General features: G+C 39.7%; 13 non-coding genes across 13 annotated transcripts; all 13 read right to left on the bottom strand.

Annotated features, from left to right (window-relative positions):
* Positions 1–24,478: 24,478 nt before the first annotated feature.
* Positions 24,479–24,550, bottom strand: TRNAD-GUC (transfer RNA aspartic acid (anticodon GUC)). Its single transcript has one exon. It is a non-coding gene; the product is annotated as a tRNA-Asp (tRNA).
* Positions 24,551–25,276: 726 nt separating this feature from the next.
* Positions 25,277–25,348, bottom strand: TRNAD-GUC (transfer RNA aspartic acid (anticodon GUC)). Its single transcript has one exon. It is a non-coding gene; the product is annotated as a tRNA-Asp (tRNA).
* A 4,934-nt stretch (positions 25,349–30,282) lies between these two features.
* On the bottom strand, positions 30,283–30,354 carry TRNAD-GUC (transfer RNA aspartic acid (anticodon GUC)). The gene has a single exon. It is a non-coding gene; the product is annotated as a tRNA-Asp (tRNA).
* A 2,054-nt stretch (positions 30,355–32,408) lies between these two features.
* On the bottom strand, positions 32,409–32,480 carry TRNAD-GUC (transfer RNA aspartic acid (anticodon GUC)). Its single transcript has one exon. It is a non-coding gene; the product is annotated as a tRNA-Asp (tRNA).
* A 2,084-nt stretch (positions 32,481–34,564) lies between these two features.
* Positions 34,565–34,636, bottom strand: TRNAD-GUC (transfer RNA aspartic acid (anticodon GUC)). The gene has a single exon. It is a non-coding gene; the product is annotated as a tRNA-Asp (tRNA).
* A 10,368-nt stretch (positions 34,637–45,004) lies between these two features.
* On the bottom strand, positions 45,005–45,076 carry TRNAD-GUC (transfer RNA aspartic acid (anticodon GUC)). The gene has a single exon. It is a non-coding gene; the product is annotated as a tRNA-Asp (tRNA).
* An 8,616-nt stretch (positions 45,077–53,692) lies between these two features.
* Positions 53,693–53,764, bottom strand: TRNAD-GUC (transfer RNA aspartic acid (anticodon GUC)). The gene has a single exon. It is a non-coding gene; the product is annotated as a tRNA-Asp (tRNA).
* A 1,364-nt stretch (positions 53,765–55,128) lies between these two features.
* Positions 55,129–55,200, bottom strand: TRNAD-GUC (transfer RNA aspartic acid (anticodon GUC)). The gene has a single exon. It is a non-coding gene; the product is annotated as a tRNA-Asp (tRNA).
* Positions 55,201–56,532: 1,332 nt separating this feature from the next.
* TRNAD-GUC (transfer RNA aspartic acid (anticodon GUC)) lies at positions 56,533–56,604 on the bottom strand. The gene has a single exon. It is a non-coding gene; the product is annotated as a tRNA-Asp (tRNA).
* Positions 56,605–57,932: 1,328 nt separating this feature from the next.
* Positions 57,933–58,004, bottom strand: TRNAD-GUC (transfer RNA aspartic acid (anticodon GUC)). Its single transcript has one exon. It is a non-coding gene; the product is annotated as a tRNA-Asp (tRNA).
* A 2,142-nt stretch (positions 58,005–60,146) lies between these two features.
* Positions 60,147–60,218, bottom strand: TRNAD-GUC (transfer RNA aspartic acid (anticodon GUC)). Its single transcript has one exon. It is a non-coding gene; the product is annotated as a tRNA-Asp (tRNA).
* A 10,248-nt stretch (positions 60,219–70,466) lies between these two features.
* On the bottom strand, positions 70,467–70,538 carry TRNAD-GUC (transfer RNA aspartic acid (anticodon GUC)). Its single transcript has one exon. It is a non-coding gene; the product is annotated as a tRNA-Asp (tRNA).
* A 1,328-nt stretch (positions 70,539–71,866) lies between these two features.
* Positions 71,867–71,938, bottom strand: TRNAD-GUC (transfer RNA aspartic acid (anticodon GUC)). Its single transcript has one exon. It is a non-coding gene; the product is annotated as a tRNA-Asp (tRNA).
* Between the last annotated feature and the right edge of the window lie 151 nt (positions 71,939–72,089).

Below are 72,089 nucleotides of genomic sequence, written 5' to 3'. Positions count from 1 at the left end.
TAAAATAAGGTTTTTTAAATGCTAATTCCTAACTATATATGGTCTATAACCTATGGTTTTTTCAGTGAATTTTCAAGGTTTTGTAAATGCTAATTCCTAACTATATATGGTCTATAACCTATGGTTTTTTCAGTGAATATATATATATATATATATTACCTACTGGCGGTCGCCAGTAGGTATATATAGTTAGGATTTTTTCTCTATGGGTTTTTTGAAAATTCTATGTCTAATAACTTTGGCGTTTGTGGACGGAATTGGCTGAAATTTTCAGGAAAATGGCACATTTTGTTTCTGAGCAGCCCTTGAAAATTTGGGGGGGGTTCGTCCAGTGGGGGCCGAGAAAAAAGGGGGGTCCCAAAACGTGTTTTTAACATTGAGTTTTCCATAGGGCGGTTGGCCTCACTTTTAGCCCGAACGGCTGAATGGATTTGCACGAAACTTGGCAAAATTGTAGGGACTGGTAGCCCGATGTGCCTTTTGTAGGTCTCAATATATGTGCTCCAGTGGATTTTGAGAAATTAACGTTTAAAAAAAGATATATATCTGTAACAGCGGACCGGTTAGCGCTCTGGTTCGCGGACTTTTCGCGCAACGGAGCTTTGTGAAGCGAAGCTGATTGGTTCTCCGGCGTCTGTCAACATTCCAAACAGTCCGTAGCGGCCGCCATCTTGTCTCTCGGTAGGATCGAGAGACAAGAGGAGGTCAAAACAAAGGGGGAAATAACTATAAGGGGGCATAGTAGATCCTCGCTGACCCCCTAGGTTTGATGTGGAGGTTTTAAAAGGGCCCCGCGGGGCAAAAAAAAATAATAAAAATAATAATTGAACGGCTGAATGGATTTGCACGAAACTTGGCAAAATATTAGGGACTGGTAGCCCGATGTGCCTTTGCTAGGTCTCAATATATGTGCTCCAGTGGATTTTGAGAAATTAACGTTCAAAAAAAGATATATATCTGTAACAGCGCTCCGCTTCGCGTAACGGAGGTTTGCGAAGCTGATTGGTCATTCTGTCACTGGGCTATAGTTGGGCTACATCTGGCTGATATTTGGGCTACATTTGTTTTTTTGTGTGTCTGGCGGCCATCTTTGGGCTACATTGGGCTACATTGGGCTTCATTGGGCTACATTCGGCTAATTAGCAAATAGCTCATCGCAAACTAGGAATGGTAAAGAATCGCTATTTATTCCTTAAAGTTCGCTATTTAGGAAATGCAAATAACTTTGATGATACATATGGCGGTTCATCTCTAACAAGATAAGAAGCATAGGGATAGATTTATGATGACTGGCGCATCACCAGGGATGTGTTAGTCATTCTGTGCCGCTGTTCCGTCACCTATGGTGTGCTGCATTTACAATGCGGCGCATCACGGGGCAAAAACAGCACAGATGCGTGATGTATCTGTGCCGTAAAGGTGGCGCATTGCTGGAGTTGTATCGCAAGTGTGATGAAGGTCCAGCAAGGGTCGGGGGTGCCCCTGTCGCAGGGTTTCTGTTCTCACACAGAACTGTGGACAGAGGATTGGAACCTCGGCGAATTAGGGTGTCCCAAAACTCACGTTAGTAATCAAAAACTATTTAGCAAGCTAGGTACAGTGTCACATTGGATATAACAAACTCTCAATGTTTAGACAATCCATAATATGAACTTATAGTACCTCAGGATACGTGGAACTCATGAACAGTCGGTCGTTATATATTTCTTAGAAACCAGAACATGGAGTTAAGAAGAACACATGTGTATTTGAAATGTTTATTTACTAATGCCGTCTTCTCAGGCGTAGTACCTTAGATAATAAAAGTACACATATTATCAGTAGCAAAATTACCAGCATAGTTACTAGTACATAAAAAGTGAATGGTGACAGTATGTTAACATGCTGTAAATGAATAAGAGTTAGCAACACTTATAAGCAGCCGCGGGCCGTGGAGGGAGTTACGGTGGGGCAGGGAGGCGGGGAGGGGGAGGGGCAGGGTAGAGAGGGCTCCACCCTGCTTCTCCCCCTCCCCGCCTCCCTGCCTCACCGTAACTCCCTCCACGGCCCGCGGCTGCTTATATCTCACCCTCCCTAATACACATATTATATTATTTGCTAAGAAGGTCTCTTTGTGTTGGTTTAGGGCGTGCCCATACTTTAGTGTCTTAGATTTGAAGGAATCACATCAGCATACACCAGCTCTCTCTTCATGTGAACCGCATCAACTGTTGTGTATGTGTGTTCGGCAAAGCAATATAAAACCCGCCTCATGCCCAGAATTGGCAGAAGTTGCACTTATGTTATGAGTATGAAGTCGTGGAGATCAGACCTCATAACAATTCTGTATCGTGTTGTTCTTGAAACTTTAGCACTCGCTGTACAGATATAGTTTAACAAGTAAAGCAGATAGTAGACCAATAACATATTATTCTCATGTAAACCACGATGAACTACTAGGTGGAAAGCTAAAGCAACAACTAAATGTCGTGTGCAGAAGTTGCAAAAAAGGAAAAATGGCGTTTAAACCGGTAATGAGCCCATGCTAACTTAACACGGTGTAAAGATATCCAGGACCTAGATGACACCTCCTCATGATCCGGAAACGAACTGAATAAGATAATAGAAGTGCCATCTCATGAGAGCAGATTGCAAGTTTATATGTGGACGGTCCGCAAGGTAAAGCATTAAAAACTAGGAAAATTCAATGCTAAAGAAAAATAAAACAGCCAAGTACTTTATCGAGTCTTAAGCCAATAGGCAAGGTAAATAATAAAAACTTGACAATTAAGTCAATGAATTGTCAATGAAATGCTAGTACTCAGCATATGAAACATGAAAAAGGTCTATGACATAACTGTGTATGCAAAATAAGCTGCAACAGCCTCCAACAGGAAGTCACCGTCTTCATCCGAAAACAGTTCAGCCATCCAATTTAAAAGCGGAAAAGAACATACGTGCTCTCCCAGCACCGGATCCTCTATCACCATCAGAGGACAGCTCGGTGGGTTTTCAAGAAAGCTGTGTTCCAAGAAAGACTGTGCTGCCGCCAGTAAATTCCAGGGACCAAGTAGTCCATGCATCAATGCCACAGCCATAATCCTTTCGCCAGGACAAATCAACTCGTGAGTAATGATAGGAGTCATCAGCTGATTAAAGTCGACGTCAGGAGAAACCGGTCCGCAGAGACACAAATCAATGGCCCAATCGAAATCACAGGTCAGGCAGTGAAATACAGGCTGGACACAGGTGAAGTAGGAGAACCGAAAAGATAATCCATATGCCGTGCTTAATATCGCCAACGGCATTGTGCCATAATATTCTAGCATGCGATTGCGGAACAGTGTCAGCAGCTGCAGGGTCGGAGGTTGCATAGGAGGGACATCCATATTTAAAAATGTAAAAAAGCACAAGAGCGTCCGCTGGTAATGCAAGTAAAAATGCAATCCACGAACCAGAGTGGAGAAAATGGAATGAAAGGGAGCAGGGATGACTCCAAAGATTTTCTCAAATGAAGTCACGAGACCACTGGTAACAACTTTAAAAAAGTGTGCCAGGGATTTTGTGGAGGATGCGTTAAAGATAGTCGGAAACATGTTGCTGAAATTGAAAGGCAAACCTGTGTACGGGTGTTCGCTATGTGAAGTACGAAAGTTTCACGGGCCGAACTCAAGGCCACCTCTCTCTGAGACAAAAGAGCTCTTATTCTTGTCATGCCGTTGAAACGTGTCCCAAGGTTGGTATTTGTGGCCAGATTGAAAACTCCCTATGTTCATGTGTGGGAGGAAATAGAACATTTCTGCAGCAAATAACCCGTTCACTTACTGTTACGATAAAAGGAATACTTTTAATTAACTCAGAACAATCTTCATTATTGAGCATCAAATAACTACCATTTTCCAACAACTTGAACGTGGGGATGATAGCAGGAACTGGCGTGCCTTGCAACACGCAAGCCATATTTGGTCGGTGTTTGTTGCATGAATCGTGTAACTGTATGTGCCTACACATTAGTGAATGATCTGGCGTCTCAGTGCATTCCTCTCCATTCAGATAAACTTCTTGATCATCTTTGAAACATCTGTATGTGTATGGAAGCGACCAGACCTCATGAACAAAAGCACTACCTAAAGGTTCATAAAGACCTATTGGAATATATTTCATACAATTTGAAAACTTATATAAAGCAAAAGGCAGCGTTATTAAACCGTGGATAAGGCATGTTGCCAAAAAACCCGCAATCCTCTGCTGATGATGTCACTGAGCATGTCATGAATGATGTAATATGTGACATCATCAGTAGTGGATTATGGGTAATAGTATCTCTAGTTTACTCCCCTATAGCTGTCTTTCTTTTAACATAAGTGTGTGTTTCCTTCCCTTATACTTACTGTTTTTGGTTCGCTTCCAGTTCGCGTACCAGCGAGCGAACTAGGAAGCGAACTAAGAGAAATAGAGGTTGGCACAGTTCCAAATATTGTACCAATTTTTTAATAACGGGGAGGTAGTTCTGAAAAGAACTTTTTTTTTTATTTTTCTGAACATTTTTTTAATGTTTTTGAATTTTTCGGAACAGTTTTATATTTTTTTGGGTTTTTCTTGGAGGGGGCAATGAAAACGATTCATTGTAAAGGGCTCAACAGGAGCAACAAAACAAAAAAAAGAAGTATTTATTATTTTGGGCGTTTCGGACAAACTTGCATATGATAGTCAATAGCTCTGTTGATCAGAGTGATGCTTCTTTCTCCGTAGGAAATGAATCCATCGCAAAATACGCAGGTGTGTTTTACTTCACCAAATCTCATTTGTATATTTGGCACCATCTCCCTGCCCTCTGGTCCCGTTACTTCCGGTACAACAGATCTTCTGGCCATAATAGGGAGATTATCTAGGTCGTTCCGAAACTGTGCAGCACTGTAGTTGTTAGGATGCCACCTAGTCATATGGCGATGCATTGTGTAGTTTCCGAAACTGTATTTTTTGTCGGTCCCTCTGGACAGTCTATCTTGACATATAAGGCAAGTTACGTATCTTGCATTTACTTTTTTCTGACCTTTGGGAATTTTAAAAAATTGCCAAATGAAGTTTTCTTTCCGGTGAGACGTCTTGGGCTGCTCAGGCAAAAACTGCCTCTCTTCGTGCTCGTCCTCCTGTTCCTCTTCTTCTTCTTCTTGTTGAATTACAACTTGAGCAGGTGGTCCACTCTTCCTTGGATGTGGTGGAGGTGGTGGGGAAGCACCAGCTGAAGCTACTAAAGAAGCCATTGCTCAGTGATCACAAAGGGTCTTTCTCTCACAATGATGAAAGTCAGAGTGAGGAAAGAAGGAGGGATTTTCATCATTTGGGAAAAACAAGAGTTCTCAACCAATCAAAAGTGTTCATTTTAGATTATATGACCTAGTCTTACATCATTAGGAAACCAAAAGTGAAATGAACCAATGAAAAGTGTTATTACCAAGTCACATGACTTGCTGTGTTTACGTTAAGCGCTTTGCAGGGCCTCCCGGTTTGCTTCCAGAAACCTGCGCTTTGGCACTCGCTTCGCGTACCAGTTCGCTAACGTAGCACGTCATATGACGTATCACGCGACAACGTGGAACGTCATGCGGACGGGAGGCGTCACGATGTTGTTTTCTAACGCGGCACTTGCGGTAAAGAAACGTTTACCGGCTCGCGGTCTATTTCGCGGCATCAAGGTCAGCTAACGGGAAGCTTCCCGATTCGCGAAGCGGGAACGAAGAAAAAAAAATATTTAAAAAAAAAATTATTCATAAACATATAAAATATCTTTTTGGATTTAAAGAAGAATACATTTTACAGCTACAGATATTAGCTGTTAAAAAAACAATGAAATTCACAGAAAAAACCATAGGTTATAGACCATATATAGTTAGGAATTAGCATTTACAAAACCTTGAAAATTCACTGAAAAAACCATAGGTTATAGACCATATATAGTTAGGAATTAGCATTTAGAAAACCTTATTTCACTCACACAAAACCATTGAAATTCCATATATAGTTAGTTGCACTAACTATATATCGCGCACCCACAATCCACTGCTGATGATGTCACATATTACATCATTCATGACATGGTCAGTGACATCACTGATGACATCACTGATGACAACATCCAGTGATTATGTGTTTCTGTAAAGTTTAAATATGTTTTACATATTGAAGAATGAGTGGATGTATAAGTGTCTGAATGAAGGTTTTAGTAGGTGCGTGATTGACTGTATGAGTGAGTGATTAAATGCGTCTTACTAAATGCACGGGTTAGTGACTAAACTGTCTGAAAGTGTGCATCAGTATGTCTGTTGTTGTGCAAGCTGCTGCATGTGTTGATCAGTAGCTATATAAGTAGCTATATGGGTTATTGATTGGTTGCACAAGTATTTGTATGGGAGACTGAGTGTGTGTATGGCTGGCTGGGAGGTGTGTGACTCTGTGCAGATCAATGTGTACTTGTATCAGTGATTCTATAAGAGAGTAAGTATGTGTTAGTATATGTTTGAAAATGTAAGGTACTCTATGTTTAACTGTGTAGATTAGAAAATGGAAGTGTGATTGATTCTTTACAGGACTGACTAGGTGTGTGAGTAACTCCATGGATGAGTGGCAGAGTGTGAGTGTCTGTATAGGTGTATGAGTGCATATGATAGTGTTGTAAAGATGAGTGATTGTATGTATGAATGATTGTATGGGTGAATGAGTGAATGTGTGTGTAGACGTAGGAATCAGTGAATGCGTATGTAGTAACTAGTATTGGTGTGTCAATGGTTTCAAAAATTATACTCTGTATTTAACACTGGGTGTAACAGAGGTTATATTAAAGTTGAGGAGATGCATTGTATTGTCACATTAATGATATCATCATTGATGTGACCATTGATGTCAAAAGAGATATCATCAGTGATGTCATTTGAGATGTCATCAGTGATGTCATCAGTGATGTCACTGACCATGTCATGAATGATGTAATATGTGACATCATCAGCAGTGGATTGCGGGTGCGCGATATATAGTTAGTGCAACTAACTATATATGGAATTTCAATGGTTTTGTGTGAGTGAAATAAGGTTTTCTAAATGCTAATTCCTAACTATATATGGTCTATAACCTATGGTTTTTTCAGTGAATTTTCAAGGTTTTGTAAATGCTAATTCCTAACTATATATGGTCTATAACCTATGGTTTTTTCTGTGAATATATATATATATATATATATATATATATATATATATATATATATATATATATATATATATATATATATATATATAATCAGCTCACTTTACCATTTGCAGCTTATAACTATTAGCCACCAGGGGTCACTACTAACCAAAAGCAGTCATTCTACTTGTAAATTGTGCCAATCGAGTGGAACAGCAGCCTAGGATTCACCACTGCTTCATCTCATTTTCCAAGAGAATGCAGATGTAAAGTGTTTTTGATGGTACGCCTGTGCATATTGAAATATTCAGAGCATATTCTGAATTTCAGTTAACACATCAGTAAGCATTTTGTCCATCGGTGAATTCAACCTTTTTCTCAATCGGAATAGGCAAGGATAATGACAGATATATTTTACAATGTTAGAAAGTACATCATTTTATTTAATTGTGTGAATAAAAGGAATCGCCTCCCCCTCGGGGAAATGAACCCCGGTCTCCCGCGTGACAGGCGGGGATACTGACCACTATACTAACGAGTACTTATTGGCATTAGTTAAACAGTGCTCACCTCCTTGGGGTTAAGGCATACCCTCGATCAATTCACAGTATTGTAATTGGCGGATTTGCTGCTTTTCGTTAGGACAAGAAATCTTTTTTCCTAAATATTACAATACAGAAATTCCTAGCCAAAAACAATCAGTTTTATCAAGAAATTATTTCATTGAAATAAATATCTATCTATCGATCTGTCTATCTGGCTATCTTTCTAACTATCAATATATATATATATATATATATATATTACCTACTGGCGGTCGCCAGTAGGTATATATAGTTAGGATTTTTTCTCTATGGGTTTTTTGAAAATTCTATGTCTAATAACTTTGGCGTTTGTGGACGGAATTGGCTGAAATTTTCAGGAAAATGGCACATTTTGTTTCTGAGCAGCCCCTGAAAATTTTGGGGGGGTTCGTCAAGGGGGGGCCGAGAAAAAAGGGGGTCCCAAAACGTGTTTTTAACATTGAGTTTTCCATAGGGCGGTTGGCCTCACTTTTAGCCCGAACGGCTGAATGGATTTGCACGAAACTTGGCAAAATTGTAGGGACTGGTAGCCCGATGTGCCTTTTGTAGGTCTCAATATATGTGCTCCAGTGGATTTTGAGAAATTAACGTTTAAAAAAAGATATATATCTGTAACAGCGGACCGGGCAGCGGCCTAGGACGCGTACTTGTCGCGCAACGGAGCTTTGTGAAGCGAAGCTGATTGGTTCTCCGGCGTCTGTCAACATTCCAAACAGTCCGTAGCGGCCGCCATCTTGTCTCTCGGTAGGATCGAGAGACAAGAGGAGGCGAAAGCGAAGGGGCAAATGACCATAAGGGGGAATAGTAGATCCTCGCTGACCCCCTAGGTTTGATGTGGAGGTTTTAAAAGGGCCCCGCGGGGCAAAAAAAAAAATAATAATAATAATCGAACGGCTGAATGGATTTGCACGAAACTTGGCAAAATTGTAGGGACTGGTAGCCCGATGTGCCTTTGCTAGGTCTCAATATATGTGCTCCAGTGGATTTTGAGAAATTAACGTTCAAAAAAAGATATATATCTGTAACAGCGCTCCGCTCCGCGTACTTTTCGCGTTACGGAGGTTTGCGAAGCTGATTGGTTTTTCGGCGTCTGTAAACATTCCAAACAGTCCGTAGCGGCCGCCATCTTGTCTCTCGGTAGGATCGAGAGACAAGAGGAGGCCAAAGCGAAGGGGCAAATGACCATAAGGGGGCATAGTAGATCGTGCCTGACCCCCTAGGTTTGATGTGGAGGCTTTGAAAGGTTCTCGCAGGGCAAAAAAATATATACCGTTTTTTTAGTTTTTTTGCGTGGAGTGCGCTCGGTTCGCGAACCGGGAAACGTTCTGGGGAAGCGTACTTTCTTGAAAATTAGTGAAAAAAGTTAGAGTACAATAATAATTGTGAGTGATCAGATGTAGGGTAGCTCTGAGAAGAGCTTTTGGGTTTATGGTACATTTAGGTACTTATAAGTAGGTACCAATGCACATTCTTAAATTCAGAGTGAAAACTCTGTTGCCCTCATCTGAGAAGTGAACTCCATCTCCTCTGTAGATATCTTGCATGTAGTAACGCAAGTTATTGTTGTACAGGGAGCCCATTCCATGGTCTCTCATGTAAGCTGAAACAGATTTGTTTACATGCTTCCTCGACTTCTCAATTTGTGGACAAAATTGGTTTGACCACCTCCATTTCTGTCTTTGGCATATATTTGAATATACCAAGGCAGTCTGAGGAAAAAGTGCCATCAATTGTTCAAAGGTGTCCTTTAAAAGCATTTCCAGACCTACCCCAGTCAAAGTGCCCAAATCATTACCTCCACAGTGCACAATTAACAGGTCAGGTTTGGGCAAATGCATAAAGGTTTTCACCAATGGTATCAATTGGTGACATTTTAATCCTCTGTGGCCAAACCACTTAATTTCCACATCTTGTAAATTGAGGTTAGGTAAATTCCTGTTTTCAGCGTACCTTTGAGCCCAATATATGTAACTATGTCCAACAATCCAGACAGAAAACATGGCGAGAGAAGGTTCTGCTGCAGTCAGATGAAGTGTGGCAATGAAATGGCAGTTGAAAAAATGAAAGTGTAAAATGAAAAAAACTGAGGAGTTTCTGTGTTAATGAAGCAGTAAGAGTGATTGGTGGATTTTGATTGCTGAAAACAGAAAGTTAGTGTGAATGGATGAGTTCGTTGAAAGATGTATTTTGAGTGGCGAAGAAAAAATCATTAAATGGAAGAATGCTCTGGATATGCAGGTGCACTGAGAGTTCAGAGTTGAATTGCAACATTGTTGTGTGAGAGGTCTTGCAAGAGGTGGTTGCTATGCAGAAAAAGCAGAGAGGGGAAGGGGGAAAAGGGTTTTGCTTTGAAAAAAAGTGAGGGAAGAGTTTTGATTGGGTGACATGAGAGATATGTGTGAGGAATTACAGCATTTCTGTGCTTTTGATAGCTGCAGACTCTGGAGTGAATACCTTTTGCTCTGCTGAAGACAAATTGGTGTGTTTCTGAGACTGTATTGAAACTCAAAGTATTTGCTAAGGTGAGAAAAGATTTCTTTAATTTAGATAGAAAATAGTGTGCTTTAAGGAGAAAATTATGAAGAAAGTTGTGTTTTTCAAATGTTGCTTTGTCTCAAGTGTTTCACAAATAGATTTTGTTTCTTTGAGAAATTGTAATTGGAGAAAATGTGAAGTATTAGTACTGACAGGGCTTTTATGTGCATAGGAGCTGTGGAGTGTTTTCAAATTATGACTTGTAAATCGTTTTTGAGAAAAAGCAATTGTTTTAATATTGATGAGAAGGACATAATGGTGTCTGCTTCTTTATAAGGTAATTGAGAGTCTGTGATGTTATTTTTCCCATTTCAATGTAAGAAGTTTGTCTGTGGAGCAAATTGCTTGTAAATATGCTCCCACCTGTGCATGGCAAATTTAGATTTTGAATGTTTCCGTTACATAGGCATGTTAAAGGTGACGGAAAATGCTGCAAAGGCAATCAAAAAATGCTTTTATGTGTCTTAAGGACATTTTAAGTCATTTCCCCATGTGCAGTGTTTTCAAATTATGAGTTGAAAATCGTTTTTGAGGTAAAGGAATGTTTTCAAAATTTATGTGCGCCATATGACCCCAAATTTCTTTTTCAGGGGTGCAGCAGGGTGTTCTTGAGACACCCCTGCACCGTCGGAAAAATTCGTAATTTGCGATGAGGTAATTGCTAATCGCAAATTGTACCTTCATTCCTATGGGCCTCCTGCTGCATGGAAATGAATGGGTAATTTGTAATTAGCAAATAGGTCATCGCAAACTAGGAATGGTAAAGAATCGCTATTTATTTCTTAAAGTTCGCTATTTAGGAAATGCAAAAAACTTTGATGATACATATGGCGGTTTATTTCTAACAAGATAAGAAGCATAGGGATAGATTTATGATGACTGGCGCATCATTAGGGATGTGTTAGTCATTCTGTGCCGCTGTTCCGTCACCTATGGTGTGCTGCATTTACAATGCGGCGCATCATGGGGCAAAAACAGCACAGATGCGTGACGTATTTGTGTCGTAAAGTTGGCGCATTGCTGGAGTTGTATCGCAAGTGTGATGAAGCTCCAGTAAGGTTGAGGGGTGCCCCTGTCGCAGGGTTTCTGTTCTGACACAGAACTGTGGACAGAGGATTGGAACCTCGGCGAATTAGGGTGTCCCAAAAGTCACCTTAGTAATCAAAACCCCTTAGCAAGCTAGGTACAGTGACACATTGGATATAACAAATTCTCAATGTTTAGACAATCCAGAATATGAACTTATAGTACCTCAGGATACGTGGAACTCATGAACAGTCGGTCGTTATATATTTCTTAGAAACGAGAACATGGAGTTAAGAAGAACACATGTGTATTTGAAATGTTTATTTACTAATGCCGTCTTCTCAGGCGTAGTATCTTAGATTATACAAGTACACATATTATCAGTAGCAAAATTACCAGCATAGTTAATAGTACATAAAAAGCGAATGGTGACAGTATGTTAACATGCTGTAAATGAATAAGAGTTAGCAACACTTATAAGCAGCCGCGGGCCGTGGAGGGAGTTACGGTGGGGCAGGGAGGCGGGGAGGGGGAGAAGCAGGGTGGAGAATACAAGTACACATATTATCAGTAGCAAAATTATCAGCATAGTTACTAGTACATAAAAAGCGAATGGTGATAGTATGTTAACATGCTGTAAATGAATAAGAGTTAGCAACACTTATAAGCAGCCGCGGGCCGTGGAGGGAGTTACGGTGGGCAGGGAGGCGGGGAGGGGGAGGGGCAGGGTGGAGAGGGCTTCACCCTGCCCCTCCCCCTCCCCGCCTCCCTGCCCCACCGTAACTCCCTCCACGGCCCGCGGCTGCTTATATCTCACCCTCCCTAATACACATAATATATTATTTGCTAAGAAGGTCTCTTTGTGTTGGTTTAGGGCGTGCCGATACTTTAGTGTCTTAGATTTGAAGGAATCACATCAGCATAGAAAAGATAATCCATATGCCGTGCTTAATATCGCCAACGGCATTGTGCCATAATATTCTAGCATGCGATTGCGGAACAGTGTCAGCAGCTGCAGGGCGGGAGCTTGCACAGGAGGGACATCCATATTTAAAAATGTAAAAAAGCACAAGAGTGTCGCTGGTAATGCAAGTAAAAATGGGAATCCACGAAGCAGAGTGGAAAAAATAGAATGTAAGAAAGCAGGGATGACTCCAAAGATTTTCTCAAATGAAGTCACGAGACCACTGGTAACAACTTTAAAAAAGTGCGCCAGCCTCTTTGTGGAGGATGCGTTAGAGATAGTCCGAACCATCTTGCTGAAATGGAAAGGCGAATCTGTATTTAAAAGGGTCTGCAGCTCTGTACGGGTGTTAGCTGTGTGAAGGACGAAAGTTTCACGGGCCGAACTCAAGGCCACCTCTCTCTGAGACAAAATAGCTCTTATTCTTGCCATGCCGTTGAAATGTGCTGCCATGGTTGGTATTTGTGGCCAGATTGAAAACTCCCTATGTTCATGTGTGGGAGGAAATAGAACATTTCTGCAGCAAATAACCCGTTCATTTACTGTTACTATAAAATGAATACTTTTAATTAACTCAGAACAATCTTCATTATTGAGCATCAAATAACTACCATTTTCCAAGAACTTGAACGTGGGGATGATAGCAGGAACTGGTGTGCCTTGCAACACGCAAGCCATATTTGGTCGGTGTTTGTTGCATGAACCGTGTAACTGTATGTGCCTACACATTAGTGAATGATCTGGCGTCTCAGTGCATTCCTCTCCATTCAGATAAAGTTCTTGATCATCTTTGAAAATCTGTATGTGTATGGAAGCGACCAGACTTGATGAAGAAAACCACTACCTAAAGGTTAATAACGACCTATTGGTATATATTTCATACAATTTGAAAACTTATATAAAGCAAAAGGCAGCGTTATTAAACCGTGGATAAGGCACGTTGCCAAAGCAGTCAACCTTTTGGATTTATACTGGAAATGTTAAAGGAAGAATTACGGAGTAGGGCCTGTAAATCTTTAATAGACAACGAGTAAAATTACTCCAACATCGTATTCCTTTAACTCCGGGATAGTAGGGGTGTTTAATTTTTTAGAAGTAGCCAATCCAAAGCATTTGGTCTGGGAAATTGTTTCATTCACAAACAACATATGTTTTGGGATGAGACATGCACGGTGGAAAGCCTCAGTGCCTTGTACCTGCCAGGTTCGTGAACCCCAAACTGATGTAGATCCTGGATATTTTTACTCTGTATTACGTTAGCATGGTCTCATTACTGGTTTAAACGCCATTTTTCCTTTTTTGTAACTTCTGCACACGACACTTAGTTGTTGCTTTAGCTTTCAGCCTACCTGCGTCAAGATCTATGCCTGCTTCAAGCAGGCGCAGGGTTTTGATGTAGCTTTGTCCTATCTGATTGTAAATGCGGCACACCGTGGGTGGCAGAGCAGCGGTGCACGTTAACTGGTGCATCCCTGGGGATGTGCTAGTTAATATAAATCTGCCCCTTTACATTTAATTATGTGCAGGGGACACAGAGTAGGTGAGGTTTATCCAAGGTTAAGAAGAGATGAGTCCTGTTCAGTGAAAAATTGGAGATAGGCTTCAGTATATTATATACTTAAGTAGTGTGTTAAGTTTTTGATGACTGTTATTAATTTACTGTTGGGTAATAGTGGTTAATAACATTTTTTATTATATTTTACCACAGATTCAACTGCAGATTATTTCAAGATTTTAGGATGCCTAGCAAAGAAAGAGTAAGAAAGGCTGCAAAACGTCAAAGACAGCAGGACCATGGAAGAATGCAGCAGTCCTCTAACAAAAAGATTTGTCAAGTCACCAAGAAAGCACCGGGTAAGAGTCGAAAAACAGTCATAAGAAATATGTGTAGTAAAAAAAATATTACTACAGAAAATGTTTCACTCCAGAAAAGGAAACAGAATTCAAATGGTAAGGAAAGGCCAATGAGAAATGTTACTGCTAGAGTAAGAGATAACTCTATGCATGAAAGTAGAAGGAAACAAGAGTTTAGGGATATTCGTAAACGAATGTTCCGTAACAGGATAATTGGGAATTTGTTAAAAAATATTAAGAAAGGTCAGCAGAAAGTGGTTTTTTATAAGAGAAAAAAAATTGTTGAGAAAGTTATTGATCAGGCATTTGAAATTAAACGTAAGTTATTTATTTTGACAATCAATAGAATTCGGAAGCTAAACAAGGTAATTTATGATTTCAAAAGAAATAGTAGATGGAAGAGAATAGTTAATCGTAGTAATTTTTGTGAAGTTTTTTCTGGAGAATGGATGCATAGTTCCAGCTCTGAGGCATTTTTTAATGAGGAGAGTTATTTCCAGGATAATGATTTGGTGCATGCAGTTGACACCAGTGGTCGAGCTTATGAAGTGAAAGATGGTTGTCCAGTTGAAAAAGAAAAACTTGTGACAACAGAGATAGAAGAGGTGTTAGGTAATGAGGTTTTAGGGAGACGTCCTAAGGGTCCTGTGTACACCTGGAAGTGTAGTAGTATTTGCAGTGTACGACAGGATTCCATGAATTTGCTTTGTGATTTTATACGGTCATTTAGTAAGAACAGTTTGAAGCAGAAAATGAAGTTGTTGCAAGAATTAGATCCTTGCAGAGTGAGAGAAGTGATAGGTTTGCATGGTCATTCACTGGCTTGTCTTTCCAGGAGAGTATGCCAGAGTGTTTTTCATCATTTCAGGATGCTAGCAGTGCATCATAATAAAGTGAGGAAATTAGTTAGAATGTTGTATTATGCTAAGAGTCCAGCAATTATGCTTAAACAATTATGCGCTGCTCTTTTGCATGGTTCTGAAATAGATGTGAAGAATATATGTGAAGAAATTGAGTTTTGTTACTTTGGAAGTAAAGAGGAGAATGTTGAAATTGACCAAGAAGAAGAGAGTAATGTGGAAGATAGTGTACAGGTTTCCAGTACAGATAATTTCCAGAGGGAAATTGCGACGTTTGAGGTGAAATCAAGTGAGAGGCCAAATTTCACTTGTGTGTGTTGTCGACGCACTTATTATAAGAATCAGACTAAGTTAGTGGATTTATATGGAAAAAGTGAAAGGGAAAATAATAGTGAATGGAAGGATTTTACAACATACTTGATGGTAGAAAATTGTTTTGATTTGGGATTGGATCAACGTGTGTGTACTTATTGTTGTAACAAATTAAATCAAAACCAGATGCCTGCTAGAGCAGTTCATAATAATCTGGAATTGGTTGAGATTCCTTCTGAATTGAAGGATTTAAATACTTATGAATCTATTTTGATTCAAAGTATCCATCCCTTTCAGGCTATTGTAAGAATGGAGCCAAAGACAGGGAAATTGCCTCCATCAGATTTACAGAGAGGATTAAAGGGAAGAGTTGTTTATTTGCCTCTAGATTTGAAGAAAAACATTAACACAATTGGAGTAGAAAAAGTGGAAGAGGAACCTCTTGTTATCTTAGTTAATGGGGTTCCGACAAAGAATAAGAAAATATGGCAAGATTTAGTAGATGTTAGGAAAGTCAAAAGGGCAACATTGTATTTGAAAAAATATAATAAGTACTATAAAAATGTATATGTTGCAGAAGAGGAAGTAAGTGAGGAAGAGGATAGCGATTTGTGTGCTGGTCAAATTGAGAAAGTAGAACCCTGTACTAGTGAAGAAATATATGAACATTATAGTGTTCATCCTTTGCATTCCAAGGAAGTCATGGGGAATGCTATTGAGTTGTTTCAAATGAAACAAGCGAAAGGGAGTCCCATTAGTGTTTGGGAGGAAAGTTTGGAAGCTCGGTGTTTCCCACAGCTTTTTCCAACAGGTCAGGGAGGAAGATATGATGAGCGACCTCATCAAATTCCTGCTTCTGAATACCGGACTTTGCGATTGTATGCAGGAGATGCTAGGTTTCGACAATGCATTCCTTATTTGTTTCATCTCCTGTTTGAAAGCGATCTGTCTGGACTGTCATATGCAGTGAACCACATCTTGAAAAGTGGTATACACATGCAAAACATCTCGGCAAGTGACTTTATGGATAAAGTCAATGTCCAAGACAGTATTTTGGATTCTCACCTGATTAATCTCATGGCGTGTCAGCGTGGTACTAATGAGTACTGGTACCGTCGTCATGGTGATTTAAAATGTATGCTAAGGAACTTAGGAACTCCCACATGGTTCCTCACTTTGAGCTGTGCTGAGTATGGCTGGGAAGACTTACTTGAATTTCTACGAGAGGCAAATGCTAACGTAGAAAACATCGAATTCAAGACACCCGGAGAACTGTGCTCTTTGGATCCAGTCAATGTATGTAGGTACTTCAATCATAGATTTGAAGGTATGATGTCTTTCATCATGAATAAGAAGAATCCACCTCTTGGAGAGGTGTTGGATTTCTTCTGGAGGAAGGAGTACCAAGCAAGAGGTGCTCCTCATATACATATGTTGCTGTGGATCAAGGATGCACCTAAATTTGGAACGGATGCAGAAGACTCAGTGATGAGTTTCATAGAACAGTATTCTACGTGTGCTGTTCCAAACGCAAAGGAGAAAAAAAGCCTACGAGAAAAAGTTCTACGTTTCCAAAGCCATCGATGTGGAAAGTACTGTCGTCGTAAATTCCGGAACAAAGACAAGTTCTACACCAAATGTCGTTTCGGCTTTCCACGACCGGTGATTTCTAAAGGAAGAGTGAACAGTTTGATGTCTTCGCTGCGACATAATGTGATGAAGAAATCACCTAAAAACACATACAATTTGAAGAGGAACGAAGAGTCTAAGTACATCAACGACTACAACCCGGTGATTTTGTCCATGTGGAATGCTAACATGGATATACAGTTTGTGGCTGATAACTGTATGGCTGTGGCTCGGTATGTGACATCTTACATCACCAAAAAAGAGAAGACAGAATTGAAGGATATGTGGGAGGACATTTCCCATGAAAAGAGCCTCAGCAAGAAGTTGTACAGTTTCAGTCTGAAGATGTTGTCGCATCGAGAAATCGGAGCTTACGAATGTTCTGACCGGTTGTCTTCAGCAAGTCTCTATGCCAAGTCCAGGAGTATCGTTTGGGCGAGTGTTGGTCTTGCTGCAACGCGTAATCGAGTTCTGAAACCTGTGCGGGAAATTGAGTATTTGGCGGAAAAGGAGCCAAACAGTACCGACATTTTGAAGAGCAACATGTTGGATACATATTATCCAAATCGAAGCAGTCACCTCGAGAATGTTTGTCTGTATGAGGTTCTGCAAAATTACATATTCAAGAGGAACATCAAAGAAGATACTGAGAAAGGAGTGTATGCTGTAATAGGAAGTGAGGGATGTCTGGTCAAGCAAAGAAAATGCCACTTGATAAACCATCGAAAATTGAGTGGCGAATCTCCTGAAAAAAAGGAGTTTTTCTATTTAGCACTTTTGCAACTTTTTAAGCCTTGGCGTGCAGAAGAGGAACTGCTTGGAGATTTCCTCTGTTACGAAGACTCATTCAATGCTGCCAAGGAGACCATAGAATGTCCTGCTTTTCCCAAATATGTAGAAATGTTGAATGTGGAAATTGAGCAGGAAGCAACGATTGCAGCCGAGATTGCCAGAGACAGTTCTCAGGACAGTCAGAGTTCTGCTTCATTGAGTCAGGATCCACTAGGAGGACCTCTTATCGAAAATGAAGCTGCCACTGCTATGAATGAAGTGGAAAGAGCCATGGCACATGCTCAGGAGGATGCGGTTAACTTAGAAGAGTTGGAAAGACAACTCAACGTTGAGCAGAGGAAAATATATGACGAACTTACCATGCAAATTGATCATGGATAAAGTCATGACAAGAAAGAGTGCTCATGTACGTCGTTGAAGCCTGTCCGACTGTACGTGAGTGGAGAAGCGGGAACTGGAAAAAGTTTCCTTATTAAAGCAATTTCATGTTATTTGCAGGAAAGGACAGAGTCATCGCTGTCTTGTGTTGTCACCGCTCCAACTGGACTGGCAGCACATAACATTAAAGGGATTACTTTACATCGTTTACTGATGCTGCCAGTGGAGCATGACAACAAATTAGAATATCACAAGCTATCTGGAGATGCTTGTTTTGAAGTTTCAAGAGTGTTGAGGAAAATGAAACTTCTTATCATTGACGAAGTAAGCATGGTTTCCAATGTCATGCTTGCCTTTGTGCATTTGAGAATGCAAGAAGTTCTCAAAACAGAGTATGATGTGTTATTTGGTGGCAAACACATCATTGTTTTTGGAGATCTTCTGCAGCTGACACCAGTGAAAGGGCAACCTGTGTTCAAAATGCTCACGCATGAAGATACCAGGAAGTGCTTAGGGAGTATTGGCAATGTCAATATATGGTTAAACTTCAATTATGCTGAACTGCATGAAAATATGCGTCAGGCAAAGGATGAAGTTTACAAGACTATTCTACAAGATGTTAGAATTGGAAAAGTGACCGAGCATGGGAAAGAAGCTTTACATGCACGATTACTGACAAATTTATATCCAGACAAAGATGTTGTGCCTGAGAATATTTTTCAGAAAGTTACTGAGAAAAAATCTGGAATATGTTTGATGCCAACTCTTGCAGAATGTGCCAAATTCAACAAGAAAATGTTGCATTTAGAAAAGCAAGAGATTGTGAAATTGGAAGCTATTGACAGAGTAGAGCATATGGGATCAACAATTATTTTGTCTGAGAATCTGAAAACAAAATTGGATTCATTAGAGAAGAGTATATCTAAAACTGCGGGTTTTGAAAAGACTCTGAATGTGTGCTTGAACTGCCGTATAATTTTAAGAAGGAATTTACATGTTGAAAGAGGTCTGGTAAATGGATCAATGGGTAATGTTGTTGATTTTGTGAAATACAGAAATAGAGATGGAATTGAATTTTTAAAAATTAAATTTGATGGCATTGAGGAAGTACAGCTAATTGCTCGTTGTTCTGCTAGATTTTTGCTTGTAAAAGACTTATATGTTCGTCGTAAGCAGTTTCCTGTTTGCTTGGCATATGCGGTGACAATCCATAAATCGCAAGGTTTAAGTGTAGACTGTGCATTGGTGAATATTGGCAGTTCTGTGTTCAAGGAGGGTATGGCATATGTGGCATTGTCACGAGTTAGGACTTTATCGGGATTGTACTTGATTGAGTGTGATGTCACAAACATTTGTGCGGATCTAGATTGTGTTAAGGAATACAATAGGTTGAGAAGAGAGTATGCGCCACATTTGCCTCAGTATCCTTTGTTTGAGAAACGTGTGGTAGGCCGGAAACGAAGAAATGTGACCAATACTGGGGAGGTTGTAGCAAAAAGACGAAAAGTTGATGAACCTGAAATTATAAGCAGAAACAAAAAGGATTCTGTTGAAGATGTTGTTGGTTTTCAATTTGAAAACAGTTCTGGTGTCAACTGCTATGCTAATGTAGTGGTTAATGTTGTCTTTTCTCTAGAAACTTTAAAAGAACAGATTGTGGTCAATTCGGATCAAAGATTTTGCAGTTTGTTAAATTCTGTGTTAGAGAAATGTAGCACTGATAGAACAAAGATAGAAAGTGTGTCTGAAATTCGAAATCTGTTAGACAGATGTTCAGGCCAAACACAATTCTCTCAAAATAGTCAGCAAGATTGTCAGGAGTTTTTAATGTATATGCTTGATGTATTGCATGATGAAGGTGTAGATGTAGATCACCTGTTTGGGCTTTCTTATCAATGGCAGCATGACTGCGAGAACTGTAGGGTATCAGCTACTACTAGTGTAGACTCAGAAAGATTTATATATTTAACTTTGCCAGACAGTAAATCAGTCTCTTTTAATAAGCTAGTAAAAGCAGCTGATCACAACATGGAGTGTAGCCAATGTAAATCTGAAATGATGTCCACATTATTTATACGAACATATGGCCAGTATGTCATTTTAATGTTCCAACGATGTAGGCCTGATGGAACAAAATTGACAACTTTAATTAAAAAGTTTGTGGCTTCACAGTTGTCAATATCAGGAAGGACTTTTGTAACTGTAGCAATTATATATCATGATGGTCCTTCAATAACATCAGGACATTATACAGCTTATTTAAAGTGTAGAAATGGCTGGTCATTCTGCAATGATTCTGTTTTAATTTTCAAAAAAAAATTACCTTTTGACCTTAAAAATTCTTACCTGGTGTTTTTAAAACCAAAATTTTAGAGAAGGAATCTCGGGATTTGCTCTGAGGAATTTCAAGAGGTTCTAATGGCTCCTACACTATTTGGCCTTGAGGATAAGTGTAGTACAGAGACATAACTTTTTACCATAACACTGGACGTTATTGAGAAATACGTGCAGTTTGAATGAGTTCAGAAAAACTATTTCTTTTTATAAGCTAATTGAAGCAGCGAATCAAAACATGGAGTAGAGGGAATGTAAGTCTGCAATGCTGTCTACTGTTTTACATTGCTTTGTGATTAAAAGTGATGTAGAGAATTAAATAATTGTACTAGTCATAAAGGTAGTGTAAGTCTGCTTCATAGTAAGCAGTATCAGTGTGATCGGAAATGTAGAACATGATTGAGCAAGAAGGGGAAGATATTACTAGTCCAGGATTGTGTAAATGATCTTCAACATTTTAATTCTGAAAGTTGCGGAAATGCGAAAAGACGGGATTGGCTTACAAGAAATCCAAGAGTTATACATGGCTCTGACACGATTTGGCCTTGTGGAATCGTGTGGTAGAGAGCGAGAAGTCATTTATTGTATGTAACATGTTTTTGAAAACGATGGAGGTTTTCTTTCAGAAAGTGGCGGGTTGAAAGTAATAACAGCACAACAGAGTGTAAGCTGTTCATAGGACATCCTTGGCCGTCATGGAAAGTAAGTTAACTTTAAGGAGTTCTGAATTCTGATTTGTAATGTATGGGTTTTTTAAACACAATCATTTTGATTGTGTTTTTTTTTCCCCGCTGTTATATGATGAATACCTTCAAGTCACTGTTTTAGTGAAATTTGATACATTCTGAGAACAGCAAAAATAAACCATTTAACATGTATAATTAATTCTGTTCTGTTTGCATTTATGATGTACATGTAGAACTGTGTAGGAGGCATGGAGAAGGTGAGGCTTCTGTCAGTGTCAAAGTTGTTGCATACAGTGCTCATATTCTACGTAGTCTTTTAAATTTCATTACTTTCACTGTTTCTGACGGATCTAAAACATTTTTTTTTAAAAGAACAGTAAGTATAAGGGAAGGAAACAGACAGTTATGTTAAAAGAAACACAGCTATAGGGAATAAACTAGGGATACTGTTACCCGCAATCCTCTGCTGATGATGTCACTGAGCATGTCATGAATGATGTAATATGTGACATCATCAGCAGTGGATTACGGGTAATAGTATCTCTAGTTTACTCCCCTATAGCTGTCTTTCTTTTAACATAACTGTCTGTTTCCTTCCCTTATACTTACTGTTCTTTTTTAAAAAAAAAAAAAATTTGGTTCGCTTCCGGTTCGCGTACCGGGAACGAAGAAAAAAAAATATTTAAAAAAAAAATTATTCATAAACATATAAAATATATTTTTGGATTTAAAGAAGAATACATTTTACAGCTACAGATATTAGCTGTTAAAAAACCAATGAAATTCACAGAAAAAACCATAGGTTATAGACCATATATAGTTAGGAATTAGCATTTACAAAACCTTGAAAATTCACTGAAAAAACCATAGGTTATAGACCATATATAGTTAGGAACTAGCATTTAAAAAACCTTATTTTACTCACACAAAACCATTGAAATTCCATATATAGTTAGTTGCACTAACTATATATCGCGCACCCGCAATCCACTGCTGATGATGTCACATATTACATCATTCATGACATGGTCAGTGACATCACTGATGACATCACTGATGACATCTCAAATGACATCACTGATGACAACATCCAGTGACTGTATGTTTCTGTAAAGTTAAAATATGTCTTAGATATTGAAGAATGAGTGGATGTATAAGTGTCTGGATGAAGGATTTAGTAGGTGCGTGACTGACTGTATGAGTGAGTGATTAAATGTGTCTCACTGAATGCATGGGTTAGTGACTAAACTGTCTTAATTTGTGCATCATTATGTCTGTTGTGATGTAAACTGCTGCATGTGTTGATCATTAGCTATACGAGAGGCTATATGTGTTATTAATTGGTTGCCCAAGTATTTCTATGGGAGATTGAGTTTGTGTGGGGGTGGCTGGGAGGTGTGTGACTCTGTGCATAGATGTGTGAGCAGTTGATTCACTAGGTGTATGAGTTCAAGAGTGCATGTGGAAAAAGCTACATGGGCGGTTGACTGTGTGCATGAGTGTATTGATGAGTGAATGGATATCTCAATGCTACATGTCATAGTAAGTACATATGTAAAACACAGTACATGTGAGAGTTGGCATATATAAATAACTGTGCATGAGAGCCACTGAATGTGTGAGTGGCTGTATGGATCATTGTGAACTTGTATCAGGGATTGTATAAGAGAGTAAATATGTGTTAGTATATGTTTCAATAAGTAAGGTGTGTATAACTGTATAGTTGAGGAAATGGAGGTGAGATTGTTTCTTTGCATGACTGACTAGGTGTGTGAGTAACTCCATGGATGAGTGACAGTGTGTGAGTGTCTGTATACACTGAGTGTATCTAAGGTTATATTAGAGTCTGAAGAGGTTTATCGTATTAGCACAAGAATGATGTCAAATGAGATGTCATCAGTGATGTCATCAGTGATGTCAAATGAGATGTCATCAGTGATGTCATCAGTGATGTCATTTGAGATGTCATCAGTGATGTCATCAGTGATGTCACTGACCATGTCATGAATGATGTAATATGTGACATCATCAGCAGTGGATTGCGGGTGCGCGATATATAGTTAGTGCAACTAACTATATATGGAATTTCAATGGTTTTGTGTGAGTAAAATAAGGTTTTTTAAATGCTAGTTCCTAACTATATATGGTCTATAACCTATGGTTTTTTCAGTGAATTTTCAAGGTTTTGTAAATGCTAATTCCTAACTATATATGGTCTATAACCTATGGTTTTTTCTGTGAATATATATATATATAAAATCAGCTCACTTTACCATTTGCAGCTTATAACTATTAGCCACCAGGGGTCACGACTAACCAAAAGCAGTCATTCTACTTGTAAATTGTGCCAATCGAGTGGAACAGCAGCCTAGGATTCACCACTGCTTCATCTCATTTTCCAAGAGAATGCAGATGTAAAGTGTTTTTGATGGTACGCCTGTGCATATTGAAATATTCAGAGCATATTCTGAATTTCAGTTAACACATCAGTAAGCATTTTGTCCATCGGTGAATTCAACCTTTTTTCTCAATCGGAATAGGCAAGGATAATGACAGATATATTTTACAATGTTAGAAAGTACATCATTTTATTTAATTGTGTGAATAAAAGGAATCGCCTCCCCGTCGGGGAAATGAACCCCGGTCTCCCGCGTGACAGGCGGGGATACTGACCACTATACTAACGAGGACTTATTGGCATCAGTTAAACAGTGCTCACCTCCTTGGGGTTAAGGCATACCCTCGATCAATTCACAGTATTGTAATTGGCAGATTTGCTGCTTTTCGTTAGGACAAGTAATCTTTTTTCCTAAATATTACAATACAGAAATTCCTAGCCCAAAACAATCAGTTTTATCAAGAAATTATTTCATTGAAATAAATATCTATCTATCGATCTGTCTATCTGGCTATCTTTCTAACTATCAATATATATATTTATATATATATATATATATATATATATATATATATATATATATATATATATATATATATATATATAAAATCAGCTCACTTTACCACTTGCAGCTTATAACTATTAGCCACCAGGGGTCACTACTAACCAAAAGCAGTCATTCTACTTGTAAATTGTGCCAATCGAGTGGAACAGCAGCCTAGGATTCACCACTGCTTCATCTCATTTTCCAAGAGAATGCAGATGTAAACTAAGTTTGATGGTACGCCTGTGCATATTGAAATATTCAGAGCATATTATGAATTTCAGTTAACACATCAGTAAGCATTTTGTCCATCGGTGAATTCAACCTTTTTTCTCAATCGGAATAGGAAAGGATAATGACAGATATACTTTACAATGTTAGAAAGTACATCATTTTATTTAATTGTGTGAATAAAAGGAATCGCCTCCCCGTCGGGGAATTGAACCCCGGTCTCCCGCGTGACAGGCGGGGATACAGACCACTATACTAACGAGGACTTATTGGCATAAGTTAAAGAGTGCTCACCTCCTTGGGGTTAAGGCATACCCTTGATCAATTCACAGTATTGTAATAGGCAAATTTGCTGCTTTTGGTTAGGACAAGTCATCTTTTTTCCTAAATATTACAATACAGAAATTCCTAGCCAAAAACAATCAGTTTTATCAAGAAATTATTTCATTGAAATAAATATCTATCTATCGATCTGTCTATCTGGCTATCTTTCTAACTATCAATATATATATTTATATATATATATATATATATATATATATATATATATATATATATATATATATATATATATATATATATATATATATATATATATATATATATATATATATATATATATATATATTAAATCAGCTCACTTTACCATTTGCAGCTTATAACTATTAGCCACCAGGGGTCACTACTAACCAAATGCAGTCATTCTACTTGTAAATTGTGCCAATCGAGTGGAACAGCAGCCTAGGATTCACCACTGCTTCATCTCATTTTCCAAGAGAATGCAGATGTAAAGTGTTTTTGATGGTACGCCTGTGCATATTGAAATATTCAGAGCATATTCTGAATTTCAGTTAACACATCAGTAAGCATTTTGGCCATCACTGAATTCAACCTTTTTTCTCAATCGGAATAGGCAAGGATAATGACAGATATATTTTACAATGTTAGAAAGTACATCATTTTATTTAATTGTGTGAATAAAAGGAATCACCTCCCCGTCGGGGAATTGAACCCCGGTCTCCCGCGTGACAGGCGGGGATACTTACCACTATACTAACGAGGACTTATTGGCATCTGTTAAAGAGTGCTCACCTCCTTGGGGTTAAGGCATACCCTCGATCAATTCACAGTATTGTAATAGGCAGATTTGCTGCTTTTGGTTAGGACAAGTCATCTTTTTTCCTAAATATTACAATACAGAAATTCCTAGCCAAAAACAATCAGTTTTATCAAGAAATTATTTCATTGAAATAAATATCTATCTATCGATCTGTCTATCTGGCTATCTTTCTAACTATCAATATATATATTTATATATATATATCTATATAATCAGCTCACTTTACCATTTGCAGCTTATAACTATTAGCCACCAGGGGTCACTACTAACCAAAAGCAGTCATTCTACTTGTAAATTGTGCCAATCGAGTGGAACAGCAGCCTAGGATTCACCACTGCTTCATCTCATTTTCCAAGAGAATGCAGATGTAAAGTGTTTTTGATGGTACGCCTGAGCATATTGAAATATTCAGAGCATATTCTGAATTTCAGTTAACACATCAGTAAGCATTTTGTCCATCGGTGAATTCAACCTTTTTTCTCAATTGGAATAGGCAAGGATAATGACAGATATATTTTACAATGTTAGAAAGTACATCATTTTATTTAATTGTGTGAATAAAAGGAATCGCCTCCCCGTCGGGGAATTGAACCCGGGTCTCCCGCGTGACAGGCGGGGATACTGACCACTATACTAACGAGGACTTATTGGCATCACTTAAACAGTGCTCACCTCCTTGGGGTTAAGGCATACCCTCGATCAATTCACAGTATTGTAATTGGCAGATTTGCTTCTTTTCGTTAGGACAAGTAATCTTTTTTCCTAAATATTACAATACAGAAATTCCTAGCCAAAAACAATCAGTTTTATCAAGAAATTATTTCATTGAAATAAATATCTATCTATCGATCTGTCTATCTTTCTAACTATCAATATATATATTTATATATATATATATATATATATATATATATATATATATATATATATATATATATATAAATCAGCTCACTTTACCATTTGCAGCTTATAACTATTAGCCACCAGGGGTCACTACTAACCAAATGCAGTCATTCTACTTGTAAATTGTGCCAATCGAGTGGAACAGCAGCCTAGGATTCACCACTGCTTCATCTCATTTTCCAAGAGAATGCAGATGTAAAGTGTTTTTGATGGTACGCCTGTGCATATTGAAATATTCAGAGCATATTCTGAATTTCAGTTAACACATCAGTAAGCATTTTGGCCATCACTGAATTCAACCTTTTTTCTCAATCGGAATAGGCAAGGATAATGACAGATATATTTTACAATGTTAGAAAGTACATCATTTTATTTAATTGTGTGAATAAAAGAAATCGCCTCTCGTCGGGGAATTGACCCCCGGTCTCCCGCGTGACAGGCGGGGATACTGACCACTATACTAACGAGGACTTATTGGCATCTGTTAAAGAGTGCTCACCTCCTTGGGGTTAAGGCATACCCTCGATCAATTCACAGTATTGTAATAGGCAGATTTGCTGCTTTTGGTTAGGACAAGTCATCTTTTTTCCTAAATATTACAATACAGAAATTCCTAGCCAAAAACAATCAGTTTTATCAAGAAATTATTTCATTGAAATAAATATCTATCTATCGATCTGTATATCTGGCTATCTTTCTAACTATCAATATATATATTTATATATATATATATCTATATAATCAGCTCACTTTACCATTTGCAGCTTATACCTATTAGCCACCAGGGGTCACTACTAACCAAAAGCAGTCATTCTACTTGTAAATTGTGCCAATCGAGTGGAACAGCAGCCTAGGATTCACCACTGCTTCATCTCATTTTCCAAGAGAATGCAGATGTAAAGTGTTTTTGATGGTACGCCTGTGCATATTGAAATATTCAGAGCATATTCTGAATTTCAGTTAACACATCAGTAAGCATTTTGTCCATCGGTGAATTCAACCTTTTTTCTCAATCGGAATAGGCAAGGATAATGACAGATATATTTTACAATGTTAGAAAGTACATCATTTTATTTAATTGTGTGAATAAAAGGAATCGCCTCCCCGTCGGGGAAATGAACCCCGGTCTCCCGCATGACAGGCGGGGATACTGACCACTATACTAACGAGGACTTATTGGCATCAGTTAAACTGTGCTCACCTCCTTGGGGTTAAGGCATACCCTCGATCAATTCACAGTATTGTAATTGGCAGATTTGCTGCTTTTCGTTAGGACAAGTAATCTTTTTTCCTAAATATTACAATACAGAAATTCCTAGCCCAAAACAATCAGTTTTATCAAGAAATTATTTCATTGAAATAAATATCTATCTATCGATCTGTCTATCTGGCTATCTTTCTAACTATCAATATATATATTTATATATATATATATATATATATATATATATATATATATATATATATATATATATATATATATATATATATATATATATATAAAATCAGCTCACTTTACCACTTGCAGCCTATAACTATTAGCCACCAGGGGTCACTACTAACCAAATGCAGTCATTCTACTTGTAAATTGTGCCAATCGAGTGGAACAGCAGCCTAGGATTCACCACTGCTTCATCTCATTTTCCAAGAGAATGCAGATGTAAAGTGTTTTTGATGGTACGCCTGTGCATATTGAAATATTCAGAGCATATTCTGAATTTCAGTTAACACATCAGTAAGCATTTTGGCCATCACTGAATTCAACCTTTTTTCTAAATCGGAATAGGCAAGGATAATGACAGATATATTTTACAATGTTAGAAAGTACATCATTTTATTTAATTGTGTGAATAAAAGAAATCGCCTCCCCGTCGGGGAATTGAACCCGGGTCTCCCGCGTGACAGGCGGGGATACTGACCACTATACTAACGAGGACTTATTGGCATCTGTTAAAGAGTGCTCACCTCCTTGGGGTTAAGGCATACCCTCGATCAATTCACAGTATTGTAATAGGCAGATTTGCTGCTTTTGGTTAGGACAAGTCATCTTTTTTCCTAAATATTACAATACAGAAATTCCTAGCCAAAAACAATCAGTTTTATCAAGGAATTATTTCATTGAAATAAATATCTATCTATCGATCTGTATATCTGGCTATCTTTCTAATTATCAATATATATATATTTATATATATATATCTATATAATCAGCTCACTTTACCATTTGCAGCTTATAACTATTAGCCACCAGGGGTCACTACTAACCAAAAGCAGTCATTCTACTTGTAAATTGTGCCAATCGAGTGGAACAGCAGCCTAGGATTCACCACTGCTTCATCTCATTTTCCAAGAGAATGCAGATTTAAAGTGTTTTTGATGGTACGCCTGTGCATATTGAAATATTCAGAGCATATTCTGAATTTCAGTTAACACATCAGTAAGCATTTTGTCCATCGGTGAATTCAACCTTTTTTCTCAATCGGAATAGGCAAGGATAATGACAGATATATTTTACAATGTTAGAAAGTACATCATTTTATTTAATTGTGTGAATAAAAGGAATCGCCTCCCCGTCGGGGAAATGAACCCCGGTCTCCCGCGTGACAGGCGGGGATACTGACCACTATACTAACGAGGACTTATTGGCATGAGTTAAACAGTGCTCACCTCCTTGGGGTTAAGGCATACCCTCGATCAATTCACAGTATTGTAATTGGCAGATTTGCTGCTTTTCATTAGGACAAGTAATCTTTTTTCCTAAATATTACAATACAGAAATTCCTAGCCCAAAACAATCAGTTTTATCAAGAAATTATTTCATTGAAATAAATATCTATCTATCGATCTGTCTATCTGGCTATCTTTCTAACTATCAATATATATATTTATATATATATATCTATATATTCAGCTCACTTTACCATTTGCAGCTTATAACTATTAGCCACCAGGGGTCACTACTAACCAAAAGCAGTCATTCTACTTGTAAATTGTGCCAATCGAGTGGAACAGCAGCCTAGGATTCACCACTGCTTCATCTCATTTTCCAAGAGAATGCAGATGTAAAGTGTTTTTGATGGTACGCCTGTGCATATTGAAATATTCAGAGCATATTATGAATTTCAGTTAACACATCAGTAAGCATTTTGGCCATCAGTGAATTCAACCTTTTTTCTCTATCGGAATAGGCAAGGATAATGACAGATATATTTTACAATGTTAGAAAGTACATCATTTTATTTATTTGTGTGAATAAAAGGAATCGCCTCCCCGTCTGGGAATTGAACCCCGGTCTCCCGCGTGACAGGCGGGGATACTGACCACTATACTAACGAGGACTTATTGGCATCAGTTAAACAGTGCTCACCTCCTTGGGGTTAAGGCATACCCTCTATCAATTCACAGTATTGTAATAGGCAGATTTGCTGCTTTTGGTTAGGACAAGTAATCTTTTTTCCTAAATATTACAATACAGAAATTCCTAGCCAAAAACAATCCGTTTTATCAAGAAATTATTTCATTGTAATAAATATCTATCTATCGATCTGTCTATCTGGCTATCTTTCTAACTATCAATATATATATTTATATATATATATATATATATATATGAAATCAGCTCACTTTACCATTTGCAGCTTATAACTATTAGCCACCAGGGGTCACTACTAACCAAATGCAGTCATTCTACTTGTAAATTGTGCCAATCGAGTGGAACAGCAGCCTAGGATTCACCACTGCTTCATCTCATTTTCCAAGAGAATGCAGATGTAAAGTGTTTTTGATGGTACGCCTGTGCATATTGAAATATTCAGAGCATATTCTGAATTTCAGTTAACACATCAGTAAGCATTTTGGCCATCACTGAATTCAACCTTTTTTCTAAATCGGAATAGGCAAGGATAATGACAGATATATTTTACAATGTTAGAAAGTACATCATTTTATTTAATTGTGTGAATAAAAGAAATCGCCTCCCCGTCGGGGAATTGAACCCGGGTCTCCCGCTTGACAGGCGGGGATACTGACCACTATACTAACGAGGACTTATTGGCATCTGTTAAAGAGTGCTCACCTCCTTGGGGTTAAGGCATACCCTCGATCAATTCACAGTATTGTAATAGACAGATTTGCTGCTTTTGGTTAGGACAAGTCATCTTTTTTCCTAAATATTACAATACAGAAATTCCTAGCCAAAAACAATCAGTTTTATCAAGAAATTATTTCATTGAAATAAATATCTATCTATCGATCTGTATATCTGGCTATCTTTCTAATTATCAATATATATATATTTATATATATATATCTATATAATCAGCTCACTTTACCATTTGCAGCTTATAACTATTAGCCACCAGGGGTCACTACTAACCAAAAGCAGTCATTCTACTTGTAAATTGTGCCAATCGAGTGGAACAGCAGCCTAGGATTCACCACTGCTTCATCTCATTTTCCAAGAGAATGCAGATGTAAAGTGTTTTTGATGGTACGCCTGTGCATATTGAAATATTCAGAGCATATTCTGAATTTCAGTTAACACATCAGTAAGCATTTTGTCCATCGGTGAATTCAACCTTTTTTCTCAATCGGAATAGGCAAGGATAATGACAGATATATTTTACAATGTTAGAAAGTACATCATTTTATTTAATTGTGTGAATAAAAGGAATCGCCTCCCCGTCGGGGAAATGAACCACGGTCTCCCGCGTGACAGGCGGGGATACTGACCACTATACTAACGAGGACTTATTGGCATGAGTTAAACAGTGCTCACCTCCTTGGGGTTAAGGCATACCCTCGATCAATTCACAGTATTGTAATTGGCAGAATTGCTGCTTTTCATTAGGACAAGTAATCTTTTTTCCTAAATAGTACAATACAGAAATTCCTAGCCCAAAACAATCAGTTTTATCAAGAAATTATTTCATTGAAATAAATATCTATCTATCGATCTGTCTATCTGGCTATCTTTCTAACTATCAATATATATATTTATATATATATATCTATATATTCAGCTCACTTTACCATTTGCAGCTTATAACTATTAGCCACCAGGGGTCACTACTAACCAAAAGCAGTCATTCTACTTGTAAATTGTGCCAATCGAGTGGAACAGCAGCCTAGGATTCACCACTGCTTCATCTCATTTTCCAAGAGAATGCAGATGTAAAGTGTTTTTGATGGTACGCCTGTGCATATTGAAATATTCAGAGCATATTATGAATTTCAGTTAACACATCAGTAAGCATTTTGGCCATCAGTGAATTCAACCTTTTTTCTCTATCGGAATAGGCAAGGATAATGACAGATATATTTTACAATGTTAGAAAGTTCATCATTTTATTTAATTGTGTGAATAAAAGGAATCGCCTCCCCGTCTGGGAATTGAACCCCGGTCTCCCGCGTGACAGGCGGGGATACTGACCACTATACTAACAAGGACTTATTGGCATCAGTTAAACAGTGCTCACCTCCTTGGGGTTAAGGCATACCCTCGATCAATTCACAGTATTGTATTAGGCAGATTTGCTGCTTTTGGTTAGGACAAGTAATCTTTTTTCCTAAATATTATAATACAGAAATTCCTAGCCAAAAACAATCAGTTTTATCAAGAAATTATTTCATTGAAATAAATATCTATCTATCGATCTGTCTATCTGGCTATCTTTCTAACTATCAATATATATATATATATATATATATATATATATATATATATATATATATATATGAAATCAGCTCACTTTACCATTTGCAGCTTATAACTATTAGCCACCAGGGGTCACTACTAACCAAATGCAGTCATTCTACTTGTAAATTGTGCCAATCGAGTGGAACAGCAGCCTAGGATTCACCACTGCTTCATCTCATTTTCCAAGAGAATGCAGATGTAAAGTGTTTTTGATGGTACGCCTGTGCATATTGAAATATTCAGAGCATATTCTGAATTTCAGTTAACACATCAGTAAGCATTTTGGCCATCACTGAATTCAACCTTTTTTCTCAATCGGAATAGGCAAGGATAATGACAGATATATTTTACAATGTTAGAAAGTACATCATTTTATTTAATTGTGTGAATAAAAGAAATCGCCTCCCCGTCGGGGAATTGAACCCAGGTCTCCCGCTTGACAGGCGGGGATACTGACCACTATACTAACGAGGACTTATTGGCATCTGTTAAAGAGTGCTCACCTCCTTGGGGTTAAGGCATACCCTCGATCAATTCACAGTATTGTAATAGGCAGATTTGCTGCTTTTGGTTAGGACAAGTCATCTTTTTTCCTAAATATTACAATACAGAAATTCCTAGCCAAAAACAATCAGTTTTATCAAGAAATTATTTCATTGAAATAAATATCTATCTATCGATCTGTATATCTGGCTATCTTTCTAATTATCAATATATATATATTTATATATATATATCTATATAATCAGCTCACTTTACCATTTGCAGCTTATAACTATTAGCCACCAGGGGTCACTACTAACCAAAAGTAGTCATTCTACTTGTAAATTGTGCCAATCGAGTGGAACAGCAGCCTAGGATTCACCACTGCTTCATCTCATTTTCCAAGAGAATGCAGATGTAAAGTGTTTTTGATGGTACGCCTGTGCATATTGAAATATTCAGAGCATATTCTGAATTTCAGTTAACACATCAGTAAGCATTTTGTCCATCGGTGAATTCAACCTTTTTTCTCAATCGGAATAGGCAAGGATAATGACAGATATATTTTACAATGTTAGAAAGTACATCATTTTATTTAATTGTGTGAATAAAAGGAATCGCCTCCCCGTCGGGGAAATGAACCACGGTCTCCCGCGTGACAGGCGGGGATACTGACCACTATACTAACGAGGACTTATTGGCATGAGTTAAACAGTGCTCACCTCCTTGGGGTTAAGGCATACCCTCGATCAATTCACAGTATTGTAATTGGCAGAATTGCTGCTTTTCATTAGGACAAGTAATCTTTTTTCCTAAATAGTACAATACAGAAATTCCTAGCCCAAAACAATCAGTTTTATCAAGAAATTATTTCATTGAAATAAATATCTATCTATCGATCTGTCTATCTGGCTATGTTTCTAACTATCAATATATATATTTATATATATATATCTATATATTCAGCTCACTTTACCATTTGCAGCTTATAACTATTAGCCACCAGGGGTCACTACTAACCAAAAGCAGTCATTCTACTTGTAAATTGTGCCAATCGAGTGGAACAGCAGCCTAGGATTCACCACTGCTTCATCTCATTTTCCAAGAGAATGCAGATGTAAAGTGTTTTTGATGGTACGCCTGTGCATATTGAAATATTCAGAGCATATTATGAATTTCAGTTAACACATCAGTAAGCATTTTGGCCATCAGTGAATTCAACCTTTTTTCTCTATCGGAATAGGCAAGGATAATGACAGATATATTTTACAATGTTAGAAAGTACATCATTTTATTTAATTGTGTGAATAAAAGGAATCGCCTCCCCGTCTGGGAATTGAACCCCGGTCTCCCGCGTGACAGGCGGGGATACTGACCACTATACTAACGAGGACTTATTGGCATCAGTTAAACAGTGCTCACCTCCTTGGGGTTAAGGCATACCCTCGATCAATTCACAGTATTGTAATAGGCAGATTTGCTGCTTTTGGTTAGGACAAGTAATCTTTTTTCCTAAATATTACAATACAGAAATTCCTAGCCAAAAACAATCAGTTTTATCAAGAAATTATTTCATTGAAATAAATATCTATCTATCGATCTGTCTATCTGTCTATCTTTCTAACTATCAATATATATATTCATATATATATATATATATATATATATATATATATATATATATATATATATATATATATATATATATATATGAAATCAGCTCACTTTACCATTTGCAGCTTATAACTATTAGCCACCAGGGGTCACTACTAACCAAATGCAGTCATTCTACTTGTAAATTGTGCCAATCGAGTGGAACAGCAGCCTAGGATTCACCACTGCTTCATCTCATTTTCCAAGAGAATGCAGATGTAAAGTGTTTTTGATGGTACGCCTGTGCATATTGAAATATTCAGAGCATATTCTGAATTTCAGTTAACACATCAGTAAGCATTTTGGCCATCAATGAATTCAACCTTTTTTCTCAATCGGAATAGGCAAGGATAATGACAGATATATTTTACAATGTTAGAAAGTACATCATTTTATTTAATTGTGTGAATAAAAGAAATCGCCTCCCCGTCGGGGAATTGAACCCCGGTCTCCCGCGTGACAGGCGGGGATACTGACCACTATACTAACGAGGACCTTTTGGCATCTGTTAAAGAGTGCTCACCTCCTTGGGGTTAAGGCATACCCTCGATCAATTCACAGTATTGTAATAGGCAGATTTGCTGCTTTTGGTTAGGACAAGTCATCTTTTTTCCTAAATATTACAATACAGAAATTCCTAGCCAAAAACAATCAGTTTTATCAAGAAATTATTTCATTGAAATAAATATCTATCTATCGATCTGTATATCTGGCTATCTTTCTAACTATCAATATATATATTTATATATATATATCTATATAATCAGCTCACTTTACCATTTGCAGCTTATAACTATTAGCCACCAGGGGTCACTACTAACCAAAAGCAGTCATTCTACTTGTAAATTGTGCCAATCGAGTGGAACAGCAGCCTAGGATTCACCACTGCTTCATCTCATTTTCCAAGAGATTGCAGATGTATAGTGTTTTTGATGGTACGCCTGTGCATATTGAAATATTCAGAGCATATTCTGAATTTCAGTTAACACATCAGTAAGCATTTTGTCCATCGGTGAATTCAACCTTTTTTCTCAATCGGAATAGGCAAGGATAATGACAGATATATTTTACAATGTTAGAAAGTACATCATTTTATTTAATTGTGTGAATAAAAGTAATCGCCTCCCTGTCGGGGAAATGAACCCCGGTCTCCCGCGTGACAGGCGGGGATACTGACCACTATACTAACGAGGACTTATTGGCATCAGTTAAACAGTGCTCACCTCCTTGGGGTTAAGGCATACCCTCGATCAATTCACAGTATTGTAATTGGCAGATTTGCTGCTTTTCGTTAGGATAAGTAATCTTTTTTCCTAAATATTACAATACAGAAATTCCTAGCCCAAAACAATCAGTTTTATCAAGAAATTATTTCATTGAAATAAATATCTATCTATCGATCTGTCTATCTGGCTATCTTTCTAACTATCAATATATATATTTTTATATATATATATATATATATATATTCACTGAAAAAACCATAGGTTATAGACCATATATAGTTAGGAATTAGCATTTACAAAACCTTGAAAATTCACTGAAAAAACCATAGGTTATAGACCATATATAGTTAGGAATTAGCATTTAAAAAACCTTATTTTACTCACACAAAACCATTGAAATTACATATATAGTTAGTTGCACTAACTATATATCGCGCACCTGCAATCCACTGCTGATGATGTCACATATTACATCATTCATGACATGGTCAGTGACATCACTGATGACATCACTGATGACATCTCAAATGACATCACTGATGACATCACTGATGACATCTCATTTGACATCAATGACCACATCACTGATGATATCATTCATATGACAATACAATGCATCTCCTCACATTTTAATATAACCTCTGTTTCACCCAGTGTTAAATACAGAATATAATTTTTGAAACCATTGACACACCAATACTAGTTACTACATACGCACTCACTGATTCCTACGTCTACACACACCTTCACTCATTCACCCATACTATCATTCATACATACAATCACTCATCTTTACAACACTATCATATGCACTCATACACCTATACAGACACTCACAGTCTGCCACTCATCCATGGAGTTACTCACACACCTAGTCAGTCCTGTAAAGAATCAATGACACTTCCATTTTCTTGTCTATACAGTTAAACATAGAGCACCTTACATTTTCAAACATATACTAACACATACTTACCTTGTTATACAATCATTGATACAAGTACACATTGATCTGCACAGAGTCACACACCTCCCAGCCAGCCACACACACACTCAGTCTCCCATACAAATACTTGGACAATCAATCAGTAACCCATATAGTTAATTATATAGCTACTGATCAAAACATGCAGCAGTTTACAGAACAACAGACATAATGATGCACAAATTAAGACACTTTAGTCACTAACCCATGCACTCAGTGAGACACATTTAATCACTCACTCATGCATTCAGTCATGCACCTACTAAATCCTTTGTCCAGACACTTATACTTCCACTCATTCTTCAATATGTAAGACACATTTTAACTTTACAGAAACATACAGTCACTGGATGTTGTCATCAGTGATGTCATCAGTGATGTCATTTGAGATGTCATCAGTGATGTCATCAGTGATGTCACTGACCATGTCATGAATGATGTAATATGTGACATCATCAGCAGTGGATTGCAGGTGCGCGATATATAGTTAGTGCAACTAACTATATATGTAATTTCAATGGTTTTGTGTGAGTAAAATAAGGTTTTTTAAATGCTAATTCCTAACTATATATGGTCTATAACCTATGGTTTTTTCAGTGAATTTTCAAGGTTTTGTAAATGCTAATTCCTAACTATATATGGTCTATAACCTATGGTTTTTTCAGTGAATTTCAATGGTTTTTTAATAGCAAATATCATAAGCTGTCGAATGTCAAGTACGTGGTAAGTGAAAACATTTTCGTGTTTATGCACACTGATCTGCTTTGAATGGTGCCCCCCCCCTCATTTCTATTAGGAGTACTCTCTCTTTGCAGATAGTGAAAGGTAGTTAACGCAGGCCTTTGCCCCCGTTGTAATCCGTCGTGCCTGCTTCTCTCTCCATTTGATTGATTGTTATCCAAGTATTTACTGTTTTAGAATTAGTTCTCTTTGGTTCATTCTCTATTTACAAACAAACACAGAGTCGCAATACTCTGTTTAGTCTTTGCAGATAACGAAAAATCGTGTAAAAAAAAAGAAAAGGAATCGAGCAAAATCAGTAGGCCACTAATGGGATCTCTTTTTGACCTCGCTAAAATAGAAACATTAGGAACAACCCCTCATGACAAATACAAAACTAGTGAGATGAACTGAACTCCACACAATGATGGCTGCAAAACAGCTCGGCTCCGCCACCCACCCCGCCCAAAATAACGATAAAGAGCGGCTGCCATGATTGGTTGCGGAATGGCCACGACGGAGCTACGAAATGATGCTGCTCTCATGCTAACCCCAGCTTCAGTCTGAAACATCCAGAAACACTGTAGACTACCAATTCGATCAGTTCCGGTAGCGCCCCAATGTAACCCGGTAGAGAAGAACTAGCCCTCCCCTCTTTCACTGATGGTTCTTGTTGCCTGTCCCTTCTGTTCTCATTTAACAGAACTATTTAGCCTGCTGAAAGGGGTTGTGTTCCGACCGCTGGTTGGTGGAGACATTTTGACTATATTCTGGACCTGCGTTGTCGCGTAATGCGTCATATGACGCGCCGCGTTAGCGCATCCGGAAGTCATCCGGGGCGCGCAGCGCGTAACGTAAGCATAACAAGTCATGTGACTTGTTAATAAAACTTTTCATTGGTTCATTTTACTTTTCTTATTGTAATGATGAAAGGCTTGCTCATATGACCTAAAAATTACGCTTTTCATTACTTCCGAACATTATTTTTTCTTAAATATATGTTATAATGTTCCAGGCTAATGTACTTTCCCGGAAATTTTACAACTGTCCTGCAAGTAAAATATATTCTTTTTTCGAGAAAAAGAGCGTTTCTTCGTCCCATGATGGAGCCGTTGAGCAAAAGAGGGTCGACCTGCTGTCTTAGTCGCCGATACGCCTGAATATGAGATTCTTATCGATCACTTTATGTTGCAGGAATAGAAAACACAACAGCCCTTGACCATTTATCTTTACTGCGTTCCTTCGTATTATACCTTTTACCCTTCATGTAATTGGTCTGCTTTATTTCACTTGCCTTTTAATGATTCTAAAACAGTGACTATTATTACAAACTTTACCAATGTATATACTACTACCATGTTTTCTTTTAAAAACCTTTATTGTGAAAATTTCATTATACAAATACGAGCCTATAACCACGTGGGCCGGCCACGGAGCAAACTGTAATCGTATGTGATGAGTAGACATTTACACTGTAGAGGAACGTAACGGACGGGCCATTAGGTTGCAAGAACTAAGGTGTCTAACAGTTATGGAATCGGTGGACGTACATTTTATAATTAAAATACGACAGGGCCAGTTACAATAAAATTATCTAGATATACATTTGCGGGCAAGTACCATGGGTGACGTTAATTCGAACTTTCAACAGTACAGTAATCAATAACACATCAGAACTTAATATCAATAGGGATGTCGAAATATTCAATCAATTCTCGTCCCCGCCCGCCATGTGCTTCAAAACTGCATACGTATCTCGTGATTTCAAGGTTCTGCAACCAGTACACAACAAGGAGTTACGAGTCCCATTTATTCCGGCGCCATTTTGGGCGAGGACGGGCAGGTCCAGGATATAGTCAAAATGTCTCTACCAACCATCGACTATGATGATGTTCATATGCTGTATTTATTAGAGTAACACTCATCTGCCCACATGAAATTAATTTACCACAATCTAACATGTCATTTTAATCTTTCCAAAGTTCTTCTAAATATTTGGGACCGTTTCCCTTGCCTCTGAAGCTCTCAGTGCCACTTCTTTGATGAATGTACTAGCAGGTCAGGGGTTCTCCTCCAAATCTCTCTTTTATGCAGCACTATAATTAATTGGTGCCACCTCTCCATATGACGATGCATGGTATAGTTACCACAACTATATATTTTTTCGTTTCCTCTGGAGAGTTCATCGTGGCAGATGAAGCGTGTAACATACCGGGCATTTACCTTTTTTTGCATGTACAGGAAAGGAAAAAAAAATCGAGCGTTCGAGTTCTTAGGTGTCCCAGGGCCATTTTAGTGGACCAGGCCCAAATCCAAAGAACAGCTATCTCACAGGCTAATGGGGCGACCCACGCCGAGTTTCAGCATTGTAGGATGACCACACAAGTACAGCAACTTGCTAGACATCACCTCGGTGCCATCCGGATCTCGGCGCCCCACTGCAGATGAAGTGCCTCTCAACTATGAAACCACCAGAAAACGCTTGAGTCAGCTTTGTGTGAAGCCGCCATTTTGATTCAATCAATAGCGTCCCCCTGCACACATTCAGGGACCTGGTCGTGTCTTCAGGTCAAACGAATTTGGGACAAGATGCAGAAAGGAAAAGGAAAAAAGTTCCGCCGGACCCCGGGAGGTGGCCGCCTATGTCATGGGCGATCTTAGGCCACACCAGGGCAATAGTGAAGCTGCAGCAGGTGCAAATAAGCTTCAGACAGTGTTACAAGCGCTGCTCAGAACTCTCAACTATGACACCACCTCGGTGCCATCCGGATCTTGGCGCCTTGTGCTGCTTCCGGCCTATTCACACATCGGTCCGCTACTGACGCCACCTCACAGGCCAACGGGGCACCCCACGCCGACTTTCGGCGCAGCATTGTAGGATGGCCACACCAGTGCGGCAAATTGCTGGACACCACCTCGGTGCCATCCAGATCTCGGCGCGTTGTGCTGCCTTCGGCCTATTCGCCACAAGTGCGCACGCAACTCAGCTGCATAGCGAGTGAAACACCAAGGGGCGCCCCACTGCAGCCGAGGAACCTCCATCTTGGGGGCGACGCACAGCATCACATTGCTTTCCAATGCAGTCAGATCCTCAAACAGCCCCCACTGACTGACGCGAACTCACAGGCCAACGGGGCGCCCCACGCCGACTTTCGGCGCAGCATTGTAGGATGGCCACACCAGTGCGGCAAGTTGCTGGACACCACCTCGGTGCCATCCGGATCTTGGCGCGTTGTGCTGCCTTCGGCCTATTCGCACATCAGTCCGCTACTGACGCCATCTCACAGGCTAATGGGGCGCCCCACGCCGACTTTCAGCATTGTAGGATGACCACACCAGTACAGCAACTTGCTAGACATCACCTCGGTGCCATCCGGATCTCGGCGCCCCACTGCAGATGAAGTGCCTCTCAACTATGAAACCACCACTGTGACATCCGGATCTTGGCGCGTTGTGCTGCCTTCGGCCTATTCGCACATCGGTCCGCTACTGACGCCATCTCACAGGCTAATGGGGCGACCCACGCCGAGTTTCAGCATTGTAGGATGACCACACCAACTTGCTAGACATCACCTCGGTGCCATCCGAATCTTGGCATCTCAACGCCTAGTGGTATCTTCCATACAGAAAATATTGTTACGCTACCTTTGGCCCCATTCGCACATCAGTCCGCAACTTAGACATCACCTCGGTGCCATCCGGATCTTGGCATCTCAGCGCCTTGTGGTGTCTTCTCGTCAGAAAATATTGTTGCGCTGCCTTTGGCCCCATTCGCACATCAGTCCGCTACTGACACCATCTCACAGGCCAACAGGGCGCCCCACGCCGACTTTCAGCATTGTAGGATGGCCACACCAGTGCGGCAACTTACTAGACACCACCTCGGTGCCATCCGGATCTTGGCGCGTTGTGCTGCCTTCGGCCTATTCGCACATCGGTCCGCTACTGACGCAAACTCACAGGCCAACGGGGCGCCCCACGCCGACTTTCAACATTGTAGGATGGCCACACCAGTGCTGCAACTTGCTGGACACCACCTCGGTGCCATCCGGATCTTGGCGCGTTGTGCTGCCTTCGGCCTATTCGCACATCGGTCCGCTACTGACGCCGCCTCACGTGCCAACGTATTTTCTCCGCATTTTATACCCTATGCCGCATAACAGGTCATGTGACTTGTTTATAAAACTTTTCATTGGTTCATTTTACTTTTGGTTTCCTAATGATGGAAGGCTTGATCATATGACCTAAAAACAACACTTTTCATTGGATGAAAACTTTTTTTTTTTCCAAACGATGAAAGCCCCACCTTGTTTCTGGATGTTTCAGACTGAAGCTGGCGTCAGCATGAGAGCACCACCATCTCGTAGCTCCGTCGTAGTCATTCCGCGAGCAATCATGGCAGCCGCTCCCCACCAGAAGCCTGCAGGAGTCGGGCCCCCAAAACTTTTGATGAATTCTCAAGGCGGAGGGGACGCTTTCGAGAATGGGGTCCAAGACCTAGCAGACAAGCGTCCGATTTCCAAGGTGTCCCAGGGCCATTTCAGTGGACCAGGCCCAAAAAGGAAAGAGCCTGCCGCCATTTTGAGAGTCCTGTGACAGCCGCCTATCGCTGCACCGCAAGAGTGGGCGCAACTCAGCTGAATTGCGGCTTTTGACACAGTGGACCAAAAACGGACGGAATGGCAACTGAAACGGTAAAGGGGCGCCCCACTACAACAGATGACACTCCACCTGGAGAGGCCCGTTCACGCCGCCTCCCCCGGGGCGCCCCACGCCGTTATTCGGAGCAGCATTGTAGGATACCAAAACCAGTGCGGCAACTTACTGGACATCACCTTGGTGCCATCGTTCTGCTGCCTTGGAACTATTCGCACAACAGTTTGCTACTGAAGACCCACCCCCCGCGACGCCCCACGCCGTTATTTGCTGGGTGGCAACTTACTAGACATCACTTTCGTGTCATCTAGATTTCAGCGCGTTCTGCTGCCTTGGAACTATTCGCACAACAGTTTGCTACTGATGACCCGCCCCACGCCGGAAATCTGGACGTTGTACTGCGTTGGGACTATTCGCACAGCCGACCGCTACTTCGTTGTTTTTCCCTAAAAATGTTTATATGTTATTACTATTTTTGTTTTCTTGTATATATTTATAAATTATTAAAGTTTTATAATCTTACTACTTTGTCGGAGTGCTATATATTTTTAATGTGACACATAATTGTAAAAACTTTGATGTACAAAGAGTCATCCCTGGAATCTTCCGCTTCACGCTCGGTCCCCTCCCCAATCACAATACAGGATGGTTTTCAGATAATAGCAACGCTTCTGCTGTGACGGATCTCATCGAGTGTGGGCCTTGATCTACTATAACTCCTTTGAAGAGGGGTGAATCTTTACAGCTGTGGCCATAAACTACATCTGCAGGGCTAGCTGATACCCTAGGACCAGCCTGGACAATCGGACACAGAGGAAAAGGAGTGTCAGAGGGTGCAGTAGTGAATAGGGCGAAAGGGAGGTGTCGGGCGGGCACAGGGTGTGATTCTCAGGAAAGAGCAGCGCAGATGGGGGGAGGTTTATTACCCATGCATAAGACAGAGAGCGGGGGTGACCACTGCCTGGGGGAGATGCTTGCGAGGGTGGGGAGCCATGCTAAGGATCGACAGCGTGCACAGAGTGGGTCTGGTCAAGGCATCTAAAATGGCTGCCGTGCACGACAAAAGTGTGGCATTTGAAAAAAGACAAGATGGCGCAGACAATGTTTTTCAACACTTCCTGATTTCCTTCGAATCGAACGTTAACAGACGTTGGGGCATATTACCAAAGTTAAGCGATATTTATCCCTAACGATGCATTGCAAAGATTTTTTTACCGTCAGAAATTATCGCAGATAAACCTTGCTATTATCAAAGTTTATCGCAAATACGATAAAAACCGACCGCAATGCATTAATATCGCTGAAAACTCAGCGATATTCATGCATTACCGAGCTAATCCTCTTAGCCATGTTATCCACCTCCCATAGGATAACATGGCTAAGAACTGCTCAGGGCAGCTGTTACTTTTTGGAGATATTCGCGCTTATCTCGAATATTTCCAAAAGTTGATAATAGGAGATAGCGATGTTAGCGACTGTTTCCAGTCGCTAACATCTTGGCATGCCCACTTTGCATGTCATTAGTGATAAATATCACTCACATGCAAAGTGGGGCCCAAGATGGTCGCTATCTCCTACTAGCCGTCGCTAACTGGTGTTAGCAACAGCTAGGTAATACAGATATAATTTTATCTCCGCGAAGCGGAGCGCTGTTACAGATATATATCTTGTTTTTGAACGTTAATTTCTCAAAATGCACTGAAGCACATATATTGAGACCTAGCAAAGGCACATCGGGCTACCAGTCCCTAATATTTTACCAAGTTTCGTGCAAATCCATTCAGCCGTTCGATTATTATTATTATTTATTTTTTTTGCCCCGCGGGGCCCTTTTAAAACCTCCACATCAAACCTAGGGGATCAGCGAGGATCTACTATGCCCCCTTATGGTCATTTGCCCCTTCGCTTTGGCCTCCTCTTGTCTCTCGATCCTACCGAGAGACAAGATGGCGGCCGCTACGGACTGTTTGGAATGTTTACAGACACCGGAGAGCCAATCAGCTTCGCTTCGCAAAGCTCCGTAACGCGAAAAGTACGCGAAGCGGTGCGCTGTTACAGATATATATCTTTTTTTGAACGTTAATTTCTCAAAATCCACTGAAGCACATATATTGAGACCTAGCAAAGGCACATCGGGCTACCAGTCCCTACAATTTTGCCAAGTTTCGTGCAAATCCATTCAGCCGTAAGATTATTATTATAATTTTTTTTTTTTGCCCCGCGGGGCCCTTTTAAAACCTCCACATCAAACCTAGGGGGTCAGCGAGGATCTACTATTCCCCCTTATGGTCATTTACCCCTTCGCTTTGGCCTCCTCTTGTCTCTCGATCCTACCGAGAGACAAGATGGCGGCCACTACGGACTGTTTGCGGCCACTACGGACTGTTTGGAATGTTGACAGACGCCGGAGAACCAATCAGCTTCGCTTCACAAAGCTCCGTTGCGCGAAAAGTACGCGTCCTAGGCCGCTGCCCGGTCCGCGCTTACAGATATATATCTTTTTTTAAACGTTAATTTCTCAAAATCCACTGGAGCACATATATTGAGACCTACAAAAGGCACATCGGGCTACCAGTCCCTACAATTTTGCCAAGTTTCGTGCAAATCCATTCAGCCGTTCGGTCTAAAAGTGAGGCCAACCGCCCTATGGAAATTAACATGGGAAAAACGCGTTTTGGGACCCCCCTTTTTTCTCGGCCCCCCCTTGACGAACCCCCCCCAAATTTTCAAAGGCTGCTCAGAAACAAAATGTGCCATTTTCCTGAAAATTTCAGCCAATTCCGTCCACAAACGGCAAAGTTATTAGACATAGAATTTTCAAAAATCCCATAGAGAAAAAATCCTAACTATATATACCTACTGGCGACCGCCAGTAGGTAATATATATATATATATATATATATATATATATATATAAAATCAGCTCACTTTACCACTTGCAGCTTATAACTATTAGCCACCAGGGGTCACTACTAACCAAATGCAGTCATTCTACTTGTAAATTGTGCCAATCGAGTGGAACAGCAGCCTAGGATTCACCACTGCTTCATCTAATTTTCCAAGAGAATGCAGATGTAAAGTGTTTTTGATGGTACGCCTGTGCATATTGAAATATTCAGAGCATATTCTGAATTTCAGTTAACACATCAGTAAGCATTTTGGCCATCACTGAATTCAACCTTTTTTCTCAATCGGAATAGGCAAGGATAATGACAGATATATTTTACAATGTTAGAAAGTACATCATTTTATTTAATTGTGTGAATAAAAGAAATCGCCTCCCCGTCGGGGAATTGAACCCCGGTCTCCCGCGTGACAGGCGGGGATACTGACCACTATACTAACGAGGACTTATTGGCATCTGTTAAAGAGTGCTCACCTCCTTGGGGTTAAGGCATACCCTCGATCAATTCACAGTATTGTAATAGGCAGATTTGCTGCTTTTGGTTAGGACAAGTCATCTTTTTTCCTAAATATTACAATACAGAAATTCCTAGCCAAAAACAATCAGTTTTATCAAGAAATTATTTCATTGAAATAAATATCTATCTATCGATCTGTATATCTGGCTATCTTTCTAACTATCAATAAATATATTTATATATATATATATCTATATAATCAGCTCACTTTACCATTTGCAGCTTATAACTATTAGCCACCAGGGGTCACTACTAACCAAAAGCAGTCATTCTACTTGTAAATTGTGCCAATCGAGTGGAACAGCAGCCTAGGATTCACCACTGCTTCATCTCATTTTCCAAGAGAATGCAGATGTAAAGTGTTTTTGATGGTACGCCTGTGCATATTGAAATATTCAGAGCATATTCTGAATTTCAGTTAACACATCAGTAAGCATTTTGGCCATCAATGAATTCAACCTTTTTTCTCAATCGGAATAGGCAAGGATAATGACAGATATATTTTACAATGTTAGAAAGTACATCATTTTATTTAATTGTGTGAATAAAAGGAATCGCCTCCCCGTCTGGGAATTGAACCCCGGTCTCCCGCGTGACAGGCGGGGATACTGACCACTATACTAACGAGGACTTATTGGCATCAGTTAAACAGTGCTCACCTCCTTGGGGTTAAGGCATACCCTCGATCAATTCACAGTATTGTAATAGGCAGATTTGCTGCTTTTGGTTAGGACAAGTAATCTTTTTTCCTAAATATTACAATACAGAAATTCCTAGCCAAAAACAATCAGTTTTATCAAGAAATTATTTCATTGAAATAAATATCTATCTATCGATCTGTCTATCTGGCTATCTTTCTAACTATCAATATATATATTTATATATATATATATATATATATATATATATATATATATATATATATATATATATATATATATATATATATTACCTACTGGCGGTCGCCAGTAGGTATATATAGTTAGGATTTTTTCTCTATGGGTTTTTTGAAAATTCTATGTCTAATAACTTTGGCGTTTGTGGACGGAATCGGCTGAAATTTTCAGGAAAATGGCACATTTTGTTTCTGAGCAGCCCTTGAAAATTTGGGGGGGGTTCGTCCAGTGGGGGCCGAGAAAAAAGGGGGGTCCCAAAACGTGTTTTTAACATTGAGTTTTCCATAGGGCGGTTGGCCTCACTTTTAGCCCGAACGGCTGAATGGATTTGCACGAAACTTGGCAAAATTGTAGGGACTGGTAGCCCGATGTGCCTTTTGTAGGTCTCAATATATGTGCTCCAGTGGATTTTGAGAAATTAACGTTTAAAAAAAGATATATATCTGTAACAGCGGACCGGTTAGCGCTCTGGTTCGCGGACTTTTCGCGCAACGGAGCTTTGTGAAGCGAAGCTGATTGGTTCTCCGGCGTCTGTCAACATTCCAAACAGTCCGTAGCGGCCGCCATCTTGTCTCTCGGTAGGATCGAGAGACAAGAGGAGGTCAAAACAAAGGGGGAAATAACTATAAGGGGGCATAGTAGATCCTCGCTGACCCCCTAGGTTTGATGTGGAGGTTTTAAAAGGGCCCCGCGGGGCAAAAAAAAATAATAAAAATAATAATCGAACGGCTGAATGGATTTGCACGAAACTTGGCAAAATATTAGGGACTGGTAGCCCGATGTGCCTTTGCTAGGTCTCAATATATGTGCTCCAGTGGATTTTGAGAAATTAACGTTCAAAAAAAGATATATATCTGTAACAGCGCTCCGCTTCGCGTAACGGAGGTTTGCGAAGCTGATTGGTCATTCTGTCACTGGGCTATAGTTGGGCTACATCTGGCTGATATTTGGGCTACATTTGTTTTTTTGTGTGTCTGGCGGCCATCTTTGGGCTACATTGGGCTACATTGGGCTTCATTGGGCTACATTCGGCTAATTAGCAAATAGCTCATCGCAAACTAGGAATGGTAAAGAATCGCTATTTATTCCTTAAAGTTCGCTATTTAGGAAATGCAAATAACTTTGATGATACATATGGCGGTTCATCTCTAACAAGATAAGAAGCATAGGGATAGATTTATGATGACTGGCGCATCACCAGGGATGTGTTAGTCATTCTGTGCCGCTGTTCCGTCACCTATGGTGTGCTGCATTTACAATGCGGCGCATCACGGGGCAAAAACAGCACAGATGCGTGATGTATCTGTGCCGTAAAGGTGGCGCATTGCTGGAGTTGTATCGCAAGTGTGATGAAGCTCCAGCAAGGGTCGGGGGTGCCCCTGTCGCAGGGTTTCTGTTCTCACACAGAACTGTGGACAGAGGATTGGAACCTCGGCGAATTAGGGTGTCCCAAAACTCACGTTAGTAATCAAAAACTATTTAGCAAGCTAGGTACAGTGTCACATTGGATATAACAAACTCTCAATGTTTAGACAATCCAGAATATGAACTTATAGTACCTCAGGATACGTGGAACTCATGAACAGTCGGTCGTTATATATTTCTTAGAAACCAGAACATGGAGTTAAGAAGAACACATGTGTATTTGAAATGTTTATTTACTAATGCCGTCTTCTCAGGCGTAGTACCTTAGATAATAAAAGTACACATATTATCAGTAGCAAAATTACCAGCATAGTTACTAGTACATAAAAAGTGAATGGTGATAGTATGTTAACATGCTGTAAATGAATAAGAGTTAGCAACACTTATAAGCAGCCGCGGGCCGTGGAGGGAGTTACGGTGAGGCAGGGAGGCGGGGAGGGGGAGAAGCAGGGTGGAGAATACAAGTACACATATTATCAGTAGCAAAATTACCAGCATAGTTACTAGTACATAAAAAGCGAATGGTGACAGTATGTTAACATGCTGTAAATGAATAAGAGTTAGCAACACTTATAAGCAGCCGCGGGCCGTGGAGGGAGTTACGGTGGGGCAGGGAGGCGGGGAGGGGGAGGGGCAAGGTAGAGAGGGCTCCACCCTGCTTCTCCCCCTCCCCGCCTCCCTGCCTCACCGTAACTCCCTCCACGGCCCGCGGCTGCTTATATCTCACCCTCCCTAATACACATATTATATTATTTGCTAAGAAGGTCTCTTTGTGTTGGTTTAGGGCGTGCCCATACTTTAGTGTCTTAGATTTGAAGGAATCACATCAGCATACACCAGCTCTCTCTTCATGTGAACCGCATCAACTGTTGTGTATGTGTGTTCGGCAAAGCAATATAAAACCCGCCTCATGCCCAGAATTGGCAGAAGTTGCACTTATGTTATGAGTATGAAGTCGTGGAGATCAGACCTCATAACAATTCTGTATCGTGTTGTTCTTGAAACTTTAGCACTCGCTGTACAGATATAGTTTAACAAGTAAAGCAGATAGTAGACCAATAACATATTATTCTCATGTAAACCACGATGAACTACTAGGTGGAAAGCTAAAGCAACAACTAAATGTCGTGTGCAGAAGTTGCAAAAAAGGAAAAATGGCGTTTAAACCGGTAATGAGCCCATGCTAACTTAACACGGTGTAAAGATATCCAGGACCTAGATGACACCTCCCCATGATCCGGAAACGAACTGAATAAGATAATAGAAGTGCCATCTCATGAGAGCAGATTGCAAGTTTATATGTGGACGGTCCGCAAGGTAAAGCATTAAAAACTAGGAAAATTCAATGCTAAAGAAAAATAAAACAGCCAAGTACTTTATCGAGTCTTAAGCCAATAGGCAAGGTAAATAATAAAAACTTGACAATTAAGTCAATGAATTGTCAATGAAATGCTAGTACTCAGCATATGAAACATGAAAAAGGTCTATGACATAAGTGTGTATGCAAAATAAGCTGCAACAGCCTCCAACAGGAAGTCACCGTCTTCATCCGAAAACAGTTCAGCCATCCAATTTAAAAGCGGAAAAGAACATACGTGCTCTCCCAGCACCGGATCCTCTATCACCATCAGAGGACAGCTCGGTGGGTTTTCAAGAAAGCTGTGTTCCAAGAAAGACTGTGCTGCCGCCAGTAAATTCCAGGGACCAAGTAGTCCATGCATCAATGCCACAGCCATAATCCTTTCGCCAGGACAAACCAACTCGTGAGTAATGATAGGAGTCATCAGCTGATTAAAGTCGACGTCAGGAGAAACCGGTCCGCAGAGACACAAATCAATGGCCCAATCGAAATCACAGGTCAGGCAGTGAAATACAGGCTGGACACAGGTGAAGTAGGAGAACCGAAAAGATAATCCATATGCCGTGCTTAATATCGCCAACGGCATTGTGCCATAATATTCTAGCATGCGATTGCGGAACAGTGTCAGCAGCTGCAGGGTCGGAGGTTGCATAGGAGGGACATCCATATTTAAAAATGTAAAAAAGCACAAGAGCGTCCGCTGGTAATGCAAGTAAAAATGCAATCCACGAACCAGAGTGGAGAAAATGGAATGAAAGGGAGCAGGGATGACTCCAAAGATTTTCTCAAATGAAGTCACGAGACCACTGGTAACAACTTTAAAAAAGTGTGCCAGGGATTTTGTGGAGGATGCGTTAAAGATAGTCGGAAACATGTTGCTGAAATTGAAAGGCAAAGCTGTGTACGGGTGTTCGCTATGTGAAGTACGAAAGTTTCACGGGCCGAACTCAAGGCCACCTCTCTCTGAGACAAAAGAGCTCTTATTCTTGTCATGCCGTTGAAACGTGTCCCAAGGTTGGTATTTGTGGCCAGATTGAAAACTCCCTATGTTCATGTGTGGGAGGAAATAGAACATTTCTGCAGCAAATAACCCGTTCACTTACTGTTACGATAAAAGGAATACTTTTAATTAACTCAGAACAATCTTCATTATTGAGCATCAAATAACTACCATTTTCCAACAACTTGAACGTGGGGATGATAGCAGGAACTGGCGTGCCTTGCAACACGCAAGCCATATTTGGTCGGTGTTTGTTGCATGAATCGTGTAACTGTATGTGCCTACACATTAGTGAATGATCTGGCGTCTCAGTGCATTCCTCTCCATTCAGATAAACTTCTTGATCATCTTTGAAACATCTGTATGTGTATGGAAGCGACCAGACCTCATGAACAAAAGCACTACCTAAAGGTTCATAAAGACCTATTGGTATATATTTCATACAATTTGAAAACTTATATAAAGCAAAAGGCAGCGTTATTAAACCGTGGATAAGGCATGTTGCCAAAAAACCCGCAATCCTCTGCTGATGATGTCACTGAGCATGTCATGAATGATGTAATATGTGACATCATCAGTAGTGGATTATGGGTAATAGTATCTCTAGTTTACTCCCCTATAGCTGTCTTTCTTTTAACATAAGTGTGTGTTTCCTTCCCTTATACTTACTGTTTTTGGTTCGCTTCCAGTTCGCGTACCAGCGAGCGAACTAGGAAGCGAACTAAGAGAAATAGAGGTTGGCACAGTTCCAAATATTGTACCAATTTTTTAATAACGGGGAGGTAGTTCTGAAAAGAACTTTTTTTTTTATTTTTCTGAACATTTTTTTAATGTTTTTGAATTTTTCGGAACAGTTTTATATTTTTTTGGGTTTTTCTTGGAGGGGGCAATGAAAACGATTCATTGTAAAGGGCTCAACAGGAGCAACAAAACAAAAAAAGAAGTATTTATTATTTTGGGCGTTTCGGACAAACTTGCATATGATAGTCAATAGCTCTGTTGATCAGAGTGATGCTTCTTTCTCCGTAGGAAATGAATCCATCGCAAAATACGCAGGTGTGTTTTACTTCACCAAATCTCATTTGTATATTTGGCACCATCTCCCTGCCCTCTGGTCCCGTTACTTCCGGTACAACAGATCTTCTGGCCATAATAGGGAGATTATCTAGGTCGTTCCGAAACTGTGCAGCACTGTAGTTGTTAGGATGCCACCTAGTCATATGGCGATGCATTGTGTAGTTTCCGAAACTGTATTTTTTGTCGGTCCCTCTGGACAGTCTATCTTGACATATAAGGCAAGTTACGTATCTTGCATTTACTTTTTTCTGACCTTTGGGAATTTTAAAAAATTGCCAAATGAAGTTTTCTTTCCGGTGAGACGTCTTGGGCTGCTCAGGCAAAAACTGCCTCTCTTCGTGCTCGTCCTCCTGTTCCTCTTCTTCTTCTTCTTGTTGAATTACAACTTGAGCAGGTGGTCCTCTCTTCCTTGGAGGTGGTGGAGGTGGTGGGGAAGCACCAGCTGAAGCTACTAAAGAAGCCATTGCTCAGTGATCACAAAGGGTCTTTCTCTCACAATGATGAAAGTCAGAGTGAGGAAAGAAGGAGGGATTTTCATCATTTGGGAAAAACAAGAGTTCTCAACCAATCAAAAGTGTTCATTTTAGATTATATGACCTAGTCTTACATCATTAGGAAACCAAAAGTGAAATGAACCAATGAAAAGTGTTATTACCAAGTCACATGACTTGCTGTGTTTACGTTAAGCGCTTTGCAGGGCCTCCCGGTTTGCTTCCAGAAACCTGCGCTTTGCGACTCGCTTCGCGTACCAGTTCGCTAACGTAGCACGTCATATGACGTATCACGCGACAACGTGAAACGTCATGCGGACGGGAGGCGTCACGATGTTGTTTTCTAACGCGGCACTTGCGGTAAAGAAACGTTTAGCGGCTCGCGGTCTATTTCGCGGCATCAAGGTCAGCTAACGGGAAGCTTCCCGATTCGCGAAGCGGGAACGAAGAAAAAAAAATATTTAAAAAAAAAATTCTTCATAAACATATAAAATATATTTTTGGATTTAAAGAAGAATACATTTTACAGCTACAGATATTAGCTGTTAAAAAACCAATGAAATTCACAGAAAAAACCATAGGTTATAGACCATATATAGTTAGGAATTAGCATTTACAAAACCTTGAAAATTCACTGAAAAAACCATAGGTTATAGACCATATATAGTTAGGAATTAGCATTTAGAAAACCTTATTTTACTCACACAAAACCATTGAAATTCCATATATAGTTAGTTGCACTAACTATATATCGCGCACCCGCAATCCACTGCTGATGATGTCACATATTACATCATTCATGACATGGTCAGTGACATCACTGATGACATCACTGATGACATCTCAAATGACATCACTGATGACAACATCCAGTGACTGTATGTTTCTGTAAAGTTAAAATATGTCTTAGATATTGAAGAATGAGTGGATGTATAAGTGTCTGGATGAAGGATTTAGTAGGTGCGTGACTGACTGTATGAGTGAGTGATTAAATGTGTCTCACTGAATGCATGGGTTAGTGACTAAACTGTCTTAATTTGTGCATCATTATGTCTGTTGTGATGTAAACTGCTGCATGTGTTGATCATTAGCTATACGAGAGGCTATATGTGTTATTAATTGGTTGCCCAAGTATTTCTATGGGAGATTGAGTTTGTGTGGGGGTGGCTGGGAGGTGTGTGACTCTGTGCATAGATGTGTGAGCAGTTGATTCACTAGGTGTATGAGTTCAAGAGTGCATGTGGAAAAAGCTACATGGGCGGTTGACTGTGTGCATGAGTGTATTGATGAGTGAATGGATATCTCAATGCTACATGTCATAGTAAGTACATATGTAAAACACAGTACATGTGAGAGTTGGCATATATAAATAACTGTGCATGAGAGCCACTGAATGTGTGAGTGGCTGTATGGATCATTGTGAACTTGTATCAGGGATTGTATAAGAGAGTAAATATGTGTTAGTATATGTTTGAATAAGTAAGGTGTGTATAACTGTATAGTTGAGGAAATGGAGGTGAGATTGTTTCTTTGCATGACTGACTAGGTGTGTGAGTAACTCCATGGATGAGTGACAGTGTGTGAGTGTCTGTATACACTGAGTGTATCTAAGGTTATATTAGAGTCTGAAGAGGTTTATCGTATTAGCACAAGAATGATGTCAAATGAGATGTCATCAGTGATGTCATCAGTGATGTCATTTGAGATGTCATCAGTGATGTCATCAGTGATGTCACTGACCATGTCATGAATGATGTAATATGTGACATCATCAGCAGTGGATTGCGGGTGCGCGATATATAGTTAGTGCAACTAACTATATATGGAATTTCAATGGTTTTGTGTGAGTAAAATAAGGTTTTCTAAATGCTAATTCCTAACTATATATGGTCTATAACCTATGGTTTTTTCAGTGAATATATATATATATATGAAATCAGCTCACTTTACCATTTGCAGCTTATAACTATTAGCCACCAGGGGTCACTACTAACCAAATGCAGTCATTCTACTTGTAAATTGTGCCAATCGAGTGGAACAGCAGCCTAGGATTCACCACTGCTTCATCTCATTTTCCAAGAGAATGCAGATGTAAAGTGTTTTTGATGGTACGCCTGTGCATATTGAAATATTCAGAGCATATTCTGAATTTCAGTTAACACATCAGTAAGCATTTTGGCCATCAATGAATTCAACCTTTTTTCTCAATCGGAATAGGCAAGGATAATGACAGATATATTTTACAATGTTAGAAAGTACATCATTTTATTTAATTGTGTGAATAAAAGAAATCGCCTCCCCGTCGGGGAATTGAACCCCGGTCTCCCGCGTGACAGGCGGGGATACTGACCACTATACTAACGAGGACCTTTTGGCATCTGTTAAAGAGTGCTCACCTCCTTGGGGTTAAGGCATACCCTCGATCAATTCACAGTATTGTAATAGGCAGATTTGCTGCTTTTGGTTAGGACAAGTCATCTTTTTTCCTAAATATTACAATACAGAAATTCCTAGCCAAAAACAATCAGTTTTATCAAGAAATTATTTCATTGAAATAAATATCTATCTATCGATCTGTATATCTGGCTATCTTTCTAACTATCAATATATATATTTATATATATATATCTATATAATCAGCTCACTTTACCATTTGCAGCTTATAACTATTAGCCACCAGGGGTCACTACTAACCAAAAGCAGTCATTCTACTTGTAAATTGTGCCAATCGAGTGGAACAGCAGCCTAGGATTCACCACTGCTTCATCTCATTTTCCAAGAGAATGCAGATGTATAGTGTTTTTGATGGTACGCCTGTGCATATTGAAATATTCAGAGCATATTCTGAATTTCAGTTAACACATCAGTAAGCATTTTGTCCATCGGTGAATTCAACCTTTTTTCTCAATCGGAATAGGCAAGGATAATGACAGATATATTTTACAATGTTAGAAAGTACATCATTTTATTTAATTGTGTGAATAAAAGTAATCGCCTCCCTGTCGGGGAAATGAACCCCGGTCTCCCGCGTGACAGGCGGGGATACTGACCACTATACTAACGAGGACTTATTGGCATCAGTTAAACAGTGCTCACCTCCTTGGGGTTAAGGCATACCCTCGATCAATTCACAGTATTGTAATTGGCAGATTTGCTGCTTTTCGTTAGGATAAGTAATCTTTTTTCCTAAATATTACAATACAGAAATTCCTAGCCCAAAACAATCAGTTTTATCAAGAAATTATTTCATTGAAATAAATATCTATCTATCGATCTGTCTATCTGGCTATCTTTCTAACTATCAATATATATATTTTTATATATATATATATATATATATATATATATATATATATATATATATATATAAAATCAGCTCACTTTACCACTTGCAGCTTATAACTATTAGCCACCAGGGGTCACTACTAACCAAATGCAGTCATTCTACTTGTAAATTGTGCCAATCGAGTGGAACAGCAGCCTAGGATTCACCACTGCTTCATCTAATTTTCCAAGAGAATGCAGATGTAAAGTGTTTTTGATGGTACGCCTGTGCATATTGAAATATTCAGAGCATATTCTGAATTTCAGTTAACACATCAGTAAGCATTTTGGCCATCACTGAATTCAACCTTTTTTCTCAATCGGAATAGGCAAGGATAATGACAGATATATTTTACAATGTTAGAAAGTACATCATTTTATTTAATTGTGTGAATAAAAGAAATCGCCTCCCCGTCGGGGAATTGAACCCCGGTCTCCCGCGTGACAGGCGGGGATACTGACCACTATACTAACGAGGACTTATTGGCATCTGTTAAAGAGTGCTCACCTCCTTGGGGTTAAGGCATACCCTCGATCAATTCACAGTATTGTAATAGGCAGATTTGCTGCTTTTGGTTAGGACAAGTCATCTTTTTTCCTAAATATTACAATACAGAAATTCCTAGCCAAAAACAATCAGTTTTATCAAGAAATTATTTCATTGAAATAAATATCTATCTATCGATCTGTATATCTGGCTATCTTTCTAACTATCAATAAATATATTTATATATATATATATCTATATAATCAGCTCACTTTACCATTTGCAGCTTATAACTATTAGCCACCAGGGGTCACTACTAACCAAAAGCAGTCATTCTACTTGTAAATTGTGCCAATCGAGTGGAACAGCAGCCTAGGATTCACCACTGCTTCATCTCATTTTCCAAGAGAATGCAGATGTAAAGTGTTTTTGATGGTACGCCTGTGCATATTGAAATATTCAGAGCATATTCTGAATTTCAGTTAACACATCAGTAAGCATTTTGTCCATCGGTGAATTCAACCTTTTTTCTCAATCGGAATAGGCAAGGATAATGACAGATATATTTTACAATGTTAGAAAGTACATCATTTTATTTAATTGTGTGAATAGAAGGAATCGCCTCCCCGTCGGGGAAATGAACCCCGGTCTCCTGCGTGACAGGCGGGGATACTGACCATTATACTAACAAGGACTTATTGGCATCAGTTAAACAGTGCTCACCTCCTTGGGGTTAAGGCATACCCTCGATCAATTCACAGTATTGTAATTGGCAGATTTGCTGCTTTTCGTTAGGACAAGTAATCTTTTTTCCTAAATATTACAATACAGAAATTCCTAGCCCAAAACAATCAGTTTTATCAAGAAATTATTTCATTGAAATAAATATCTATCTATCGATCTGTCTATCTGGCTATCTTTCTAACTATCAATATATATATTTATATATATATATATATATAAAATCAGCTCACTTTACCACTTGCAGCTTATAACTATTAGCCACCAGGGGTCACTACTAACCAAATGCAGTCATTCTACTTGTAAATTGTGCCAATCGAGTGGAACAGCAGCCTAGGATTCACCACTGCTTCATCTAATTTTCCAAGAGAATGCAGATGTAAAGTGTTTTTGATGGTACGCCTGTGCATATTGAAATATTCAGAGCATATTCTGAATTTCAGTTAACACATCAGTAAGCATGTTGGCCATCACTGAATTCAACCTTTTTTCTCAATCGGAATAGGCAAGGATAATGACAGATATATTTTACAATGTTAGAAAGTACATCATTTTATTTAATTGTGTGAATAAAAGAAATCGCCTCCCCGTCGGGGAATTGAACCCCGGTCTCCCGCGTGACAGGCGGGGATACTGACCACTATACTAACAAGGACTTATTGGCATCTGTTAAAGAGTGCTCACCTCCTTGGGGTTAAGGCATACCCTCGATCAATTCACAGTATTGTAATAGGCAGATTTGCTGCTTTTGGTTAGGACAAGTCATCTTTTTTCCTAAATATTACAATACAGAAATTCCTAGCCAAAAACAATCAGTTTTATCAAGAAATTATTTCATTGAAATAAATATCTATCTATCGATCTGTATATCTGGCTATCTTTCTAACTATCAATATATATATTTATATATATATATCTATATAATCAGCTCACTTTACCATTTGCAGCTTATAACTATTAGCCACCAGGGGTCACTACTAACCAAAAGCAGTCATTCTACTTGTAAATTGTGCCAATCGAGTGGAACAGCAGCCTAGGATTCACCACTGCTTCATCTCATTTTCCAAGAGAATGCAGATGTAAAGTGTTTTTGATGGTACGCCTGTGCATATTGAAATATTCAGAGCATATTCTGAATTTCAGTTAACACATCAGTAAGCATTTTGTCCATCGGTGAATTCAACCTTTTTTCTCAATCGGAATAGGCAAGGATAATGACAGATATATTTTACAATGTTAGAAAGTACATCATTTTATTTAATTGTGTGAATAAAAGGAATCGCCTCCCCGTCGGGGAAATGAACCCCGGTCTCCCGCGTGACAGGCGGGGATACTGACCACTATACTAACGAGGACTTATTGGCATCAGTTAAACAGTGCTCACCTCCTTGGGGTTAAGGCATACCCTCGATCAATTCACAGTATTGTAATTGGCAGATTTGCTGCTTTTCATTAGGACAAGTAATCTTTTTTCCTAAATATTACAATACAGAAATTCCTAGCCCAAAACAATCAGTTTTATCAAGAAATTATTTCATTGAAATAAATATCTATCTATCGATCTGTCTATCTGGCTATCTTTCTAACTATCAATATATATATTTATATATATATATCTATATATTCAGCTCACTTTACCATTTGCAGCTTATAACTATTAGCCACCAGGGGTCACTACTAACCAAAAGCAGTCATTCTACTTGTAAATTGTGCCAATCGAGTGGAACAGCAGCCTAGGATTCACCACTGCTTCATCTCATTTTCCAAGAGAATGCAGATGTAAAGTGTTTTTGATGGTACTCCTGTGCATATTGAAATATTCAGAGCATATTATGAATTTCAGTTAACACAACAGTAAGCATTTTGGCCATCAGTGAATTCAACCTTTTTTCTCTATCGGAATAGGCAAGGATAATGACAGATATATTTTACAATGTTAGAAAGTACATCATTTTATTTAATTGTGTGAATAAAAGGAATCGCCTCCCCGTCGGGGAATTGAACCCCGGTCTCCCGCGTGACAGGCGGGGATACTGACCACTATACTAACAAGGACTTATTGGCATCAGTTAAACAGTGCTCACCTCCTTGGGGTTAAGGCATACCCTCGATCAATTCACAGTATTGTAATAGGCAGATTTGCTGCTTTTGGTTAGGACAAGTAATCTTTTTTCCTAAATATTACAATACAGAAATTCCTAGCCAAAAACAATCAGTTTTATCAAGAAATTATTTCATTGAAATAAATATCTATCTATCGATCTGTCTATCTGGCTATCTTTCTAACTATCAATATATATATTTATATATATATATATATATATATATATATATATATATATATATATATATATATATATATATATATATATATATAAAAAATCAGCTCACTTTACCGTTTGCAGCTTATAACTATTAGCCACCAGGGGTCACTACTAACCAAATGCAGTCATTCTACTTGTAAATTGTGCCAATCGAGTGGAACAGCAGCCTAGGATTCACCACTGCTTCATCTCATTTTCCAAGAGAATGCAGATGTAAAGTGTTTTTGATGGTACGCCTGTGCATATTGAAATATTCAGAGCATATTCTGAATTTCAGTTAACACATCAGTAAGCATTTTGGCCATCACTGAATTCAACCTTTTTTCTCAATCGGAATAGGCAAGGATAATGACAGATATATTTTACAATGTTAGAAAGTACATCATTTTATTTAATTGTGTGAATAAAAGAAATCGCCTCCCCGTCGGGGAATTGAACCCCGGTCTCCCACGTGACAGGCGGGGATACTGACCACTATACTAACGAAGACTTATTGGCATCTGTTAAAGAGTGCTCACCTCCTTGGGGTTAAGGCATACCCTCGATCAATTCACAGTATTGTAATAGGCAGATTTGCTGCTTTTGGTTAGGACAAGTCATCTTTTTTCCTAAATATTACAATACAGAAATTCCTAGCCAAAAACAATCAGTTTTATCAAGAAATTATTTCATTGAAATAAATATCTATCTATCGATCTGTCTATCTGGCTATCTTTCTAACTATCAATATATATATTTATATATATATATATATATAATCAGCTCACTTTACCATTTGCAGCTTATAACTATTAGCCACCAGGGGTCACTACTAACCAAAAGCAGTCATTCTACTTGTAAATTGTGCCAATCGAGTGGAACAGCAGCCTAGGATTCACCACTGCTTCATCTCATTTTCCAAGAGAATGCAGATGTAAAGTGTTTTTGATGGTACGCCTGTGCATATTGAAATATTCAGAGCATATTCTGAATTTCAGTTAACACATCAGTAAGCATTTTGTCCATCGGTGAATTCAACCTTTTTTCTCAATCGGAATAGGCAAGGATAATGACAGATATATTTTACAATGTTAGAAAGTACATCATTTTATTTAATTGTGTGAATAAAAGGAATCGCCTCCCCGTCGGGGAAATGAACCCCGGTCTCCCGCATGACAGGCGGGGATACTGACCACTATACTAACGAGGACTTATTGGCATCAGTTAAACAGTGCTCACCTCCTTGGGGTTAAGGCATACCCTCGATCAATTCACAGTATTGTAATTGGCAGATTTGCTGCTTTTCGTTAGGACAAGTAATCTTTTTTCCTAAATATTACAATACAGAAATTCCTAGCCCAAAACAATCAGTTTTATCAAGAAATTATTTCATTGAAATAAATATCTATCTATCGATCTGTCTATCTGGCTATCTTTCTAACTATCAATATATATATTTATATATATATATATATATATATATATATATATATATATATATATATATATATATATATATATATATATATATGAAATCAGCTCACTTTACCATTTGCAGCTTATAACTATTAGCCACCAGGGGTCACTACTAACCAAATGCAGTCATTCTACTTGTAAATTGTGCCAATCGAGTGGAACAGCAGCCTAGGATTCACCACTGCTTCATCTCATTTTCCAAGAGAATGCAGATGTAAAGTGTTTTTGATGGTACGCCTGTGCATATTGAAATATTCAGAGCATATTCTGAATTTCAGTTAACACATCAGTAAGCATTTTGGCCATCACTGAATTCAACCTTTTTTCTCAATCGGAATAGGCAAGGATAATGACAGATATATTTTACAATGTTAGAAAGTACATCATTTTATTTAATTGTGTGAATAAAAGAAATCGCCTCCCCGTCGGGGAATTGAACCCCGGTCTCCCGCGTGACAGGCGGGGATACTGACCACTATACTAACGAGGACTTATTGGCATCTGTTAAAGAGTGCTCACCTCCTTGGGGTTAAGGCATACCCTCGATCAATTCACAGTATTGTAATAGGCAGATTTGCTGCTTTTGGTTAGGACAAGTCATCTTTTTTCCTAAATATTACAATACAGAAATTCCTAGCCAAAAACAATCAGTTTTATCAAGAAATTATTTCATTGAAATAAATATCTATCTATCGATCTGTATATCTGGCTATCTTTCTAACTATCAATAAATATATTTATATATATATATATCTATATAATCAGCTCACTTTACCATTTGCAGCTTATAACTATTAGCCACCAGGGGTCACTACTAACCAAAAGCAGTCATTCTACTTGTAAATTGTGCCAATCGAGTGGAACAGCAGCCTAGGATTCACCACTGCTTCATCTCATTTTCCAAGAGAATGCAGATGTAAAGTGTTTTTGATGGTACGCCTGTGCATATTGAAATATTCAGAGCATATTCTGAATTTCAGTTAACACATCAGTAAGCATTTTGTCCATCGGTGAATTCAACCTTTTTTCTCAATCGGAATAGGCAAGGATAATGACAGATATATTTTACAATGTTAGAAAGTACATCATTTTATTTAATTGTGTGAATAAAAGGAATCGCCTCCCCGTCGGGGAAATGAACCCCGGTCTCCCGCGTGACAGGCGGGGATACTGACCACTATACTAACAAGGACTTATTGGCATCAGTTAAACAGTGCTCACCTCCTTGGGGTTAAGGCATACCCTCGATCAATTCACAGTATTATAATTGGCAGATTTGCTGCTTTTCGTTAGGACAAGTAATCTTGTTTCCTAAATATTACAATACAGAAATTCCTAGCCCAAAACAATCAGTTTTATCAAGAAATTATTTCATTGAAATAAATATCTATCTATCGATCTGTCTATCTGGCTATCTTTCTAACTATCAATATATATATTTATATATATATATATATTCACTGAAAAAACCATAGGTTATACACCATATATAGTTAGGAATTAGCATTTAAAAAACCTTATTTTACTCACACAAAACCATTGAAATTCCATATATAGTTAGTTGCACTAACTATATATCGCGCACCCGCAATCCACTGCTGATCATGTCACATATTACATCATTCATGACATGGTCAGTGACATCACTGATGACATCACTGATGACATCTCAAATGACATCACTGATGACATCACTGATGACATCTCAAATGACATCACTGATGACATCACTGATGACATCTCATTTGACATTACTGATCACATCACTGATGACCTCATTCATGTGATAATACGATGAAGCTCTTCAGACTCTAATATAACCTTAGATACAGTAAGTGTAAACAGACACTCACAGACTGTCACTCATCCATAGAGTTACACACACACCTAGTCAGTCATGCAAAGAATCAATCACACCTCCATTTTCTCAACTATACAGTTATACACACCTTACTTATTCAAACATATACTAACACATATTTACTCTCTTATACAATCCCTGATACAAGTTCACAATGATCCATACAGCCACTCACACATTCACTGGCTCTTATGCACAGTTATTTATATATGTCAACTCTCACATGTACTGTGTTTTACATATGTACTTACTTTGACATGTAGCACTGAGATATCCATTCACTCAGCAATACACTCATGCACACAGTCAACCGCCCATACAGCTGTTTCCACATGCACTTTTGAACCCATACATCTAGTGAATCAACTGCTCACACATCTATGCACAGAGTCATACACCTCCCAGCCACCCACACACACACTCAGTCTGCCATACAAATACTTGGGCAACCAATCAATAACCCATATAGTTAATCATATTGCTAATGATTAACACATGCTGCAGTTTACAGAACAACAGACATAATGATGCACAAATTAAGACAGTTTAGTCACTAACCCATGCACTCAGTGAGACACATTTAATCACTCACTCATACAGTCAGTCATGCACCTACTAAATCCTTCATCCAGACATTTATACATCCACTCATTCTTAAATATGTAAGACATATTTTAACTTTACAGAAAAATACAGTCACTGGATGTTGTCATCAGTGATGTCATTTGAGATGTCATCAGTGATGTCATCAGTGATGTCATTTGAGATGTCATCAGTGATGTCATCAGTGATGTCATTTGAGATGTCATCAGTGATGTCATCAGTGATGTCACTGACCATGTCATGAATGATGTAATATGTGACATGATCAGCAGTGGATTGCGGGTGCGCGATATATAGTTAGTGCAACTAACTATATATGGAATTTCAATGGTTTTGTGTGAGTAAAATAAGGTTTTTTAAATGCTAATTCCTAACTATATATGGTGTATAACCTATGGTTTTTTCAGTGAATTTTCAAGGTTTTGTAAATGCTAATTCCTAACTATATATGGTCTATAACCTATGGTTTTTTCAGTGAATTTCAATGGTTTTTTAATAGCAAATATCATAAGCTGTCGAATGTCAAGTACGTGGTAAGTGAAAACATTTTCGTGTTTATGCACACTGATCTGCTTTGAATGGTGCCCCCCCCCCCTCATTTCTATTAGGAGTACTCTCTCTTTGCAGATAGTGAAAGGTAGTTAACGCAGGCCTTTGCCCCCGTTGTAATCCGTCGTGCCTGCTTCTCTCTCCATTTGATTGATTGTTATCCAAGTATTTACTGTTTTAGAATTAGTTCTCTTTGGTTCATTCTCTATTTACAAACAAACACAGAGTCGCAATACTCTGTTTAGTCTTTGCAGATAATGAAAAATCGTGTAAAAAAAAAGAAAAGGAATCGAGCAAAATCAGTAGGCCACTAATGGGATCTCTTTTTGACCTCGCTAAAATAGAAACATTAGGAACAACCCCTCATGACAAATACAAAACTAGTGAGATGAACTGAACTCCACACAATGATGGCTGCAAAACAGCTCGGCTCCGCCACCCACCCCGCCCAAAATAACGATAAAGAGCGGCTGCCATGATTGGTTGCGGAATGGCCACAACGGAGCTACGAAATGGTGCTGCTCTCATGCTAACCCCAGCTTCGGTCTGAAACATCCAGAAACACTGTAGACTACCAATTCGATCAGTTCCGGTAGCGCCCCAATGTAACCCGGTAGAGAAGAACTAGCCCTCCCCTCTTTGACTGATGGTTCTTGTTGCCTGTCCTTTCTGTTGTCATTTAACAGAACTATTTAGCCTGCTGAAAGGGGTTGTGTTTCGACCGCTGGTTGGTGGAGACATTTTGACTATATTCTGGACCTGCGTTGTCGCGTAATGCGTCATATGACGCGCCGCGTTAGCGCATCCGGAAGTCATCCGGGGCGCGCAGCGCGTAACGTAAGCATAACAAGTCATGTGACTTGTTAATAAAACTTTTCATTGGTTCATTTTACTTTTCTTATTCTAATGATGAAAGCCTTGGTCATATCACCTAAAAATTACGCTTTTAATTACTTCCGAACATTATTTTCTCTTAAATATATGTTATAATGTTCCAGGCTAATGTACTTTCCCGGAAATTTTACAACTGTCCTGCAAGTAAAATATATTCTTTTTTCGAGAAAAAGAGCGTTTCTTCGTCCCATGACGGAGCAGTTGAGCAAAAGAGGGTCGACCTGCTGTCTTAGTCGCCGATACGCCTGAATATGAGATTCTTATCGATCACTTTATGTTGCAGGAATAGAAAACACAACAGCCCTTTACCATTTATCTTTACTGCGTTCCTTCGTATTATACCTTTTACCCTTCATGTAATTGGTCTGCTTTATTTCACTTGCCTTTTAATGATTCTAAAACAGTGACTATTATTAAAAACTTTACCAATGTATACACTACTACCATGTTTTCTTTTAAAAACCTTTATTGTGAAAATTTCATTATACAAATACGAGCCTATAACCACGTGGGCCTGCCACGGAGCAAACTGTAATCGTATATGATGAATAGACATTTACACTGTACAGGAACGTAACGGGCGGGCCATTAGGTTGCAAAAACTAAGGTGTCTAACAGTTACGGAATCGGTGGACGTACATTTTATAATTAAAATACGACAGGGCCAGTTACAATAAAATTATCTAGATATACATTTGCGGGCAAGTACCATGGGTGACGTTAATTCGAATTTTCAACAGTACAGTAATCAATAACACATCAGAACTTAATATCAATAGGGATGTCGAAATATTCAATCAATTCTCGTCCCCGCCCGCCATGTGCTTCAAAACTGCATACGTATCTCGTGATTTCAAGGTTCTGCAACCAGTACACAACAAGGAGTTACGAGTCCCATTTATTCCGGCGTCATTTTGGGCGAGGACGGGCAGGTCCAGGATATAGTCAAAATGTCTCTACCAACCATCGACTATGATGATGTTCATATGCTGTATTTATTAGAGTAACACTCATCTGCCCACATGAAATTAATTTACCACAATCTAAACATGTCATTTTAATCTTTCCAAAGTTCTTCTAAATATTTGGGACCGTTTCCCTTGCCTCTGAAGCTCTCAGTGCCACTTCTTTGATGAATGTACTAGCAGGTCAGGGGTTCTCCTCCAAATCTCTCTTTTATGCAGCACTATAATTAATTGGTGCCACCTCTCCATATGACGATGCATGGTATAGTTACCACAACTATATATTTTTTCGGTTCCTCTGGAGAGTTCATCGTGGCAGATGAAGCGTGTAACATACCGGGCATTTACCTTTTTTTGCATGTACAGGAAAGGAAAAAAAAATCGAGCGTTCGAGTTCTTAGGTGTCCCAGGGCCATTTTAGTGGACCAGGCCCAAATCCAAAGAACAGCTATCTCACAGGCTAATGGGGCGACCCACGCCGAGTTTCAGCATTGTAGGATGACCACACAAGTACAGCAACTTGCTAGACATCACCTCGGTGCCATCCGGATCTCGGCGCCCCACTGCAGATGAAGTGCCTCTCAACTATGAAACCACCACGGTGACATCCGGATCTTGGCGCGTTGTGCTGCCTTCGGCCTATTCGCACATCGGTCCGCTACTGACGCCATCTCACAGGCTAATGGGGTGACCCACGCCGAGTTTCAGCATTGTAGGATGACCACAACAACTTGCTAGACATCACCTCGGTGCCATCCGAATCTTGGCATCTCAACGCCTAGTGGTATCTTCCATACAGAAAATATTGTTACGCTGCCTTTGGCCCCATTCGCACATCAGTCCGCAACTTAGACATCACCTTGATGCCATCCGGATCTTGGCATCTCAGCGCCTTGTGGTGTCAGTCAGAAAATATTGTTGCGCTGCCTTTGGCCCCATTCGCACATCAGTCCGCTACTGACACCATCTCACAGGCCAATAGGGCGCCCCACGCCGACTTTTACCATTGTACGATGGCCACACCAGTGGCACAACTTCCTAGACATCACCTCGGTGCCATCCGAATCTTGGCATCTCAACGCCTAGTGGTATCTTCCATACAGAAAATCTTGTTACGCTACCTTTGGCCCCATTCGCACATCGGTCCGCAACTTAGACATCACCTCGGTGCCATCCGGATCTTGGCATCTCAGTGCCTTGTGGTGTATTCTCTTCAGAAAATATTGTTGAGCTGCCTTTGGCCCCATTCGCACATCCGTCCGCAACTTACACATCACCTCGGTGCCATCCGGATCTTGGCATCTCAGCGCCTTGTGGTGTCTTCTACTCCGAAAATATAGTAGAAAATATTGTTGCGCTGCCTTTGGCCCCATTCACACATCAGTCCGCTACTGACACCATCTCACAGGCCAACAGGGCGCCCCACGCCGACTTTTACCATTGTACGATGGCCACACCAGTGCCACAACTTGCTAGACACCACCTCGGTGCCATCCGGATCTTGGCATCTCAGCGCCTTGTGGTGTCTTCAAATCAGAAAATATTGTTGCGCTGCCTTTGGCCCCATTCGCACATCGGTCCGCTACTGACGCCATCTCACAGGCCAACGGGGCGCCCCACGCCGACTTTCAACATTGTAGGATGGCCACAGAAGTGCGACAACTTACTAGACACCACCTCGGTGCCATCCGGATCTTGGCGCGTTGTGCTGCCTTCGACCTATTCGCACATCGGTCCGCTACTGACGCAAACTCACAGGCCAACGGGGCGCCCCACGCCGACTTTCAGCATTGTAGGATGGCCACACCAGTGCGGCAACTTACTAGACACCACCTCGGTGCCATCCGGATCTTGGCGCGTTGTGCTGCCTTCGGCCTATTCGCACATCGGTCCGCTACTGACGCAAACTCACAGGCCAACGGGGCGCCCCACGCCGACTTTCAGCATTGTTGGATGGCCACACCAGTGCGACAACTTACTAGACACCACCTCGGTGCCATCCGGATCTTGGCGCGTTGTGGTGCCTTCGGCCTATTCGCACATCGGTCCGCTACTGACGCAAACTCACAGGCCAACGGGGCGCCCCACGCCGACTTTCAGCATTGTAGGATGGCCACACCAGTGCTGCAACTTGCTGGACACCACCTCGGTGCCATCCAGATCTTGGCGCGTTGTGTTGCCTTCGGCCTATTTGCACATCGGTCCGCTACTGACGCCGCCTCACGTGCCAACGTATTTTCTCCTAATGTTACACCCTATGCCGCATAACAGGTCATGTGACTTGTTTATAAAACTTTTCATTGGTTCATTTTAATTTTGGTTTCCTAATGATGGAAGGCTTGATCATGTGACCTAAAAACAACACTTTTCATAGGATGAAAACTTTTTTTTTTCCCCAAACGATGAAAGCCCCACCTTGTTTCTGGATGTTTCAGACTGAAGCTGGCGTCAGCATGAAAGCACCACCATCTCGTAGCTCAGTCGTGGTCATTCCGCGAGCAATCATGGCAGCCGCTCCCCACCAGAAGCCTGCAGGAGTCGGAGCCCCCAAAACTTTTGATGAATTCTCAAGGCGGAGGGGACGCTTTCGAGAATGAGGTCCAAGACCTAGCAGACAAGCGTCCGATTTCCAAGGTGTCCCAGGGCCATTTCAGTGGACCAGGCCCAAAAAGGAAACAGCCTGCCGCCATTTTGAGAGTCCTGTGACAGCCGCCTATCGCTGCACCGCAAGAGTGGGCGCAACTCAGCTGAATTGCGGCTTTTGACACAGTGGACCAAAAACGGACGGAATGGCAACTGAAACGGTAAAGGGGCGCCCCACTACAACAGATGACACTCCACCTGGAGAGGCCCGTTCACGCCGCCTCCCCCGGGGCGCTCCACGCCGTTATTCGGAGCAGCATTGTAGGATACCAAAACCAGTGCGGCAACTTACTGGACATCACCTTGGTGCCATCGTTCTGCTGCCTTGGAACTATTCGCGCAACAGTTTGCTACTGATGACCCACCCCCCGCGACGCCCCATGCCGTTATTTGCTGGGTGGCAACTTACTAGACATCACTTTCGTGTCATCTAGATTTCAACGCGTTCTGCTGCCTTGGAACTATTCGCACAACAGTTTGCTACTGATGACCCACCCCCCGCGACGCCCCACGCCGGAAATCTGGACGTTGTGCTGCGTTGGGACTATTCGCACAGCCGACCGCTACTTCGTTGTTTTTCCCTAAAAATGTTTATATGTTATTACTATTTTTGTTTTCTTGTATATATTTATAAATTATTAAAGTTTTATAATCTTACTACTTTGTCGGAGTGCTATATATTTTTAATGTGACACATAATTGTAAAAACTTTGATGTACAAACAGTCATCCCTGGAATCTTCCGCTTCAGGCTCGGTCCCCTCCCCAATCACAATACAGGATGGTTTTCAGATAATAGCAACGCTTCTGCTGTGACGAATCTCATCGAGTGTGGGCCTTGATCTACTATAACTCCTTTGAAGAGGGGTGATTTTTTACAGCTGTGGCCATAAACTACATCTGCAGGGCTAGCTGATACCCTAGGACCAGCCTGGACAATCGGACACAGAGGAAAAGGAGTGTCAGAGGGTGCGGTAGTGAATAGGGTGAAAGGGAGGTGTCGGGCGGGCACAGGGTGTGATTCTCAGGGAACAGCAGCACAGATGGGGGAGGTTTATTACCCATGCATAAGACAGAGAGCGGGGGTGACCACTGCCTGGGGGAGATGTTTGCGAGGGTGGGGAGCCATGCTAAGGATCGACAGCGTGCACAGAGTGGGTCTGGTCAAGGCATCTAAAATGGCTGCCGTGCACGACAAAAGTGTGGCATTTGAAAAAAGACAAGATGGCACAGACAATGTTTTTCAACACTTCCTGATTTCCTTCGAATCGAACGTTAACAGACGTTGGGGCATATTACCAAAGTTAAGCGATATTTATCCCTAACGATGCTTAGCAACGATTTTTTTACCGTCAGAAATTATCGCAGATAAACCTTGCTATTATCAAGGTTTATCGGAAATACGATAAAAAACGACCGCAATGCATTAATATCGCTGAAAACTCAGCGATATTCATGCATTACCGAGCTAATGCTCTTAGCCATGTTATCCACCTCCCATTGGATAACATGGCTAAGAACTGCTCAGGGCAGGTGGTAGCTTTTAGAGATATTCGCCCTTATCTCGAATATTTCCAAAAGTTGATAATAGGAGATAGCGATGTTAGCGACTGTTTCCAGTCGCTAACATCTTGGCATGCCCACTTTGCATGTCATTAGTGATAAATATCACTCACATGCAAAGTGGGGCCCAAGATGGTCGCTATCTTCTACTAGCCGTCGCTAACTGGTGTTAGCAACAGCTAGGTAATACACATATAATTTTATCTCCGCGAAGCGGAGCGCTGTTACAGATATATATCTTGTTTCTGAACGTTAATTTCTCAAAATGCACTGAAGCACATATATTGAGACCTAGCAAAGGTACATCGGGCTACCAGTCCCTACAATTTTGCCAAGTTTCGTGCAAATCCATTCAGCTGTTCGATCCTACCGAGAGACAAGATGGCGGCCGCTACGGACTGTTTGGAATGTTTACAGACACCGGAGAGCCAATCAGCTTCGCTTCGCAAAGCTCCGTAACGCAAAAAGTACGCGAAGCGGTGCGCTGTTACAGATATATACCTTTTTTTGAACGTTAATTTCTCAAAATCCACTGGAGCACATATATTGAGATCTAGCAAAGGCACATCGGGCTACCAGTCCCTACAATTTTGCCAAGTTTCGTGCAAATCCATTCAGCTGTTCGATTATTATTATTTTTATTTTTTTTTGCCCCGCGGGGCCCTTTTAAAACCTCCACATCAAACCTAGGGGGTGAGCGACAATGTACTATGCCCCCTTATGGTCATTTGCCCCTTCGCTTCGGCCTCCTCTTGTCTCTCGATCCTACCGAGAGACAAGATGGCGGCCGCTACGGACTGTTTGGAATGTTGACAGACGCCGGAGAACCAATCAGCTTCGCTTCAGAAAGCTCCGTTGCGCGAAAAGTCCGCGAACCAGAGCGCTGCCTGGTCCGCGCTTACAGATATATATCTTTATTTAAACGTTAATTTCTCAAAATCCACTGGAGCACATATATTGAGACCTACAAAAGGCACATCGGGCTACCAGTCCCTACAATTTTGCCAAGTTTCGTGCAAATCCATTCAGCCGTTCGGGCTAAAAGTGAGGCCAACCGCCCTATGGAAAACTCAATGTTAAAAACACGTTTTGGGACCCCCCTTTTTTCTCGGCCCCCCCTTGACGAACCCCCCCCAAATTTTCAAGGGCTGCTCAGAAACAAAATGTGCCATTTTCCTGAAAATTTCAGCCAATTCCGTCCACAAACGCCAAAGTTATTAGACATAGAATTTTCAAAAAACCCATAGAGAAAAAATCCTAACTATATATACCTACTGGCGACCGCCAGTAGGTAATATAAAATCAGCTCACTTTACCACTTGCAGCTTATAACTATTAGCCACCAGGGGTCACTACTAACCAAATGCAGTCATTCTACTTGTAAATTGTGCCAATCGAGTGGAACAGCAGCCTAGGATTCACCACTGCTTCATCTAATTTTCCAAGAGAATGCAGATGTAAAGTGTTTTTGATGGTATGCCTGTGCATATTGAAATATTCAGAGCATATTCTGAATTTCAGTTAACACATCAGTAAGCATTTTGGCCATCACTGAATTCAACCTTTTTTCTCAATCGGAATAGGCAAGGATAATGACAGATATATTTTACAATGTTAGAAAGTACATCATTTTATTTAATTGTGTGAATAAAAGAAATCGCCTCCCCGTCGGGGAATTGAACCCCGGTATCCCGCGTGACAGGCGGGGATACTGACCACTATACTAACGAGGACTTATTGGCATCTGTTAAAGAGTGCTCACCTCCTTGGGGTTAAGGCATACCCTCGATCAATTCACAGTATTGTAATAGGCAGATTTGCTGCTTTTGGTTAGGACAAGTCATCTTTTTTCCTAAATATTACAATACAGAAATTCCTAGCCAAAAACAATCAGTTTTATCAAGAAATTATTTCATTGAAATAAATATCTATCTATCGATCTGTATATCTGGCTATCTTTCTAACTATCAATATATATATTTATATATATATATCTATATAATCAGCTCACTTTACCATTTGCAGCTTATAACTATTAGCCACCAGGGGTCACTACTAACCAAAAGCAGTCATTCTACTTGTAAATTGTGCCAATCGAGTGGAACAGCAGCCTAGGATTCACCACTGCTTCATCTCATTTTCCAAGAGAATGCAGATGTAAAGTGTTTTTGATGGTACGCCTGTGCATATTGAAATATTCAGAGCATATTCTGAATTTCAGTTAACACATCAGTAAGCATTTTGTCCATCGGTGAATTCAACCTTTTTTCTCAATCGGAATAGGCAAGGATAATGACAGATATATTTTACAATGTTAGAAAGTACATCATTTTATTTAATTGTGTGAATAAAAGGAATCGCCTCCCCGTCGGGGAAATGAACCCCGGTCTCCCGCGTGACAGGCGGGGATACTGACCACTATACTAACGAGGACTTATTGGCATCAGTTAAACAGTGCTCACCTCCTTGGGGTTAAGGCATACCCTCGATCAATTCACAGTATTGTAATTGGCAGATTTGCTGCTTTTCATTAGGACAAGTAATCTTTTTTCCTAAATATTACAATACAGAAATTCCTAGCCCAAAACAATCAGTTTTATCAAGAAATTATTTCATTGAAATAAATATCTATCTATCGATCTGTCTATCTGGCTATCTTTCTAACTATCAATATATATATTTATATATATATATATATATATTCAGCTCACTTTACCATTTGCAGCTTATAACTATTAGCCACCAGGGGTCACTACTAACCAAAAGCAGTCATTCTACTTGTAAATTGTGCCAATCGAGTGGAACAGCAGCCTAGGATTCACCACTGCTTCATCTCATTTTCCAAGAGAATGCAGATGTAAAGTGTTTTTGATGGTACGCCTGTGCATATTGAAATATTCAGAGCATATTATGAATTTCAGTTAACACATCAGTAAGCATTTTGGCCATCAGTGAATTCAACCTTTTTTCTCTATCGGAATAGGCAAGGATAATGACAGATATATTTTACAATGTTAGAAAGTACATCATTTTATTTAATTGTGTGAATAAAAGGAATTGCCTCCCCGTCGGGGAATTGAACCCCGGTCTCCCGCGTGACAGGCGGGGATACTGACCACTATACTAACAAGGACTTATTGGCATCAGTTAAACAGTGCTCACCTCCTTGGGGTTAAGGCATACCCTCGATCAATTCACAGTATTGTAATAGGCAGATTTGCTGCTTTTGGTTAGGACAAGTAATCTTTTTTCCTAAATATTACAATACAGAAATTCCTAGCCAA

This window comes from Lissotriton helveticus, chromosome 1_2 (genome assembly GCF_964261635.1).
Source record: "Lissotriton helveticus chromosome 1_2, aLisHel1.1, whole genome shotgun sequence".
NCBI lineage: Eukaryota > Metazoa > Chordata > Amphibia > Caudata > Salamandridae > Lissotriton > Lissotriton helveticus.
This window is presented reverse-complemented; position numbering and strand designations above follow the sequence as displayed.